Source organism: Bos grunniens, chromosome 14 (genome assembly GCF_055505025.1).
Source record: "Bos grunniens cultivar Pamir isolate PY7600 chromosome 14, Bosgru_T2T1.0, whole genome shotgun sequence".
NCBI classification, from domain to species: Eukaryota; Metazoa; Chordata; class Mammalia; order Artiodactyla; family Bovidae; genus Bos; species Bos grunniens.
Genome location: NC_141178.1, coordinates 5,079,737 through 5,151,489, shown reverse-complemented (window position 1 = coordinate 5,151,489; position 71,753 = coordinate 5,079,737). Strand labels below are relative to the sequence as shown.

The following is a 71,753-nucleotide window of genomic DNA, read 5'->3' as shown; positions in this document are numbered from 1 at the left end:
TCAAATTGCCAACATCTGCTGGATCATGGAAAAAGCAAGAGAGTTCCAGAAAAACATCTATTTCTGCTTTATTGACTATGCCAAAGCCTTTGACTGTGTGGATCACAATCAACTGTGGAAAATTCTGAAAGAACTAGGAATACCAGACCACCTGATCTGCCTCTTGAGAAATCTGTAGGCAGGTCAGGAAGCAACAGTTAGAACTGGACATGGAACAACAGACTGGTTCCAAATAGGAAAAAGAGTACATCAAGGCTGTATATTGTCACCCTGTTTACTTAACTTCTATGCAGAGTACATCATGAGAAACGCTGGACTGGAAGAAACATAAGTTGGAATCAAGATTGCCGGGAGAAATATCAATAACCTCAGATATGCAGATGACACCACCCTTATGGCAGAAAGTGAAGAGGAACTAAAAAGCCTCTTGATGAAAGTGAAAGTGGAGAGTGAAAAAGTTGGCTTAAAGTTCAACATTCAGAAAATGAAGACCATGGCATCCGGTCCCATCACTTCATGGGAAATAGATGGAGAAAGAGTGGAAACAGTGTCAGACATTATTTTTTTGGGCACAAAATCACTGCAGATGGTGACTGCAGCCATGAAATTAAAAGACACTTACTCCTTGGAAGGTAAGCTATGACCAACCTAGATAGCATATTCAAAAGCAGAAATATTACCTTGCCAACAAAGGTCCGTCTAGTCAAGGCTATGGTTTTTCCTGTGGTCGTGTATGGATATGAGAGTTGGACTGTGAAGAAGGCTGAGCACCAAAGAATTGATGCTTTTGAACTGTGGTGTTGGAGAAGACTCTTGAGAGTCCCTTGGACTGCAAGGAGATCCAACCAGTCCATCCTAAAGGAGATCAGCCCTGGGATTTCTTTGGAAGGAATGATGCTAAAGCTGAAACTCCAGTACTTTGGCCACCTCATGCGAAGAGCTGACTCACTGGAAAAGACTCTGATGCTGGGAGGGATTGGGGGCATGAGGAGAAGGGGACGACAGAGGATGAGATGGCTGGATGGCATCACTGACTCGATGGACGTGAGTCTGAGTGAACTCTGGGAGTTGGTGATGTACAGGGAGGCCTGGCATGCTGTGATTCATGGGGTCGAAAAGAGTTGGACACGACTGAGTGACTGATCTGATCTGATCTGATCTGATCTGAAGGGTCAACACTGACTATTGGTCATCTTGAGACAGACTAGTCTGGATCCACCAAGTCAGTCCTTCTGCAAACAGAATCAAGTGAAGATTAATGGGTATTTGTTGACAGTGGAAAGTCAAGGAAGAAGACAAGCACTGGAAACAAACAGATCTAGGTTTAAACCCTCGCCTGACCCAATGTACACATCCACTTACAAGCATTTATAACCCTGCGGAGTTGTCTTCAGTTTCTTCCTGTGTGGAATACAAATGTTGATGCCTGATTGGCTTATTGTGAGAATTAATGATTTGCTGCACATAAGCTTTTAGCATAGCATTTGAGATATCCTGGACCCTCAATAAATGCTATCTTTTCAAAGTTCCCTTTACGTAATAATTCTTTCCACTTACTAAAGTGAGGAATGGAAACTCAGGTGTCTTCCCATTCTATGTCTGAACCGGTGGGCTGTCAGCACCCAAAAGGGGCAGAAAACGTGGCTCTGATAAGCCTGGCTAAGAGCTGTGACAGACCCACTTCCTTCAGAATGCCCAGGGAGCTCACAGTACGCGAATATGGAAGGAGGTATGACTCCCAGGCATGGAAAGCGTTACTATGAAGGCTTTTTTCAGGTTGCGTTTCCTCTGAGCACATTTAGCGCCTTGGAAATGCAGACCTAGCCAAGATCTGACACACATTCATTACTCTTCTTTGCCTCCTTGACAAGTCCTGTGAATCTTCTCATCATTCAACAGCTGGCAAGTCTCACCTCCGTGCAGGCTTCAGCTGGACTTAAGAGGATCATGGGCAGAGATGGGAAACGGGATCAGCCACCTCCTGGCTCGGCCAGCAGGGCCTTCAGCGGAGATGGAGGCAAAGAAAGCAACTAGATGTGGAGGCTGGAGCCTTGGCTTCTCCCTGGTTGTGGTGAACCCCTCAACTTCTCTCAGCTGCAAAATGGTAACTCATTGTATAGGATTTTTATGTATGGTGTTGATGGTAAAATAATATGAAAATGCCCTATAAATCATATGCGTGTGTGAGCACTCAGTCATGCCTCACTCTTTGGGACCCCATAGACTATAGTCCACGAGGTTCCTCTGTCCGTGGAATTTTTCCAGGCAAGAAGACTGGAGTGGGTAGCCGTTTCCTCCTCCAGGGGATCTTCCCAACACGGGGATCGAACCCTCATGACTCTTAATCTCCTGCATTAGCAGGCATGTTTGTTTGGGTTTTTTCCCCTATATAGAACTATACTAAAGAAAGGCTTCTATTTGAATATTTGATGTGTAAAAAAGTATTGTGCTGTATGTAATTTCAGTCTTAATAAAATGTTCTCCATTTATGGTGGCTCTAGGGAGAAGGAACTGGCAACCCTCTCCAGTGTTCTTGCCTGGAGAATCCCAGGGACAGAGGAGCCTGGGGGATGCTGTTTGTGGGATTGCACAGAGTTGGACAGAGCTGAAGTGACTTAGCAGCAGCAGCAGTGGTAAAGAATCCACCTGCCAATGTAGAAGATGCAAGAGACACAGGTTCAACCCCTGGGCCAGGAAGATCCCCTGGAGTTGGAAATGGCAACCCACTCCAGTATTCTTGCCTGGAAGAATTCCATACAGAGGAGCCTGGCGGGCTACAGTCCAGGGGGTTGCAAAGAGTTGGACACGACTGTGCTCACACATAAAACAAATCTCCATCTGTGAATTCCAATACTGCTCAAAAATGAGGAACTTTACTCTCATCTTGTATGTATTTGAAATGTACTGTCATCAATAATATATTGAGTTGGCCAAAAAGCTTGCGTTTTTCCCTAAGAATTTACAATATACTACAAACTGCAAACCCAATGTATTACAAATGACTCAGTTCAGTTCAGTCGCTCAGTCATGTCCAACTCTTTGTAACCCCATGAATCGCAGCACTCCAGGGCTCCCTGTCATCACCAACTCCCAGAGTTCACTCAGACTCACATCCATTGAGTCAGTGATGCCATCCAGCCATCTCATCCTCTGTCGTCCCCTTCTCCTCCTGCCCCCAAACCCTCCCAGCATCAGAGTCTTTTCCAATGAGTCAACTCTTCGCATGAGGTGGCCAAAGTACTGGAGTTTCAGCTTTAGCATCATTCCTTCCAAAGAAATCCCAGGGCTGATCTCCTTTGGGATGGACTGGTTGGATCTCCTTGCAGTCCAAGGGACTCTCAAGAGTCTTCTCCAACACCACAGTTCAAAAGCATCAATTTTTTGGCGCTCAGCCTTCTTCACAGTTCAACTCTCACATCCATACATGACCACAGGAAAAACCATAGCCTTGACTAGACGGACCTTTGTTGACAAGGTAATATTTCTGCTTACAAATGATTAGTGGTTCTCTTATCTGATTTTAAATTAACATCATGATATTGGTTCTGATCTGCCTGTAAATATGCAAATTATTCTCCTGAGTCAATTCCTGTTGCTAGTATTGCTTGAGTGTCCAGCAAGGGTAAAAGCTGGGAATCTCAAATGCACAATCCTTTTTAACTGGAAATTCAAAGCATCATGTGTGATAACTCAGCCATATCTTCTACTAACATGAGAATAACCGGGCTTGGTTTTGCAGAAGCTAAGATTTTGATATTTCTCTTCAACAATATAAGAGAATAAAGCAATTGGAATTGACCTTACCTTTGTGAGCTTTAATAAACGATACCTTTTTTTTAACATGCATATACTTCCTGATAGATAAAGATGATGAAATAGTGGGCTGAGTGACTAACACACATGCACAAGGGCAGAGACTTTCTATAAAAACCCTGCGAACTGCGGTTTCAGTTGTCTATCGCACACTCAGTTACAGTCAGTTATTCCAGGTATTGTCTTTGTTTTCAGGAAAAGAAAACTAAGTAGAAGATCATGGCAAGTCCTGACTGGGGATATGATGGTGAAAACGGTAAGCATTCTTCTGCTCATGTAGATCAAATAACGGCTTCTTCCCTTTTCCAGGAAAAGAGATATTGAGCACTTAAAATAACGGTAAAGTCATAGATTAATGGTTTGAAGTGCCTTTGACTTACACCAGCTTTGCATACGTTTTCAACAGTCGTCCTTAGGGCCCATGATGTCTACAAAATGTATTCTGCCTCTTTTCTCCTCTCTGCCTCTCAACCTCTCTCCCTCCCTATGTATAGACAGGTCTATTGCTAACAGCAAAATATGTACAGTCTGATCCCATAGACTATGAGACTTCTGTCGACAAAGACACTACTTGCCAGTGTGGCACAGAAAAGGGGCATTCTCACACCTGGGATTTCCATTAAGCTAACCGGAATACCATTTGAGATACCTGAATAAATCCTAATCTAGTAAAACTATATTCCTAAAACTTGGACTCAAGCATTAGATCAGTTTTGATTGTAATCATGTTCGTCCTGGTAGGTCCTGAACACTGGGGCAAGCTGTACCCCATCGCAAATGGAAATAACCAATCTCCTATCGACATCAAAACCAGTGAAACCAAGCGTGATCCCTCTCTGAAACCCCTCAGTGTCTCCTACAATCCAGCCACAGCCAAAGAAATCGTCAACGTGGGACATTCCTTTCATGTAAACTTTGAGGACAGTGATAATAGATCAGGTGAGCCAAAAGGTCCTTCTAATTTGTGTCTTTGACTTTACTGGGGAAATGTAAACAGTAGGGCTTTCAGAAACATGAACACCCATATGCAGTGGGTGCACACGGGTAGCATTGATGCCATCTACTGAGGTGTCTTGAAGTTTAAAAATATTTCCAAGTGTTAAAGATGATTCTGGGGACTCCCAGCTCAGTCTTTTTTCAGCCCTTCTCCTTCTCAGTGACTCTATTCCATCTCTTCTGGTTTCCAATATCTTTATGCTAACTTTACACCCTCTGAATAAACAGTACTTTTTCACAAAATTCTGGAATCATCATGAATATAAAAACTGAAAAGGCAAATATTTTCTAATTGAGATGAGGTTGGAGGAGTGCATTAGGGAAGAAATACAGATCCCGATGAGTATATTTATTTTTTGTGGCCAGGAAAATGGATCCATAACAATGAATTGCTTCAGTTCAGTTGAGTTCAGTCGCTCAGTCGTGTCCGACTCTTTGCAACCCCATGAATCATAGCATGCCAGGCCTCCCTGTCCATCACCAGCTCGTGAAGTGCTTGGGTACCAGTACCAAAAAAAAAAAACCAAAAAACTGGTCTTGGGTGTATCTTGCATGGAATCATTCTGTGCACAAGTATTTTTGTCTAGCTTCCCCTCTCTCTATTAAATCATAGTATCTGAATTATCTTCATCTCCCAGAATCTAGCATACTTCCTCGCTCACAGGAAAAATCTCAAAACTGTTTACTGAATAATTTACTAAATGACAATTTCATAAATCAGCTCTACTGTCAAAAGGCAAAGTTAGTCATAGCACTTTCCTTCAAGGTTCTGAGCCTAAGTTTTAGACATCTTGGTGCTACGTCCTTTGTTAATATTGGATTAGGTCTGGTACTACGTGTGTTTTATTACTCATATGGTTGGACAGACTCTCTACAGCAAAATGATCCTTCAGTGTTAGAATTTTAAAAGTGACCCTACCATCCTGCTGGAACTTTCTTTTGGTCCCTGGCTAGGGATTCTCAGTAAAGCTGTCAGAATACCCTCTTGTATCTTGATCAGTTACAAGATACATGCAGAGTGATTTGTTACTAAAAATAAATTGCTAGATATCTTAATGCATACTGTCCATTACTGTCTGTTGAAAGAATGAATGAACTTATAAACTAAAGCAGAATCAAGGAAAGAGCTCTAATCCTAGAATTCACTCATCTTCCAATATGTTTTCCTGAAAACAGGAAAAGATAAAATTATAGCCCATGTGCTGAGAACCATGTAACTCACACACCATCTGAAGGTGCTCCGCACCTCTGAAGCCCATCATTGTGGACACGGGGAAAAACCAACAAGGCAGAAACTTTGGACTACTGGTTATTTTCATTTCTACTCGCCCCAATTTAATGTTAATTTGTATTAAATGCAAAGACAAGCTGGAGCTCATGACTGTAACACTAATAGCAGTTTCCTTTTTCTTCTAGTGCTGAAAGGGGGTCCTCTATCTGAAAGCTACAGGCTGCGGCAGTTCCATTTTCACTGGGGCATCACAGATGACTGTGGCTCTGAGCACTTAGTGGATGGAGCCAAATTTTCTGCAGAGGTAATGTAGCGTAGTACGTGAGGGAGAGCTACACAGAGCCCTCCCAGAAGTAGCACCCTTATAACATGTGGATGTGTGTTAGTCGCTCAGCCATGTCCAACGCTTTGTGACCCCATGGACTGTAGCCCGCCAGGCTCCTCTGTCCATGGGATTCTCCAGGCAAGACTACTGGAGTGGGTAGCCTATCCCTTCTCTAAGGGATCTTCCCCACCCAGGGATCAAACCAGGGTCTCTTGCATTGCAGGCAGATTCTTTGCCTGTCTGAACCATCAGGGAAGCCCCCCTTATCACTTAAGACACAATTTCAATGGCCCAAAGGAATGAGCATTTTGAGGCCTTTAAAGAATTCCCTTGCTCATTTAAACTTAAACAGTGACACACTGCATTTGGCAATAGAGAAGAATTTTTCACATGAGGGAGGCAGGTGAATTTGCAGTCAAACTCCTGGGCCTCAGAATCTGCTTTCCTTTCAGAATGTCTCAGAAACTGCTGCCTGACATCAGGCTATCCTCAAGGGGAGTTGCTGCTGTCCTTTTAAAGCTCTGAGCCCAGGGGGAACACACCATCATTCTCTTCTCATTTAAAGGTTCGAGTGTGCACACACCCACAGCAGAGGTGTAACCAGGCCGAGGCACTCCATTAAGATTTGACTAAGAGGGCCAGTTTAACCTCAGGAGTCATCACAACGAGTAGCATACTCTAGACGAGGGTTTGGGGCTCCCTGGCAGCAGGCCACTACCCTCTGCCCTCTTGACTTGCCTCCACATGGAAGTCTGTGATTCAGTTCAAGACATTCTGCCTGTATATCCACAGTAAAATCAAGAAAATGTGCATCAAACTCTCAACAGAGGGTATGGAGACTGAAAACAAAAAACTTTTGTTCTTTGTATGCATGACTATTCAATAAGTTTGTACCAGCACAGACTGGTTGGCTTTTTTGTTTTACTCTTGTAGAATGAATCTGTAATACACATAGTTTTGCAACATGCTTTTTTTTTTTTTTTTTTCCATTTCCCAATGATCATGATCATTTTTCCAAGTCAGTAGGAATTCCTAAGGTCTGTACGGTATTTCCATGTATGCATATGTTAGAATTTATTAACTAACTCCTACATAGGAACAATTGCAATGCCTTTCACATTTCATTCTGCTGTTGTTTTTTGTTCTTTACCAAAAAAATGGGCAATAAATACATTTGTACAAATATCTTACACACCAGTGAAAGCAATTGTGTAGGGCATTTTTGTAAGAAGGATTCTTAGGTACAGAGTATGTGTAGTATTCATTTTGATAGAAGACTTGGGAATAGTATACAACTAAAACTTACTTTATGTTACACTAGAAAGTCAGGCTAGGTACTTTCAATGGTGCAGAAATCTATTACATGTTTTGTTTTTTTCCTATTTATTTTTCATAAAATTGAAAGTGGACTGAAATCAAATGGGCTGAAAGTCTAAATTAGTAATAGTATTACGTCTGGGGGAGGATATTTGGTTGTATCTAAGAAATCTGGCAGTGGGTGATGGACAGGGAGGCCTGGCCTGCTGCGGTTCATGGGGTCACAAACAGTAGGACAGAACTGAGCGACTGAACTGAACTGAACTGAAGCAATCTGAATCAATGAATCTCTTATCTAATTTGAGAAAAGTGAAGTTAATCCAGGCTGGAGGTGACAGGAACTCAGTCACTAAGTTCAGCGTATGAGAGAGGGTAGGAGGGAGGGTGGGAGGGAGACCAGGAGAGGGGAGTGGTGGGGAGAAAGACAGAGCAAAGACAGAGAGGAGATGTGTGGGTGGCAGGGAGCAGACTGCTTTGGTTTAGAGTCATCCAAGCGACCCGGTGATCACTTGACATTAGGTGGTCAGAAAAAGACTTTTTCAGGAGTAGCATTTGAGTTCAGCCATAATTCAAGTCAAAATCCTGCCATTTTGACTTGACTTCCCAGAGGAAAATCAGCAGTTATGCAAAGCCTTAAAGCTGTGGACTAAGTGCAAAGGTCACATCCACGCGCTGCGTGGAAGGATGGATGCCAATCAGTGGAGAAGAGTAAGAATGAATAACTGCAGTTTTCAGTTGAGCAGTTAGATGGAAGGTGATGCCTTTTCCTAAAGCGGGAAAATGAAATGGATCTGGAAAAGAGAAAGTCAAGAGTGCTAGTTTAGCTGTGTTAAGTTTGAGATGCATATCAGGCATCCATGTGGAGATATCAAGAAAGCATCAGGAGACGTGCACACGCACTTGGATATACAGGTCTAGAGTTTCACAGAGAAGGTAGGCAGGGGATGCTGGTTTGAAAGGTGTCTGGATACGATCAGGAGAACCTGCCCTTGGCCACCACTCCAGACATCTCAGGAGCCCCTTCTCACAAAGTTACCGGGTACCTCAAGTTAGAAAATTATTTCAGTTTTTGTCTCCAAACTAGTTAGCCAGAAATAGTTGATCTTCTCACACCTTACAGAGAGGTGTCTGTCTTTTGTTGTTTTGTTTTAAGAAGTAATATTGAATAGTTATGATATTGTGGGAAAAAGAAGTTCTACTTACTGGTTCCAGGATTTGCAACGTGCCCACTCTCTTCAACTCTATTTTCTTAAGAAAACCCTTCTTAAGAGTACAAACATAGCCCTTCCCATGCCCTGGATAAAGGGTCACACAAGTTTTGTCTACCCAAGCCAAGATGTATCTGTATATATCAACATGTTAAGGTCTAACCTGCTTTTTCCCTTCACCATGGTATGAATAACTGGTCCATCATGCTGTGATTTTTAGCTTCATTTAGTTCACTGGAATTCTGCCAAGTACCCCAGCTTCGCTGATGCCGCCTCGCAGGCTGATGGTTTGGCGTTGATTGGCGTTTTGGTGAAGGTGAGTCGTAGAGCGTCTCGGAGCTCTGCTAAAATTATTCCTTACCAATCAGACCGCAAACTAGGGTGAAATACAGCAGAGAGATGTTTGCGTCTCTCTTTTTTTGAAATGTGCCCGTTTACTAGTGACTGCACAGGTGAGCAAGCAGGTCTCCGGTATATGTTTGTTCCGCTGGACTTTCCCCTCTTGAAGAGAGAAATACATTTCAGGCAGAGATGAAATGGGAGGCTGTTGATGGTGGCACTAATTTTTTTATTTTTCAGCTCATCTTCCACTTTTCTTCTAAACTTTCTACGTCACAGAGTCAGGAGTTTATCAATTTAATTTTCATCTGAAAAAAATATGAAGAGGACTTTTGTCCCATAAAGAAAGTTGAACTGATATTTAATATGGAAGATTCAAATCTTCTGTAGGGGAGTCCCTGAAAAGTCCTATACGGAAATTACTATTAAATTCAGGATATTTGGGTGACTAACTTTTGGAATTATAGTAATTCTAGTGAATCTTTATTGAACACTTGTAACATACCATTCATTTTACTGACTAGAATTAATAGAACAGGCCAAAGAGGTTTGCTTTTGTATTTTAGTTGTGCTAAATTCCTGTATTTTGACTTGCATATCTTTTCTTCAGTTACTGGTTTTAATTTTTTTAAAAGTAACTAAATAGGATTTTACTTGGTAACCATTTTTATCTCACACTTTATTTTTTTAATCTCCAGGTGGGTCAGGCCAACCCAAACCTTCAGAAAGTACTTGATGCCCTAAAAGCAGTTAAAAATAAGGTAAATAGACTCATTAAGTTAGTTTAAATCAGAGAACAAGAATCTACAGAACCTCAGAAATCATTTAATTGCATATTTGATGTGAGGAGTAGGAAGACCTGAGCAAAACCATCAATCGGAAAATCAAGGTGCTGCTTACACGTTCCTGGTTTCTGAGGTCTCTGAGCAGTGATTTATTTGGGTTTCACTTTTCATGGTTACCGCTTATCTATTTCAGCAAGATGAAGCCTGTAGAAGAATAGTTTTCATAGCCTTTTCATACATCATAACTATGATGCCCACTGTCAGCTTAGAAAAAGATGGGTTGTTCTGATATATTTAACCTTAGCTTCACCGTTTTGATAATAAAGAGTTAAATCTTGTCAGAGATTTGCCATTGTCATTCACAGTTTGTAGAACTATCATACCTTTATATAAAATAAATCTAGTTCATGTTGAGTCCAAAAAAATTACACTTTTATAAAGTGAGAAAGTTTACAGGTAAATAAGCACTCAATTCAAGAATGTAAAAGATGATAAATGAAAAGAAAGTAGAAGGAAATGATTAATTAACATGAAGTAAAACATTAATAAAATAAGAAAGAAAATGAACAAATACAGGTAAAATTTTTTCAATAAAGTGAAAAACTAATTCTTTGGGGAAAAAACAACCAAAAAAGACACTTTTGGCACGTTTAATGATGGGGGGAAAACAGAAATACAACAAATTATTACAAATAAGGAAATGGGTCATAACTCAAGATGCATTAGAAGGTTTTAAAAGAGAAAAGTTTGTACAGTGGACCCTAGAGCAACATGGGTTTGAACGGCACAGGTCCAGTAACCTGTGGATTATTTTTCTGATAAATGCTTGCTCTAGCACCACACAATGGTCCCTTAAATGAACCTGCTGATGCACAGCCACGATTATGAGGGACGACCATAAACTTAAGTGCGGATTTCTAACTGCTCAAGAGGTCAGCACCCCAACCCCTACATTGCTCAAGGGTCGGCAGTACCACACTACATAAACAAATTTGAAAATTTAGATCACATAGATGAATGTCTAGGAAAACGTAGAGAAACTGACTCAAAATATGTTGAAAGTCTAAATAGACCAATAATATAAAAAGAAGTCGAAAAGAATAGTTTAAAAAAAATGTACCTAGTAAAAGAAACCCTAGGCCCAGACCACTTTATGGGCAAATGTTACACAACTTTTAATAAACAATCGTACCACTTTGAACTAAACTGCCTAGATTAGGGGACCAAAAAAACCTAATTCAAGGAATTAATTTAATTTAATGAAACCTAATACACAAACTGGGTAAGAACACCACAAAAAGGATATCATAGGCCAATCTTACTTAGCAGTGTAGCTAAAAGGAATATTAAAATAGATTACAGAAAATCGTATTCAACAGTATGTTAAAAGAGCCATGCTTTCAAACTAGTAGAATTTACCAAAAGCATGCAAAGATGATTCAGTATTAAACTACCTCTCAATATAATTCATTACGTTAGCAAATTTCACTTGTTAGATGCTTGAAAAATGTTTGATTAAAATTCAATGTCCATTCCTGAAGAGTAAAAGAAAGAAAGAAAAATATTCCTCTAAAATTTAAACTGAACTTAAGAAAGAATATCAACTAGAAATTTGAAACAAGCATCTAACTTAGTAGTGAAATATTTGAAGCATTTTCATTTCAATCAAGAATAAGACCAGGGTGTCAATTGTGACCACCACAAATGAACATTCCAATTATTGTCCATTCAATGTAGTTAAATAAGGAAAGAAATGAGTACATATTAGGATAAATATTAGAAAAACAGAGACAAAGCTATCATCAAGTGTGCTGCTAAGTCACTTCAGTCGTGTCCGACTTTGTGCGACCCCACAGACAGCAGCCCACCAGGCTCCGCCATCCCTGGGATTCTCCAGGCAAGAACACTGGAGTGGGTTGCCATTTCCTTCTCCAATGCATGAAAGTGAAAAGTGAAAGTGAAGTCCCTCAGTCGTGTCCGACTCTTAGCGACCCCATGGACTGCAGCCTACCAGGCTTCTCCATCCATGGGATTTTCCAGGCAAGAGTACTGGAGTGGGGTGCCATTGCCTTAAGTGTAGAGGATATGATCATTGACATCCACCTGGAAAACTACAAAATCAACATAATTAATACACAAGTTCTAATCAAGTTGACTACATAAAATATTAACATATGAATATCAATTTATTTGTATATACCAATATGACCAATCAGTAGAGAAATAAGAATAAAGAATATAGATGATAAACAAATGTTTAACCTCTGCTTATACTTAGCCAAATGAAGGAGGAAGAAGATCAGTCACAATTCTATTGTAGTGTATTTTCAGTCATCTGTTACTTTTTCTGTTTGTATCTACCAACATGTTGCTGTTTAGTCACTAAGTGGTATCCAATTCTTTGTGACCCCATGGACTGTAGCTCACCAGGCTCCTCCATCCATGGGATTCTTCAGCAAAAATACTGGAGTGGGTGCCATGTCCCTCTCCAGGGGATCTTCCCCACCCAGGGATCAAACCTGTGTCTCCTGCATTAACGGGCAGCTGAGCCACCACAAACATACCAGTCATGCAATACTATATAGTAGAAAAACTGATTAAATTCTTTGCTAAGACCTATCTACCAAATAATATGTATGTCATATGTGCAATGATGTAAATATTTTACATCAGGGCATAATGATACATTGCTTATCTTTTTCTTTCAGAACAAGAAAGCTCCATTCACAAATTTCGACCCCTCTGTCCTCCTGCCTCCATCCCTGGATTACTGGGCCTACTCTGGTTCACTGACTCACCCTCCTCTTCACGAGAGTGTCACCTGGATCATCTTTAAAGAGACCATCAGTGTGAGCTCGGAACAGGTAGAATGTCAGAGGGGCATGTGCGGGAATTGGAAGTGCAAAGCAGGAATATCAGTTCAATTCATACTGAGGGAAATTATTATTTCCATTCGATTTTGGAGAGTTCCCTTTTCCTTTCAACTGAAAAGATTTATTAGTGACACCAGGTCTATTTAATAGTCAAAAAGTAGAGTGTATTTATAAGCACTTTTTTTTCTTTATGTAGAGATTCAGAATTCCTGCTCTTCTTTTCACCTTAATAAGGAAAAGTCCAACCTCTTCGGGGAACTGTGACTCTCCAGTGGCATACCTTGATCGTTGACGTTGGTTATTCATTCTTTTTTAAAGCTTAAGCTCTTCAATATTCTGTAAAATATCTCATTAACTATTGTTTATAATTATGATAAAAACTGCCATTGATTGAGCAGCTCTTTTCATCAGGTGCCTAACATACATTCTATCAGTCAAGTCTCACAGCAAACCTGCAGCGTGACCTGTTGGTATTAAGCTACATGCCAAACGCCATTCTAAGAACCTTATCTGTGTTGAGCCATTTAGCCTTCACCAAAACACAGTGAAATAGTACCATTTGGAAACGTAGGCGCCAAGCAGGGAAGTCTCTTACCCAAGTGTGAGAAAGCTGGAATGCTAATCCAGTCAGTCATCGATAATTTAAGCCAAATGCTTGGTGCAAAGACATGTGGAAGTACTGTTGGCTTCCTCCCTTTCCATCAGTGAAACCATTGCAGTCTTCAACCTGATTTTCTAAATAACACTGCATCAATCATATTAGAAAAAAAAAAAAGTGTTCTCTGTGACATCAATAGCTTTTCCTTCTCTAAACATGTTATCCTTCCCTCAAGCTGGCACAGTTCCGCAGTCTGCTGGCAAATGCTGAAGGCGATAGAGAAGTCTACATCAAGCAGAACAACCGACCACCCCAGCCTCTGAAGGGCAGGACAGTGAAAGCTTCATTCTGAAGGGCCCAAGAGAAAGCTCATCTTCCCTCAAGAAGCACAGCTCTGCTTCTGACATAATCCTACAAAACAAGCTTTAAAAACACGTTTATTTCAATACTAGCAAGACAGCCTGCTTGCGAATTTACTCTGCAGAATGCAAAATCTTTTTCTTCTTTCTGTTGAGCTCAAATAGTAATCTGGAAGTTCACTAAACTTGAGCTTAAATTCAAATCTATTGCATTGACTTCCTTATCATTGCAATTAAGGCATACTTGATTTCTTAATGACTTTTATCCCTTCCCATTTTATTCCATTTAATTGGACCAAAAATCATTTTATCCCTTTCTTCTTGCATATTATGTACTATACTTTTAAATGGTATTAGGTTTCTACTCTATTTACATTCGAGAATCTTAAATGCTTTCATTTGCAACATTATTCTGATGCAATATCAGGTCTATTACTCAAATACAATGACCTAAGAGCAGCTTGAGATGAAATGTTAAGAATTCATTTGCTTACTCTTGAAGACAAATATGCAGCTACGATGACAACTGGATTTTATATTATGATGAAATAAATGGCCCAACATTGCTACCGTTTGCGTGCTCTATTATAAACACCATGTATCTCCTATAAGAACTGACACTTCTGGTTATTCCTCCACCTGTTAGCAAGGCCAGTGGGGCTGTTCCATCATTATAACTAGTTAGCCTACATGAAGAATCTGTACGTCAAATTTGGAAGAAAAATCACCTGTGACTTATTTTTAAAAATAATGAAGGAATCACTTGACTTAGAATCATATAGAAACATCACATAATCTTTTAGTCTGGTGTGTACTTAACCTGAAGTCAGTTCTTTCTGAAGCCATATCTACACTCAGAATTCTACAAATCTTGTGTCCAGTGTTTAGTTTTGTGATTTACTTATTTTGCTTCTTTGAGAAATCATAATGGTGATCAAAACCCACATCCATTCCCATGTTCCAGTCTTGTCTAATGTCACAGAATCAGTCAAAACTTCTCATGTAATCATGGTTAAAAAGACAGACAAACCAGATTCTTTACTGCTCTGAGGGCAATAAAGTTCCTAGGAGACATCTTTGTACCTCAAAATCCTAGGAGACATCTTTGGAAATTTTTATTTGGAGCCCAGAATTTAAGTGAATCTTTATTAAAAAATGGCAGGGCCAAGGAGCACTTCATTTATCTCAGCCCCCATAAGCATTCTAAAGAATTAAATACTTTCTTTGCAAACCTACTCTGACTGTGTGTTTTAATATATATTTGCCAGATATTGAGAAGGCCTGAAACAGGCTTGATAAAATTTTCGGCTTAAGTTATCAAAGGTCAACATGAGGGCCAAAGAAAGAGGAGTATGATTTTAAGAAATACCTTTGCAAAAGAGGCTCAGGACCTATAACGTTTGAAAGTATTTTCTGAAAATAAACTGAACAATTTAAAAATAAATCTCATGGCAAGGATAAGAAAAGGACCTGACTTGATGACCCATATTTCTTTTTTAAGAAAGTTAAAAATGGATTCCAGGATTTAAATACGTCTGTAAGTCTTAGTATGGAAAGGGCAAAGAAGTGACAGAAGATATATGATGGTCATCAAACTTTATCCCTTAGCTAAATGCCAGTTGGAAAGCATGGTTCCCGGTTACTTGCTTCTGCCAGAATTTCCCATATTTGGCAGGGCTCGCGAGGTGCATTATGGGAGCTGTCCACGTTTCTCTGAAGTAGCCGATAAAAGCAGCTGCTGAGAGGAGGCATGTGGACAAGACATCGGATCACCTAAGCATACAGCTCGAATGTTTCTTTGACTCACGTTCCTGTTTTGTGCCCTCTCCCTTTGTTGCCAACTTAGGTGGAGGATTTGAACGTCCTGCAAGGATTCTCTGTCTCTTCCCCGATGTTTGGCAGCTGACTTTCTTTATGCCAAATCTGCTGGGCTTCTACCCATCCAGAATAACACTGCCAACTGATGGGCTCAGCAATAGGTTTAAGAGTAGAAAGCTGCTTCTACTCCCTGGTGTCTTTTGTCTTAGGACCACCCTTTTCATAAATATCACGCTGAGCTTTCATGAAACCCTTTAATTAATCTGTGAGTCCAGGTACCTCCAGCTATTTTCTAAGTTATTCATTTCGATAAGCTTCAGCAAAATAACTCTGAAAGCATTAAATTCATCAAAGAGAATTAGGGCAAAGGAAGCGAAGGGGGGAAATGTTGAAAGATTTAATTTCCTGACAGAACTCAAAAGAGAAAATTGTCCTTTCTTGTAATTCTGGTTGTTCTATATTAGTGGTTCTTCACCCTTTGGCGATCATGGATTCTATAAATACGTGAGTAAAGCTATGAAACTTCTCCCTACCTCCCCACAAAATGAAAAGAATTCTACATATGTGAAATCTGACATAGATTTCTAGAGTATTTAGGGACTCATTCCCTTCTTTGGTTCCTCATAACAAAGTCAATCCTGGTCCCCAGGACGAGAGCCTGACTCTAAACTATAAAAAAATAACTGAGTTACCATGGACTCCAGGTCTCTATCTCTCTTCTTAACATTTATTTTTGCTTTTGTGCCTCATTTTTTATAACAGGTCTTTAGAGATAGAATACCAGTATATTTCCAGTATAGCTCATGAAATATCTCCTTGCTGTCTTTCTATTTTCAAAATATTATTTTGAGTTGGTATGAGGTCCCATTGTAAAAGAGATGAAAAATTAAAAAAAAAAAAAGATAATCCAAACCTCTATGAATTTGTTCATTTATTTGTGGGCAGACTAACCAAGAATTATAACGAGAATAAAAAGGCTTAGAAGGAAAAAATCTTTTGAGGAAGAGATCATCAGATAATAATGGGTTCAAATCACTCTGAAAGTCATCGACACTCTTTGTACCTAAGACCAGGAAAGCATAAGGAAATACTTACATTCTGAACATTATCTTCATGATTATCTATAAATACCAAATACTTCAGGCAGTTCAGTTCAGTTCAGTCACTCAGTCGTGTCCAACTCTTTGCGACCCCATGAATCACAGCAAGCCAGGCCTCCCTGTCCATCACCAACTTCCAGGGTTCACTCAGACTCACGTCCATAGAGTCAGTGATGCCATCTAGCCATCTCATCCTCTGTCGTCCCCTTCTCCTCCTGCCCCCAATCCCTCCCAGCATCAGAGTCTTTTCCAATGAGTCAACTCTTCGCATGAGGTGGCCAAAGTACTGGAGTTTCAGCTTTAGCATCATTCCCTCCAAAGAAATCCCAGGGCTGATCTCCTTCAGAATGGACTGGCTGGATCTCCTTGCAGTCCAAGGGACTCTCAAGAGTCTTCTCCAACACCACAGTTCAAAAGCATCAATTCTTCGGCGCTCAGCCTTCTTCACAGTCCAACTCTCACATCCATACATGACCACAGGAAAAACCATAGCCTTGACTAGACGGACCTTTGTTGGCAAAGTAATATCTCTGCTTTTGAATATGCTATCTAAGTTGGTCATAACTTTCCTTCCAAGGAGTAAGCATCTTTTAATTTCATGGCTGCAGTCACCATCTGCAGTGATTTTGGAGCCCAAAAAAATAAAGTCTGACACTGTTTCCACTGTTTCCCCATCTATTTCCCATGAAGTGATGGGACCAGATGCCATGATCTTTGTTTTCTGAATGTTGAGCTTTAAGCCAGCTTTTTCACTCTCCACTTTCACGTTCATCAAGAGGCTTTTAGTTCCTCTTCACTTTCTGCCATAAGGGTGGTTTCACCTGCATATCTGGGGTTATTGATATTTCCCCAGGCAATCTTGATTCCAGCTTGTACTTCTTCCAGCCCAGCATTTCTCATGATGTACTCTGCATATAAGTTAAATAAGCAGGGTGACAATATACAGCCTTGACATACTCCTTTTCCTATTTGGAACCAGTCTGTTGTTCCATGTCCAGTTCTAACTGTTGCTTCCTGACCAGCATATAGGTTTCTCAAGAGGCAGGTCAAGTGCTGTGGTATTCCTAGCTCTTTCAGAATTTTCCACAGTTGATTGTGATCCACACAGTCAAAGGCTTTGGCATAGTCAATAAAGCAGAAATAGATGTTTTTCTGGAACTCTCTTGCCTTTTTGATGATCCAGTGGATGTTGACAATTTGATCTCTGGTTCCTCTGCCTTTTCTAAAACCAGATTGAACATCTGGAATTTCATGGTTCATGTATTGCTGAAGCCTGGCTTGGAGAATTTTGAGCATTACTTGACTAGCATATGAGATGAGTGCAATTGTGCAGCAGTTTGAGCATTCTTTGGCATTGCGTTTTATTTGGGATTGGAATGAAAACTGACCTTTTCCAGTCCTGTGGCCACTGCTGAGTTTTCCAAATTTGCTGGCATATTGAGTGCAGCACTTTCACAGCATCATCTTTCAGGATTTGAAATAGCTCAACTGGACTGCCATCACCTCCACTAGCTCTGTTCATAGTGCTGCTTTCTAAGGCCAATTTGTCTTCACATTCCAGGATGTCTGGCTCTAGGTGAGTGATCACACCATCGTGATTATCTGGGTCATGAAGATCTTTTTTGTATGGTTTTTCTGTGTATTCTTGCCACCTCTTCTTAATAGCTTCTGCTTCTGTTAGGTCCATATCATTTCTGTCCTTTATCGAGCCCTTCTTTGCATGAAATGCTCCCTTGGTATCTCTAATTTTCTTGAAGAGATCTCTAGTCTATCCCATTCTGTTGTTTTCCTCTATTTCTTTGCATTAATTGCTGAGAAAGGCTTTCTTATCTCTTCTTGCTATTCTTTGGAACTCTGCATTCAGATGTTTATATCTTTCCTTTTCTCCTTTGCTTTTCATTTCTCTTCTTTTCACAGCTATTTGTAAGGCCTCCCCAGACAGCCATTTTGCTTTTTTGCATTTCTTTTCCATGGGGGTGGTCTTGATCCCTGTCTCCTGTACAATGTCACGAACCTCATTCCAGAGTTCATCAGGCACTCTATCAGATCTAGGCCTTTAAATCTATTTCTCACTTCCACTGTATAATCATAAGGGATTTGATTTAGGTCATACCTGAATGGTCTAGTGGTTTTCCCTACTTTCTTCAATTCAAGTCTGAATTTGGCAATAAGGAGTTCATGATCTGAGCCACAGTCAGCTCCTGGTCTTGTTTTTGCTGACTGTATAGAGCTTCTCCATCTTTGGCTGCAAAGAATATAATCAATCTGATTTTGGTGTTGACCATCTGGTGATGTCCATGTATAGAGTCTTCTCTTGTGTTGTTGGAAGAGGGTGTTTGTTATGACCAGTGCATTTTCTTGGCAAAACTCTATTAGTCTTTGCCCTGCTTCATTCCGTATTCCAAGGCCAAATTTGCCTGTTACTCCAGGTGTTTCTTGACTTCCTACTTTTGCATTCCAGTCCCCTATAATGAAAAGACATCTTTTTGGGGTATTAGTTTTAAAAGGTCTTGTAGGTCTTCATAGAACCGTTCAAGCTCAGCTTCTTCAGCGTTACTGGTTGGGGCATAGCCTTGGATTACTGTGATATTGAATGGCTTGCCTTGGAAACAAACAGAGATCATTCTGTCGTTTTTTGAGATTGCATCCAAGTACTGCATTTCAGACTCTTTTGTTGACCACGATGGCTACTCCATTTCTTCCAAGGGATTCCTGCTCAAAGTAGTAGATATAATGGTCATCTGAGTTAAAGTCACCCATTCAGGTCCATTTGAGTTTGCTGATTCCTAGAATGTCAACGTTCACTCTTGCCATCTCTTGTTTGATCACTTCCGATTTGCCTTGATTCATGGACCTGACATTCCAGGTTCCTATGCAATATTGCTCTTTACAGCATTGGACCTTGCTTCTATCACCAGTCACATCCACAACTGGGTATTCTTTTTGCTTTGGCTCCATCCCTTCATTCTTTCTGGAGTTATTTCTCCACTGATCTCCAGTAGCATATTGGGTACCTACTGACCTGGGGAGTTCCTCTTTCAGTATCCTATCATTTTGCCTTTTCATACTGTTCATGGGGTTCTCAAGGCAACAATACTGAAGTGAACTTTTTATAAAGTTATCTAGAATAAAACTCACACAAAGTCTATTAAGTGACTTACAGACTCTTGCAAACGCTAATCTTGAAGTTACATTCTGGGTATGTACTGGTGCAGGCCGCTGTGGCATGAAGACCATATTTGGCTTCCCCCACCTGCAATGTGAGAAATTCCTTCTGCTGTAATAATATTAGGGAGGCTGTGTCCAGCCAAGCAGGGTTCACTTTCTTAAATCATAGAGGTTTATCAGGTCAGGTAAAGTTTCATGATCATTTAATCTTACCTTTCATCACCCATTAAGGTGGAGCCTAAACTATATACTTCTAGATTTATGTGTCTGTAATTTTTGCATGTTTCTCCAAAATGAGGAGTAAGTTTACACCCCAGATAAAGCCATGTTTCTGAAATATAGAAGTTGTTGTTGTTGTTTAAACTGATGCAATATAGTCTCTCGAGCAGATATTATGAAGCAATCCAGAGATTGTCACCCTTTTATAGGATGAAGACTATCGAATAAATTGTTCTGCTTCCTGCAGCTCAGCTGCCCCTCTGAGGCCAGAGTCTTCCTTGAGCCCCTGCCCGTGTTTCTGCCCACCTCCCCCACGCAGCTTGGGTCTCTTAGCTGCTGGGGCTTTCTGCATCCATCTCTTGGCCATACCGAGAGTTCAGAGGGCTGCCTTCAGAGCCAGCAGCAGCTGTTGCTGCCAGTCCCGTGACCAGAAGCTGAAGACCCCCCTCCAGCCTTCTTTAGCTTCTCCCTCACCATGTACCCCTTGGCTGGCACTGCAAGCTGGCCAGTGTTCAGGGTAATTTAATAGTTTCACCTCGGTCACAGTTTATGACATATTGAACGTTGAAACATTTATTCTCCAGTTAGGTTTCGGGTTTCTAGTACTAAGATTAGAGCAAGTCTTAAGCAAAGAGACAGTATCCCTTTTCTAAAAAAGATGTGCCAAGACTCTGGCCCGTTTTCCTGAGAGGAGACGATTCTTAGCTTAGTGTGTACTGCAGCCATCCTCCTTGACTGAAATTACTGTCGTTCCGGCTCAGCTGCATATTCCGGTCGCCTCACATTGCTTGTTCTCAGCGTCACAAACGTCCCATGGAAATAAAGAGCAGACTCAACTCACCCGTTTATCCATCCCAACTTTTGACAAATAATTACTGAGGATCGGTTAAGAGTAGTGGAAGATTACTAGCGTCTTATCATCTGGTAGAAAGACAAGTACACACACATAACCAAGGTTTCCATCTGAAGTGTCATGAGAAAGGTATAAGTACACACACACATAACCAAGGTTTCCATCTGAAATGTCATGAGAAAGGTATAAGTACACACACACATAACCAAGGTTTTCATCTGAAATGTCATGAGAAAGATATAAGTACACACACACATAACCAAGGTTTTCATCTGAAATGTCATGAGAAAGGTATAAGTACACACACACATAACCAAGGTTTCCATCTGAAGTGTCATGAGAAAGATACAAGTACACACACACATAACCAAGGTTTCCATCTGAAATGTCATGAGAAAGGTATAAGTACACACACACATAACCAAGGTTTCCATCTGAAGTGTCATGAGAAAGATACAAGTACACACACACATAACCAAGGTTTCCATCTGAAATGTCATGAGAAAGATACAAGTACACACACACATAACCAAGGTTTCCATCTGAAATGTCATGAGAAAGATACAAGTACACACACACATAACCAAGGTTTTCATCTGAAATGTCATGAGAAAGATACAAGTACACACACACATAACCAAGGTTTTCATCTGAAATGTCATGAGAAAGGTATAAGTACACACACACATAACCAAGGTTTTCATCTGAAATGTCATGAGAAAGGTATAAGTACACACACACATAACCAAGGTTTTCATCTGAAATGTCATGAGAAAGATACAAGTACACACACACATAACCAAGGTTTTCATCTGAAATGTCATGAGAAAGGTATAAGTACACACACACATAACCAAGGTTTTCATCTGAAATGTCATGAGAAAGGTATAAGTACACACACACATAACCAAGGTTTTCATCTGAAATGTCATGAGAAAGGTATAAAACAAATTCTACAGCCACCCAGAGATCTCTTCCAACTTGGGAGAATTACTAATTTCATGAAAGACTTCATTAAGGACATACTTATCATCTGAGATATATGTTGAATAATGGCTGGATTTTCCCAAGTGGATTTGTGTGTTTGGACTGGAAAGCTGGATGTCCCACACGTAAAAGCAGCACACAGCAAAGCCTGAAGGTGGAGAGAAACACAAAATCAATTTGAGGAGAACATATAATCCTGTTTTACTAAAATGTAAAGAATATAAAAGGAACTAGCAAGATGTAAGACTAGAGAAACAAGTTTGTAGCCCAGCCTTGGTGTTCACCTTTCATGAAAAGTATTGGGAGCTGTCGAAAGTTAACAGTCCAGAAATGAGCTGAATGGAACCAGGCCTCGGGGCAGTGGTCCTCACAGGAGGACCTGAGCTGCATTGAAGGGGACAGAGGCTCAGGCAGTGAGGCCTGGGGGGGTGCAAAGTCTTGTCAACAGGTGAAAGGCAATGCAAAGGGAAAGGCAGGAAGGCGCCAGAGGTGTTGTGGAGGCAGAATTTACAGCATTCACGTGTGGTGGTGATGGTGGTTTAGTTGCTAAGTTGTGTCCGACTCTTTGACCACATGGACTGTGGCCCACCAGGCTCCTCTGTCCATGGGATTCTCCAGGCAAGAATATGAGAGTGGGTTGCCATTGCCTTCTCCAGGGGATCTTCCCAACACAGGAATCAAAACCAGGTCTGCTGCATTGCAGGCAGATTCTTTACTGACTGACCTATGAGGGAAGCCCAGCTTTCATGTGTGGAAACCTAAGGAAAGAGAGGGGATCGTGAGAAGTCCAGGCCTGGGGCCTGAGCCCCCACCCCCGGGCTTCGTGGCAACATTAACTGATACACTGGAGGCAGGAGAAGGACCACGAGACCATGTGGAGGCAGGAACTGATCCGACCAGTCACTCAGTCAGTGCCGATCTCACAGCAGAAAGACTGAGCAGAGTGAAAGGTTGTTGCTGAACCGCAAAAAGATGCTGGGATTCTTGGCCTCCAGAAGAGAAGAATTCAATCCAGGGCCAGAGACGAGTCTTGATCACTCAGAGGTTTTGTGCAATAAAGTTTTCTTAAAGTATAAAGGAGATAGAGAAAGCTTCTGACATAGACATCAGAAGGGCACAGAAAGAGTGCCCCCCTGCTAGTTTTTAGCTGGATGTTACATAGTCACTAGCAATCTGTTAATGAAAGAAAGCAATGTCTTACAACTCAGAATGGCACCAGGCCTCTCCTCCATAAGATGTATTTTGGGATAATCTTGGCACCAGATGAGTCATCCAGGGCCATAACAACACTTGATTTGAATCTTGTAGAAGGGAAGATTACCATACAATAGTTTCGTTTACACAGATTAGGGGAACAATATCTGAGTATAACATAATGGTTTGTTAAGTCGGTTCTGAGCCATTAGGCAGAACGGACTTGAAGACAGAGTCTGGGGTAAATGCATGGTACATTACCATGGCTTAAGACAAACATCTCCATTAAAAAAATGCATTGGTTAACTCAAGGTTTGAGAATAGTTAACTTCAGGTGGAACCAGGTGTCATTATGGCATCACAGTATTTTAAGAGAAATCTTTTAAATTTGTATAGAGAAGGGGAAAAAATATAGTTTGTTTCCTCCTTCAGCTTAAGAGAGAGATAAAAAATGCCTGACACTTGTAGCTTATTTCCTCTGGTTGGAGAACCCTGGCCTTCCTGCCTGTTACCCTCTCAAGAGGAGCTCTCAGTTAAAAGAGGAACATTTTGTTAAAGGGGTTTGAGACAGGCTAATGTGACTTATTTGTATACCACGTGTCTATTTCCTGGAAGAATGTAAGCTTCACAAGGACAGGAATATTTGTTGAATCACAATGAAGATGGTCGCAATCAGGATTCAGTAACGCATGTAAAGCTGATCTTGGGCCTTGCTTAACTAAGCATAAGGTTGAGTTCACTTACAATCAATATAGGTCGCAGGTTTGAAATGCAGCACTGGCTATTGTCAGATATCAATTATCAATGGCAGTGGCTGTTAGTCAGATGTACGTTTCTGAAAACTTTTGAATAAAGTTGATTATAGGATTTGGGGGAAAATAAAGAGTAACATTTTCATAGCGACGCCTTGCAAGTATGTAAGTCTACACCTCTTAAGTGATTAACGGGTGGGACACTTGACCACGTTCATCACCTGCATGAAGGGAAATATTTATGGTGCTCTGCCCCAGTGCATGGCACTCCACCAGTGGTGGAAAAGATACGGAAACAAGTTAGTGTTTCAATTAGCTACTGAGAAATTGGAGTTTCTCCCGTGATTAGGAAAAGTAACAAGGAGCTACCTGAAGCCAAAGCGTTGAAAAACAAAAGCGTTCCCTTCCCTTTCTCCTTAAACTGTGAGGAGATGAACATGCCCCCAAACACCAGCCATGATGACGGAGCAAACCTGTGTGGGTTTATAACAGCCCTTATAAAATAAAACTCACATCAAAATCAACCTGACTCACCTTTATGCAACTGTGCCACAGGGGAATTAAGATGAACAGTGCACATAAATGACTTTATTGGTAATCGTGTGGCCAAACCACACGTTTTCAGCCCTTCTTAACCACTTCCTCTTACATATCTATTATTGGCATCAGCATTGATATTTTCTTCAAAATAATGTATGATATATGTTATCTTTCTAAAAAATCCAAAAGAATCAAGGGATGACTAATTAGAACTTGAAAATCCAGTCAGATCTCCAGAAGAAACAATATGGAAAAATCTACTCCCTTCTGCTCTACCAGCCACAGTCAATGAAAAAATGCAAATCAAAACTGTAATGAGGTTATCCCCTCACATTGGTCAGAATGGCTGTCATCAAAAGTCTACAAGCAATAAATGCTGGAGACAATGTGGAGAGAGGGGAATCCTCTTGTACCGTTGGTGGGAGGGTAGATTCACACAGCCTCAATGGGGAAAGTATGGAGGTTCCTTTAGAAACTAGCAATAAAGCCTGCATTGACCCAGAAATCCCACTACTGAGCATATACCCTGAGGAAAATCACAATTCAAAAAGACGCATGCACCCCAATGTTTACTAAAACACTGTTTATAATATCCAGGACATGGAAGTAGCCTAGGCGTCCACTGACAAATGAATGGATGAAGAAGTTGTGGTGCATATATACCATGGACTATTTCTCAGCCATAAGAAGGAATGAAATTGGGTCTTTTGTAGTAATGTGGATGAAGCTAGAGTCTGTCATAAAAGGGAAGTAAGTCAGAGATAAAAAAACCAAAATTTTTTTTATTTCTATATATATATATATATGCATATATACAGACTCTAGAAAAAATGGTACTGATGACCCTATTTGCAAGGCAGAAATAGAGATGGAGATGTGGAGACTGGACTTGTGGACACAGTCGGGAATGAGAGGGCAATGAGAGCAGTGCTTACATAGATTCGCTGCCACATTTGAAACAGACAGCTAGTGGGGGCCTCTGCAGAGCACAGGGAGCTCAGCTCTGCGATGACCTAGAGCAGCAGGGTGGGCAGGGAGGCGCAGGAGGGAGGGGGCCATTATACTTATAGCTGATCCACGCTGTTCTACATGGTAAAGCATGGTAAAGCAATTATCCTTCCATTACAAATCTAAGAAACCACAAAAAATATCCAAAGAGCAATATTCTTTACAATACTAAGGAAACTATTACTTTAGCGTATTATTTCAAACACCCTAGGCCTGCATCTCTGGATCATTTTAAACTCCAGATGAAGTTAATTTCCCTGATTCTCCTTCCCTAAATGTGCCAAGGCAATCATGGCCAGGGCTGAAATCCATCTCTTTTTCCCATTTAGTCAGTTTCCTCCTCAATACCCCACCATCACTATCAATGTGCACCCGTATTAATGAATCTTTGAGAAGCTGTTCTCTGCTCCCCATCTGTGGTCAGCTGAATTGTTTTTGTTGTTGTTCAGTGGCTAAGTCATGTCCAACTCTTTGCAACCACATGGACTGCAGCAATTTTCTTGAAGAGATCTCTCATCTTTCCCTTTCTGTTATTTTCCTCTATTTATTTGCATTGTTGATTTAAGAGTGCCTTCTTATCTGTCAGGCTTCACTGATAGCTCAGCTGGTAAAAAGTCTGCCTGCAATGCAGGAGACCCCAGTTTGATTCCTGGGTCAGGAAGATCCCCTGGAGAAGGGAAAGGCTACCCACTCCAGTATTCTGGCCTGGAGAATTCCATGGACTGTATAGTCCATGAGGTCTCAAAGAGTTGGACAGGACAGAGTGACTTTCACTTCCGCTTTCTTTCTTATCTCTCCTAGCTGTTCTCTGGAACTCTGCATCCAGTTGGGTGTATCTTTCCCTTTCTCCCTTGCTTTTCACTTCTCTTCTTTCCTGAGCTGTTTGTAAAGCCCCTTCAGACAGCCACTTTGCTTTCTTGCATATCTATTTCTTTGGGATGGTTTTGGTCAAGCCTCCTGTACAGTGTTGCAAACCTCTGTCCATAGTTCTTCAGGCACTCTGTCTACCAGGTCTTATCCCTTGAATCTATTAATCACCTCCACTGTATAATTATAAGGGATTTAATTTATGTCATAGCTGAATGGCCTAGTGGTGTCCCATACTTTCTGTAGTTTAAGCCTGAATTTTGTTATAAGGAGCTGATGATCAGAGCCACAGTCAGCTCCAGCTCTTGTTTTTGCTGACTGTATACTCTATACTGATTTTGGTATTGAATATGTGGTGATGTGCTTGTGTAGAGATATCTCTTGTGTTGTTGGGAAAGGATGTTTCCTATGACCAGTGCTTTCTCTTAGGAAAACTATATTAGACTTTGCCCTGCTTCATTTTGTACTCCAAGGCCAAACTTACCTGTTACTCCAGGTATCTCTTGATTTCCTACTTTGGCATTCCAGTCCCCAGTGATGAAAAAGACATCCTTTTTTGATGTTAGTTCTAGAAGGTCTTATAGGTGTTCATAGAACTGATCAACTTCAGCTTCTTTGGCATTAGTGGTTGGGGCATAGACTTGGATTACTGTGATACTGAATGGTTTGCCTTGGAAACGAACCAAGATCATTCTGTCATTTTTGAGATTGCACCCAAGTACTGCATTTCAGACTCTTGTTGACTATGATGGCTACTCCATTTCTTCTAAGGGATTCGTGCCCATAGTAGTAGATATAATGGTCATCTGAATTAAATCCACCCACTCCCATCCATTTTAGTTCACTGATTCCTAAGATGTAAATGTTCACTCTTGCCATCTGCTTGACCATGTCCGGTTTACCTTGATTCATGGACCTGACTTTCCAGGGTCCCATGCAACATTGTGCCCTACATCATCAGGCTTTACTTTCACCACCAGACACACCCACAGCTGGTCACTGGTCAGCTGAATAATGGCCCCCAAAGGTTTTCAAGCCCTAATCCTCAGAAACTATGAATTTGGTACTTTATAGGGACTTCGCATTAACTAAGATCCTTAGTTAACTAAGATTCTTAGTTAAAAAATAAACTCTCTCACTGTTTCCATTGTTTCCCCATATATTTGCCATGAAGTGATGGAACCAGGTGCTATGATCTTAGTTAAACCTGAGATTGTAGTTATTCTGAATTATCCAGGTGGGCCTGATATAATCACAAGGTTCCTTATAAGCATGAGGTCGAGAGCAGAAAGAGAAAAGATGCTAAGCTTCTGGTTTTAAAGATAGGAAAGTGGCCCTGAGTCAAGAAGTGTAGGCAGTATCTGCTGCTGCTGCTGCTGAATGGCTTCAGTCATGTCCGACTCTGTTCGACCCCATAGACGGCAGCCCACCAGGCTCCCCCGTCCGTGGGATTCTCCAGGCAAGAATACTGAAGTGGGTTGGTAGGCAGTATCCAGAATCCAGAAAAGGCAAAGAATCAGATCTCCCCTAGAGCCTGGCAAATGAATGCGGCCCTGCCAAAACCTTGATTTTAGTCCCTAAGGCTCATTTCAGAGTTCTGACCACCAGAAGTGTTGAGAATAAATTTGCATTGTTTTAAGCTGTTAAATTTTGGTAGTTTGTGACATCAGCAGTAGAAAACCATTAATACTATATTTCTTCTATGCATCATTTGCCATAAATCCTGGCCCATGACGCTGTGCACTGCCTGCTGAGAGTGCAGTCAAGATCAGTGCACACTTCAGTATGAGAGCACCTGGAGGATCCAGTACAAAGAGCACTGGCTCAGAAAAGAACGTGTGAAGTGAGATCCAAATGGAGCTTCTAGTGAGGAACACCTGCTGCATTTCAGACACTGTACTAAATGCTTTACATACGTACCCTTTGCATCTTCTTCTTGTGTCAGTCAGTTCAGTTGCTCAGGCGTGTCGGACTCTTTGCGACCCCATGGACTGCAGCACCCCAGGCTTCGCTGTCCATCACCAACTCCCGGAGCTTGCTCAAACTCATGTCCATTGAGTCGGTGATGCCATCCAACCATCTCATCCTCTGTCGTCTCCATCTCCTCCTGCGCTCAATCTTTCCCAGCATCAGGCTCTTTTCCAATGAGTCAGCTCTTCGCATCAGGTAGCCAAAATATTGGAGTTTCAGGTTCAACATCAGTCCTTCTAATGAATATTCAGGACTGATCTCCTTTAGAATGGACTGGCTGGATCTCCTTGCAGTCCAAGGGACTCTCAAGAGTCTTCTCCAACACCACAGTTCAAAAGCATCAATTCTTCGGTGCTCAGCTTTCTTTATAGTCCAACTCTCACATCCATACATGACCACTGGAAAAACCATAGCCTTGACTAGACAGACCTTTGTTGGCAAAGTAATGTTTCTCCTTCTTAATATGCTTTCTAGGTTTGTCAAAGTTTTTCTTCCAAGGAGCAAGTGTCTTTTAATTTCATGGCTGCACTCACCATCTGCAGTGATTTTGGTGCCCCCAAAAATAAAGTCTCTCACTGTTTCCATGGTTTCTCCATCTATTTGCCATGAAGTGATGGGACCAGATACCATGATCTTAGCTTTTTGAATGTTGAGTTTAAAGCCACCATTTTCACTCTCATCTTTCACTTTCATCAAGAGGCTCTTTAGTTCCTCTTCACTTTCTGCCATAAGGGTGGTATCATCTGCATATCTGAGGTTATTGATATTTCTCCCAGCAATTGATTCCAGCCTGCACTTCATCCAGACTGGCATTTTGCATGATGATTGACGGTGGGAAGAGAAGGGGATGACAGAGGATGAGATGATTGGATGGCATCACCTACTCAATGGACATGAATTTGGGTAAACTCTGGGAGTTGATGATGGACAGGGAGGCCTGGCGTGCTGCAGTCCATGGGGTCACCAAGAGTCAGACACTACTGAGCAACTGAACTGAACTAAACTGAACTCTGCCTATAAGCAGGGTGACAATATACAGCCTTGACCTACTTCTTTCTCAGTTTGGAACCAGTCTGTTGTTGCATGTCCAGTTCTAACTGTTGCTTCCTGACCTGCATACAGATTTCTCAGGAAGCAGGTCAGGTGGTCTGGTATTCCCATCTCTTTAAGAATTTTCCACATTTTGTTGTGATCCACACAGTCAAAGACTTTGGTGAAGTCAATAAAGCAGAAGTAGATGTTTTTCTGGAAGTCTCTTGCTTTTTCAATGATCCAGTGGATGTTGGCAACAGATGTTTTCTTGTGTATTAACCTTTTAAATATCTTTGAGATATACAGTGCTTGTCTTCTCTAATGGTAGTGTTTGATCACAAGCTTATCATTTAATCATTATTTGTAAAAGTCCTAAATTCTAAACTGGGCAATCTTTCCATCACCATGCATGGGCCAGTTCAGTTTCTTTGAAAGTCTTGGCTCAGCAGAAGAGTCAGAGGTTCAGTCCCAGTGGCCCAAGCCTCAGAAGTGTCATTGGTACCCATTCTAAGGGCAATGCCACATCTGTCTCTAAGACCCAGCTCTTAATTTGGGGGTTAGGAGAGAGATTGTGCATTTCCTGAAAGGATCAACTACCTGTTGCATGATTAGCATTGTCTCTAAGAGTTGAAATCTTTCCAGGGCCCAGGGCTTCTGCAAGAGAGAAATCATGGCAAAAGGGGAAATGCTATGAAGCTGGGGGAAAGTTCAGTTCAGTTCAGTTCAGTTCAGTCTCTCAGTCATGTCTGACCATTTGTGACCCAGCATGTCAGGCCTCCTTGTCCATCACTAACTCCCGGAGTCCACCCAAACCCATGTCCATTGAGTAGGTGATGCCATCCAACCATCTCATTCTCTGTCATCCCCTTCTCCTCCCACCTTCAATCTTTCCCAACATCAGGGTCTTTTCCAATGAGTCAGTTCTTCGCATCAGGTGGCCAAAGTATTGGAGTTTCAGCTTCAGCATCAGTCCTTCCAATGAATATTTGGGACTGATTTCCTTTAGGATGGACTGGTTAGATCTCTTTTCAGCCCAAGGGACTCTCAAGAGTCTTCTCTGACACTACAGTTCAAAAGCACCAGTCCTTCAGCACTCAGCTTCCTTTATAGTCCAACTCTCACATCCATACGTGACCACTGGAAAAACCATGGCCTTGACTAGACAGACCTTTGTTGGCAAAGTAATGTCTCTGCTTTTGAATATGCTATCTAGGTTGGTTATAACTTTTCTTCCAAGGAGTAAGCATCTTTTAATTTCATGGGGGAAGTAGATAAACTTAAAAATATATTTTAAAGGAAGAACATATTAAACCTGCTAGTGGTTTTTACATAGGGTCTATGCAAAGAAATGCTCAAAACAGACTCTCAGAGTTCTTCCTCAAGAAATAGGGAGGGCGGTAGTGCCATTTGTAGGTGGAATACTGAGAGGGAAAATTGTTGGGCTGGGAGACTAGAGGTATATTTTGTACATGCTAACTTTGCTAACTTCTGCTTTATCCTAAAATGAGCTTTAAAGTTGAGTGTCCAGGATAACTATTTAGCTATATATGTCTCAGGTGTACAGTGTTATATTTGAACACCTGTACACCCTACAGAGTCATCATAAATGACTGTATTACCAGAGATATTGCTACCATCCATCACCATACAGTTGACTGCCATCACCCACTCTGCCCAGCCGCCAACCATTTTCCCCTCTTGGCAACCACCAATCCAGTCTCTGTATCTACGAGTTTGCTTTTTATTTTGTTTTATTTATTTGTGAGTTTGCTTTGCTTTTGAATTCCACATAGGCGTGAAATCATATAGTCCGTGTCTTTCTCTGTGTGATTTATTTCACTGACCACAATGTCCTCAAGGTCCATCCATGCTGTCAGGAACGGCAGAAGTTCACTGTTTATATGACTGCTGTTTCATTGTGAATATACATTTACATACACCATGTCTCCTTTATCCACTCACCCGTCAGTAGACACTGACATTGTTTCCATATCTTGGCTACTGGAAATAATGCTGCAATGAACACATGTGTATATATCTTTCTGAATTTTTGTTTTCATGTTCTTTGGATAAATACCCAGAAGTGAAATAGCTGGGTCACATGGTACTTCTCTTCTTAGTTTTTTGAGGCATATTCATGCCATTTTCCATCGTGGCTGCACCAATTTACAGTCCCATGTTCTTTGCAGGCAAAGATGGAGAAGCTCCATACAGTCAGCAAAGAGAAGACTTGGAACTGGCTGTGGCTCAGATCACGAGCTCCTTATCGTAAAATTCAGGCGTAAATCTAAGAAAGTAGGGAAAACCAGCTGGTCATTCAGGAATGATCTAAATCAAATCCCTTATGATTATACAGTGCAGGTGATGAATAGATTTAAGGGATTAGATCTGATAGACAGAGTGCCTGAAGAACTGTGGACAGAAATCCATGACACTGTACAAAAAGCAGTGACCAAAACCATCCCAAAGAAAAAGAATGCAAGAAGGCAAAGTGCTTGTCTGAGGAGGCTTTACAAATAGCTGAGGAAGGAAATAGCAAATAGCTGAGAAATAGCTTTACAAATAGCTGAGAAACAAAAGGCAGGGGAGAAAGGGAAAGACATACCCAGCTAAATGCAGAGTTCCCGTGAATAGCAAGGAAAGATAAGAAGGCCTTCATAATCAACAGTGCAAATAGAGGGAAAAGATAGAATGAGGAAGACTAGAAATCTCTTCAAGAAAACTGAAGATATCAAGGGAACATTTCATGCAAGAGTGGGCAAAATAAAGGACAGAAATGGTAAGGACCTAATGGTTAGGGTTAGGGTGGTTATTATTATGAATCAGTACCGTTTCTTTCAGTTGAAGGAAGTCCCTTTTAACATTGTTGTGCCAGTTTAACAGTGGTGAACTTTCTTAGCTTTTGTTTGGGAAACTTTTAAACTTTTCTTCAATTCTGAGGAATAACCTTGGTGGGGAGAGAATTCCTGACTCTGAAATTGTTTTGTTTTTTATTTTATTTTTGTCCTTCTAGTTCTTTGAATATCTCATGCTCCTCTCTCTGACCTGTGAGGTTGCTGCTGAAAAACCTGCTGATGGCCCTGTATTTAACAATTTGCTTTTCTCTTGCTGCTTTTAGGATTCTCTTTATCTTTTATTTTTACCATCACAATTATGACGTGTTTTAATTCTAATATTTCACTTTTACCATTTTAATTACATGTTTTGGTGTGACTCTCTTTAAGTCCACCATATCTGAAACTCTCTGAGATTTCTGGACCTGAATGTCTGTTTCCTTCCCAGGTTAGGGGAGTTTTCAGCTGCTACTTCTTTAAATAATTTTTCTTTCTCTTGTCCTTCAGGGACCCCAATAGTGTGAATATTCTGTTTGATGGTGTCCCAAAGGTCCCTTAGAGTATCTTTACTGTTTTAAATTCCATTTTCATTTTGCTGCTCTGTCTGGGTGAGTTCCATTGTCTTGTCTTCCAGCTCATTGATTCATTCCTCTGCCTCATCCAATCTGCCGCTGAACCGCTCTGGTGTATTTTCCAGCTCAATTATAACTTCTGTCTGGCATTTGCTTGTATTTTCTATCTCTCTGTTGAAGTTCTCACTGTGTTTGTCCATTCATTTCCCGAGTTCAATGGGCATCTTTATGACCTGACTTGTCACATCATACCAGGTAGATTGTGTGTCTTGGGTTTTGTTAGTTCTTTTTCCCAGGTTTTGTCTTGTTCTTTTGATAGGGACCTATTTCTGTGTCTACTCGGTTTACCTAATTCTCTGTTTTCCGTTCTTGTGTCCGGGGTAAGTCAGCTGCCTCTCCCAGACTTGAAGGGGTAGCCTTGTGTAGGACGTGCTGTGGGGCTCAGACGTGGGCTGGCACCTGAGCCGATGCTCGGGCTCTCTCTCCTGTGTAGGCTGCGTGCCCCTTCTTGACGGGTCAGGGCTAAAGCTGCTGCTGCGGGGCGATGATGGCCAGGGATGGCTGCTGACCCGGCAGACCCAGCCTGGCCCAGACACAGCAACCGCAGAGCTGGATCTCAGAACTGCAATGGGACCTAGCCACGGGAGCTGCCACCTGCTGGTGGATAGGGTTATTGCCCAGTCAGCTGTGAATCCTGTCTGGGTTGCAGTGGTAGAGTAGGCTTTCTGGCGGTGTGCTTTGGTACTACCAGATTAGATGGAGGTTTACAAAATGGAACCTACCCTGCCATTGGCAAGGTGGCTCCAGTTGGTGTTGAGAAGTAAAACTTAGGGCCCTTTAAGGAGGAGGTGAACCTTCTCGCTCATGCATTCTTTGAGTCTCATGCAACAATGGATCTTGCAGGAAAGCTGATCGTTCTTTAGGTCCGGAGCTAATGAATACACAGCACAAAGTCTTACTCATGGAAATGCTTTCTTAGGCTCTATAGTAATGATTATAATTGTTACAAATCTTGCCTGGGAACCTGCCTCTCAAGACTTGCACCCCTGACGACACAGCAGCAGCATCTCTCATCCAGAGACCTTTCCTGGAACCCATTCGCCCTGGCTAAACTTGTGCCAAAATTACCTCAGCATGTATACCTTGGGAAAGGGTCTGGTGGAATTTTACAGACCTCGAGATCTTCTTTTCATCTGTTGTCAACAGCCAGTTGAGAAGTATATAATAACCTGCTTAAACTAGTGAGGGTTGGTACTCTTTCTTCCACCTGCTGACATCTGTGTCAGAAGCTTTCTCGGTCCTGTTTCATTAAATAAAATTTCACTGCACGAAGCTCTGAGTGACTGAGACCCGTCTTTGGTCCCAGAGTTAAGTCTTCTGCTTTGGACCATGAACTCTGCACCTACCGCCATCAGCCACCAGTGTCTCAGTCTCCATAGAGAGCATCCCGACTGGTGTCTGCCTCTCTAACATACACTCCAAAGTTAGTAAGCGGATCTCCTTTACTTACAGCCTGAAATGGCCAATGTAATGTCTCTGTGATGGTTTTGGAGTCAAGTGAGTTTATGTGCAAGCCCTTTAAAACTGACTTTCCCATCCCCTGTAGTTTTAATAATTTTCCTGAATTTCCCATTGATTTTCAAAGTCAGGTGTGTTGGAAGCTTATTTCTCCTGTGCAGGGTCTAAGGGTTGGAATGCCTGAAAAGTGAAAGTGTAAGTTGCTCAGCCGTGTCCAGCTCTTTGCGACCCCATGGACTATACAGTCCACGGAATTCTCCAGGCCAGAATACTGGAGTGGGTAGCCTTTCCCTTCTCCAGGGGATCTTCCCAAACCAGGGATCGTACCCAGGTCTCCCGCATTGCAGGAGGATTCTTTACCAACTGAGCCTCCAAAAATCCTGAAGTGGGTAGCCTATCCCTTCTCCAGGGGATCTTCCTGACCCAGGAATCAAACCAGGGTCTCCTGCATTGCACACAGAGTCTTTACCAACTGAGCTATGAGGGAAGCCCTTGGGATGCCTGATGTGGAGCTCAAATCTCTTGCTTCTCAGGGAGATAATCACGCCTTTGTGATCCTTCCTGACTGTGGATCACTGGGGCGTGGATACTGTTTTATCCTTGGCATGACCATGTCTCAGTTTTTCCAGCTCGCCTCAGTGATATCCTTTTACCCTGTGTTGTGGAGTCTCTGTTTTTCTACTTGTTATCTCCCTTTCAGAGGGAATTATTCCACGTGCAGCTGTAGGCTTGCTGTGTCTATGGGAGAAGATGAGTTCAGGATCTTCCTAGTCCACCATCTTGAACACAACTCTTAGGCCAAATTTGATATTTAAGTGTCATTGGAACACATGTGTGCCTTTTTTCATGGAACAATGGTATTTCAACTTATAAATTAAATGGTTGGCTTGATTTTCTATTTAAGATATGACTATTTAAGAAGTGAATATTTCAAACATGATGGGTAAAGACTCTGAAAAAACAACACGAAATCTAATCTTTTAAGTTTTCCTGGAAGGATTTATGGGAAAAGGACTATGTAATTTGTTCCCAAAGACTGGATGATGGAGACTTACTGAAGCTTAAACTGTTCTTTCTGTATCTTTGTGTCTTGTTCTTGTTCTTCTTTTTTTTTCTTCCATTAACCAAATGCTACAACCAGGAAACATAATCTGTCTGGGGCAATTATCACATGCTCACCATGTTCCTCCAAAGAATTCGGTCTCCTCAGTGGTATGTCATATATAACTCTAGTAAATGGGTTTTGAGTCAGCTGTGCTGACCTTCAGTCCAGTTCAGTTCAGTCGCTCAGTCGTGTCTGACTCTTTGCGACCCCATGAATCGCAGCACGCCAGGCCTCCCTGTCCATCACCAACTCCCGGAGTTTACTCAAACTCATGTCCATCAAGTCAGTGATGCCATCCAGCCATCTTATTCTCTGTAGTCCCCTTCTCCTCCTGCCCCTAATCCCTCCAAGCATCAGGGTCTTTTCCAATGAGTCAACTCTGCCTGAGGTGGCGTAAGTATTGGAGTTTCAGCTTCAGCATCAGTCCTTCCAATGAACACCCAGGACTGATCTCCTTAGAAAGGACTGGTTGGATCTCCTTGCAGTCCAAGGGACTCTCAAGAGTCTTCTCCAACACCACAGCTCAAAAGCATCAATTCTTTGGCACTCAGCCTTCTTCACAGTCCAACTCTCACATCCATACATGACCACTGGGAAAACCATAACCTTGACTAGATGGACCTTTGTTGACAAAGTAATGTCTCTGCTTTTTAATATGCTCTGTAGGTTGGTCATGACTTTCCTTCCAAGACAGTTTTCAGAGAGTCTAGACATCCCAGGGCAACTGAAGGAGGTCATATGGGTCATAGTGGAATAAGCTGTGTTATAAATTCCACCTCGTTGTCAACTAGATTTAACGTGCCGTTGCAAGCCGCTTCCACTGGGTTCTTGCCCAGAGGAGAGAACAGAACCTTTGATACAATCGGTCTGTTTCTCCAGCTTCCCTTCAGCCTCACTTCTATCTCCACGTCAGGCTTTCTTTTAGTTTGAAACCCAATGTTTTACTCCTTTCAAACTCTCCCCACCAGTTAAAATAATAAAGGTCCATTTGGGATCATTCGCACTTTGTTGAACCTTGTTTTGCTTTGTTAGCTATTTCCAGTATATCTGTTTTTTGGTGTAGTTTATATTTCCCGAAGTCTCACCCACCAACCTGTAAGGACAAATTAAGTCACTGATTTCTTGATTGGATCTGCTGGAATAAGATTCTCTACTCTCTGACCCCAAACGAAACCTCACCCCCCATTCATCCTTGGAGTCCTCTAGGTTTGTCGTAGTTTTTCTTCCAAGGAGCGTCTTTTATTTTTTATTTATTTTTTTTTTTTGCTTTGCTTTAGTGAGCTTTATAGATACATGTTTTTTTTTTTTTTTCCCCTTGTTAATTTTCTGTTTAGTTGATCTATCCATAAGTGTGAGTGGGGTATTAAAGTCTCCCACTATTATTGTGTTATTGTTAATTTCTCCTTTCATACTTGTTAGGATTTGTCTTACATACTGCGGTGCTCCCATGTTGGGTGGATATATATTTATAATTGTTATATCTTCTTCTTGGATTGATCCTTTGATCATTATGTAGTGACCTTCTTTGTCTCTTTTCACAGCCTTTGTTTTAAAATCTAATTTATCTGATACGAGTATTGTGACTCCTGCTTTCTTTTGGTCCCAATTTGCATGGAAAATCTTTTTCCAGCCCTTCACTTTCAGTCTGTATGTGTCCCCTGTTTTGAGGTGGGTCTCATGTAGACAACATATGTAGGGGTCTTGTTTTTGTATCCATTCAGCCAGTCTTTGTCTTTTGGTTGGGGCATTCAACTCATTTACGTTTAAGGTAATTACTAATAAGTATGATCCCGTTGCCATTTACTTTATTGTTTTGGGTTCGAGTTTATACACCATTTTTGTGTTTCCTGTCTAGAGAATATCCTTTAGTATTTGTTGGAGAGCTGGTTTGGTGGTGCAGAATTCTCTCAGCTTTTGCTTGTCTGAAAAGCTTTTGATTTCTCCTTCATACTTGAATGAGATCCTTGCTGGGTACAATAATCTGGGCTGTAGGTTATTTTCTTTCATCATTTTAAGTATGTCTTGCCATTCCCTCCTGGCTTGAAGAGTTTCTATTGAAAGATCAGCTGTTATCCTTATGGGAATTCCCTTGTGTGTTATTTGTTGTTTTTCCCTTGCTGCTTTTAATATTTGTTCTTTGTGTTTGATCTTTGTTAATTTGATTAATATGTGTCTTGGGGTGTTTCTCCTTGGGTTTATCCTGTTTGGGACTCTCTGGGTTTCTTGGACTTGGGTGATTATTTCCTTCCCCATTTTAGGGAAGTTTTCAACTATTATCTCCTCAAGTATTTTCTCATGGTCTTTCTTTTTGTCTTCTTCTTCTGGAACCCCTATGATTCGAATGTTGTAGCGTTTAATATTGTCCTGGAGGTCTCTGAGATTGTCCTCATTTCTTTTAATTCGTTTTTCTTTTATCCTCTCTGATTCATTTATTTCTACCATTCTATCTTCTAATTCACTAATCCTATCTTCTGCCTCTGTTATTCTACTATTTGTTGGCTCCAGAGTGTTTTTAATTTCATTTATTGCATTATTCATTATATATTGACTCTTTTTTATTTCTTCTAGGTCCTTGTTAAACTTTTCTTGCATCTTCTCAATCCTTGTCTCCAGGCTATTTATCTGTGATTCCATTTTAATTTCAAGATTTTGGATCAATTTCACTATCATTATTTGGAATTCTTTATCAGGTAGATTCCCTATCTCTTCCTCTTTTGTTTGGTTTGGTGGGCATTTATCCTGTTCCTTTATCTGCTGGGTATTCCTCTGTCTCTTCATCTTGTTTAAATTGCTGAGTTTGGGAGTCCTTTCTGTATTCTGGCAGTTTGTGGAGTTCTCTTTATTGTGGCGTTTCCTCGCTGTGTGTGGGTATGTAGAGGTGGCTTGTCAAGGTTTCCTGGTTAGGGAAGCTTGTGTCGGTGTTCTGGTGGGTGGAGCTGTATTTCTTCTCTTTGTTTAGTCGCGCTATGGGGAGGGAGGGAGGGATGCTGCAAGCAAATGACACTGGCATGCGCTCGCAGTGCCTCAGCCACACTGGGTCTGCCCCCGCTCACGGCGCGTGTAGCCTCCCTGCCCACAGTGCTCAGGCTCTAGGTTGTTCTGCCGGGAACAATCCGAGGCTGGGCCTGGGTTGCATACACCTCCCAGGTCCAAGCCGCTCAGGTTCAGGCACTCAGGTAGTCCTCAGAGGCACAGACTCAGTTGGGGCTGCGTTTTGTGCTCTTCCCAGGTCCGAGCAGCTCAGGTGACGAGGTGTTTGGCGAGCGCCAATGCTGCGACTTATCGCCTCCCCGCCACTTGGTTATCTGGGTGTAAAACCAGCGCACCTTCTCAGGCAGATGTTGACCGTCCAGACCCCCAATAAGTTTTAGTTAGCAAAGAAGCCAGTTTTATAGATAATGTCTCTCTGGGGCTGCGATTGCCCCCTTCCGGCTCTGGCTGCCTGTCACCGGAGGGGGAAGGTTTGCAGCCGGCTACCTCTGTTTAGTCCTTTGTTCCGTGCACGGGCTGGCGGTGTCTTAGGTTAGGGCTGGCTTTTCGCATGGTAGATATCCCACAGTCTGGTTTGCTAGCCCAAATTATTTCGCTCAGATAGTGCTCAGGGTATTCAGGCCAGATTCTTACTCTCAGCGATGCAGCCCGCGCCGCGCCTCCCTGCCCAGCCCCGGCTTGCTAATGGCGGATGCAGGCGTTTGCGCTGCTTCTCCGCTGGGGGAGTTACCGTAGGGCTCGCAATCTGTGAGTTTTAATTGTTTATTTATTTTTTCTCCCTGTTATGTTGTCCTCTGTGCTTCCAAAGCTCGGCACGGATTCGGCAGTGAGAAGGTTTCCTGGTGTTTGGAAACTTCTCTCTTTTTAAGACTCCCTTCCCGGGATGGAACTCCGTCCCTCCCTCTTTTGTCTCTTTTATTGTCTTTAATATTTTTTCCTACCTCCTTTCGAGGAGTTGGGTTGCTTTTCTGGGTGCCTGATGTCCTCTGCCGGCATTCAGAAGTTGTTTTGTGGAATTTACTCGACGTTTAAATGCTCTTTTGATGAATTTGTGGGGGAGAAAGTGTTTTCCCCGTCCTACTCCTCCGCCATCTTGGCGCCTTCCCTCCAAGGAGCGTCTTTTAATTTCATGGCTATGTCACTGTCTGCAATGATTTTGGAGCCCAAAAATACAAAACCTGCCACTGTTTCCTAGACAGTATATGAAAACAGTAGAGACATCACTTTGCTGACAAAGGTCTGTATAGTCAAAGCTATGGTTTTTCCAGTAATTGTATAAGGATGTGAGAGTTGGACCATAAAGAAGGCTGAGCGCCAAAGAATTGATGCTTTTTAACTGCAGTGTTGGAGAAGACGCTTGAGAGTCCCTCGGAGTCCTAGGAAATCAAACCACTCCATCCTAAAGGAAATCAACCCTGTATAGTCATTGGAAGGACTGATGCTGAAGCTGAAACTCCAAACCTTTGGCCACCTGATGTGAAGAGCTGAATCACTGGAAAAGACCCAGATGCTGGGAAAGACTGAGCAGGAGGAGAAGGGGGTCTAATTATGTAATTGGTATTATACTATATCTATTATTATCCAGTTTAATTTTTTGCTTAGTTATGTTTTTGAAATGTATCTGTTTTGATGCATATAGTTCTGTTTATATTCCACTGTATGACAATGAATTTGTCCATTTTCCTGTTGGATGACATTTGTTTCCAGCTTTCAGCTATTAACCACTAAAAATAATACTTCAATAATTATTTTTTCCTTCTAATGGAATTTAAAGCAATTATAGTGTGGAAAACTTACAATAAGGAGGTATTCTTCGGAGATTGTGGTTATGGTGTTGGGGAAGGTCAAAGTACTTGGCTTGGGGTAAGAGAAGGGTGGTAAGAAAAATTGTTTTCCTAGAATATCCCCTCCTTTCTTGTACCTTCTTCCCGACTCTAACAACTTTTGCCTCCTCTCTTTCTGGCACCAAGACTCCCCTAAGTAGCCATGAGAGCCAACCTAATCTCTTCTAGTAGAATAGTCTGCATTTGGAATTTCTACCTCTATGAAACTTTGAACAAAGTGGTATAAACCAACCAAACTTTATTTTTCTCATCCATAAAATTTAAAATAATATTAATAAGAGTGTTATTGTGAAAAGTAAGAGATAATATCTGGGATCTTAAGGCAGATTAGACTCTTCCCAAACAAAACTGGAGTATGTCCCCTCCTGTTGAATCTGGGGAGCTCTGTGACTTAGCACCTCTTAATATGATTTCTCTAGCAGGGCAATCAACTTTTTAAATGCAGACTTATGCCTCCAAGAGCTTATATACTGGATAAAGAAAGTTGAAGTTATCAGCCTCAAGGCCTGAGCCTGGAAATCGGTGCAGTCTCTTTCACCCAATTCCACTCGTCAAAGCAGGACTAGAGACTGGAACAGTCTATTAACTGGTCTCATCAATCATAAATCCTTTCCTTACTTCAAAGCTATTAATAATTTTCCACCTCATTTAGTATAAAAGAACTTTACACATATAAGGCCCTGAATGACTTTTTAAGTGTCTACTTCTTTAAAAGCATTTCGTATCAGTTTCCGCTGTTCACTGGGCTTCAGTTTTTGTTTCCATTCTTTTGCAGGTAGCAGACCACCCCCCAAAATCTGTGATTTAAGGCAATTATTTTTTTATCTCACAATTGTGTGGTGTGGGGGATCAGGGGGTCAGGAGGGCTGTTCTGGTTTTGCCTGGGCCCACTCCTGCAGCTGTGTTTAACCAGAGGCTCAGCGGGAAGCTAAACTCTGTGGGCACCCTTGGGTCAGGCTTGGCTCTCCAAGTTGTGTTTCCATTTGCGGGAGGCAAGACCAGGCAGGCTCTCTCTCAAGGCCCACCTGTGTTCCAAATGAGTGCTTATCAAGCTTCTGTTGTTCGCTGATGTCCCACGAGCCAATGAAGTCATGCAGCCAAGCCCAAAGTCAATGGAGGGCGGGGGGTAGATTTCACAAGGGCATGAACACCAGCAGGCAGGGCTCATTGGGGGCCATTAGCGTGACACGACCCAAAGGCCTGATTTCATTTCCTAGACTTCACCAGGTTCTTTTCTACCCTAGGCTGCATTGTTTCCTCCTTTACTCACGCAACAAATATTTAGATACCCACGGGTCCTGGACATCGGGGCTCTTAGGAAGTTTTCCTTTTAAGAGGGGAAACATAGCTAGCAGGTGCAAAAGTAAGCAAGGTGATTTCAGATGGTTATAAGAGCTCTGAAGAAGTCAATCAGGATCGCGGGGAGACAGTGGCCGGCAGAGGTGGAGACCTTGAGTTGAGCGAGGTCAGGAAGACTTGACAGACAGCTCGGGACCTGAAGTATGCATGAGGAGAAGCAGGCGGCCCGGGGCGGCGCAGGCGCGGAGGGCTCCAGGCAGAGGAGCAGCCCGCCCTCAGCCAGGCCCGAGCCCTCCAGCCGCCTCTTCACGCCGCGGGTGCCGGCTCCTCTCAGCCTGAAGGCCACTTCTGTCGCTGGTCTCTCTGCCTAACCTAAAGTAGCCTATTCTCGCCCTCACCACTCCCTACCTAGTTTAGTCTTCTAAAGAACTTACAATTTTCAGGTATTTGGTCATTGTTTACTTATTACCAGTCCCCAGTAAGCTATAATTCCCATGAAAATAGGGTCGTGTCCCAATGTTTCTTGAATAATTTCATCAGTCAGTTCAGTTCAGCCGCTCAGGTGTGTCTTGCTCTCTGGGACCCCATGGACCGCAGCAGCCCAGGCCTCCCTGTCCATCACCAGCTCCTGGAGTTTGCCCAAACTCATGTCCATGGAGTCAGTGATGCCATCCGATAGAACTATGATTATTCAGCATTCACAAATATTGGGTAAGCAAATACATAAATGAATTAAGATAGTCCCAGTCTGAAAGGGTGACCACAAATGCCTGGCTCGGGACAGGTTCCCAAGTCCGATTCTTGATGAGTCCAGACTGCTGCAGTCCTGCAGGCTGGTTGGGGCATCCGCTTTCCGGAGGTTTCATTTTCAAAGCTCCTTGGAGCTTCCTGGACTCTGAGTCTTGGTCAACACTGCCGCGATACCTCAACAGGTTTCCATCGTTTTAAACCCAGAAAGGAGACTTGGGAGTCTGTTTCCTTAAAAACTCTCCAGAGATTCTTATACAAAATTCCTACCTCTCTCTCCTGCTACTTTCAAAATTCTTCATGGGGAAAAAAGAAAAAGATTTTAATTCTTTATCTTTAGACACCACCTGCCACGAACATTGATAGGGGGGTCAATCATCCGACTTTGCTTACCAGATAGCAGACACTTGAAGCATAATATTAGTAGCCCTCCCTTCAATCCTGCAAGGTAGGAATTCTTTTCCTCATTTTCCAGGTGGGGAAACAGACTGTCAGAGGTCAAGAAACGTGCACAGTCTCATCTCAGGGCTGAGTGAAAGAGCAGATAATCAGACTCCTGAGTTTAGAGCTGATGGTGTTCCTACCACCCACATTGCCATTATGCTGACCCACTTCACGCAGGAGAGGGAAATACAGATCCACCATGGCTTGCTCCCAACCCTGAAATCCAAAACTTTCTGCAAACCAAAAACTTTTCTGCAAAAATCTGACCTGACTTGGCCTGAACTCATTTGTGAACAAAACTTGACCTGAACTGATATGAAGCTAATTATACTCCTTACTTATGCCACTTATTATGACTAGTCTTACATTTTGGTATACAAATAGTAAAATGTTAAATTGCAGGGTGCTCTTCCACCTCCTTAGTGCCCCATTAGGTCATTATGCATATAGTATCTGCCCTGTAATCCTCCTTAAGGTCTGAAAGTTCTAATCTCTGAAGCACACATGGTCCCAGGAGTTTCAGATGAGCAACCGGGAATCTGTTATATTTGTGAGTGATCCTATCATCCACAAAGCTTTTACAAACTGGAAGTAATTTTTTCTCATCTTCTTCTCATGCCCAAAGAGGAATTGAGAAAATTTTCTAACATGCCTTATTTTCTTGCTTTTTATAAAACCACTTCATTCTGTGGTTTCAAGGTATTAGCTGTACTTGATGTTAAGAGAAGTTTGCGGTTATTTGTTCGAGAAAAAAAAATTTAATTTTAAAAATTAATAACATGCTAAGTGGGGGAGGTGAAGGCCAAAAATGTATACAGAGTATGCTAACTGTATTCTTTGAAAGAGAAAATCTTCAGTTTTTTTCATGTGTGTTTATCAACTAGAAAAGTATGAGCAAAATTGATAACTGTGGTTCTCTCTGCGATGACTGAGGGAGATTTTTTTCTTTAATTTCGTACCCTTTTATACCTGTAAGTTTAGAACCACATGAACTTATTATCCACCAAGAAACTTATAGTCATAAGTAAACATACCCACGAATGATTTTTCACAATGTGTGAGAGACTCGAGACACAGGTGCCAAGTCAGTGGAGGTACCGTTCACAGCCTGTGTCAGTCATTCGCGCGGCACACAGTTGATGGCCCGTGTTTTCCTTGCTTTCTCCCATTCCCATTTAGGACAGGTGTTTCCCTCATCTTCCATCCCTGAAGAGCACTTGCTGGCCTTTGTTTCTGGCTCATGCCAGCCTTCCCTCTCTGCTGCTTCAGTCTCGGAGAGTATTCTTCTCTGGCCAGAGCTCTCAACCCCTGGCCTAAGTGGTCATCTGAGTCAGGGCAAAATGAGAGGGTCCTGAACAGGAGGCTGGGCAAAGCTGGTGGGTGGGGTGGTCAGAGCGGGCCCACAGGTCTCGAAAGGCAGCGGTCGGTCTGTGACGGGCAGCCCCAGACAAGGGCAAGGGCCGGGCAGGCCACGGAGACAGGGGCTGAGGTGCAGAGGGCAAATCCACTGTGGCTGGCACCCAATGAAACTGAAGCTGGGGTGCAAGTGTTGGCTTGACGTTCAAGCTGGGCACGTAGAACAGAGTTCAACTTCCAGAAAAGACCGGCTCACACATGTTTACGCCAGAATGGAGCTATAGCATTCCCGCTGGACTGGAGAAGACTCTTGAGAGTCCCCTGCACTGCAAGGCGATCCAACCAGTCCATCCTAAAGGAGACCAGTCCTGGGCGTTCATTGGAAGGACTGATGCTGAAGCCGAAGCTCCAATACTTTGGCCACCTGATGCGAAAAAAGGACTCATTGGAAAAGAACCTGATGCTGGGAAAGATTGAAAGCAGGAGAAGGGAACTACAGAGGATGAGGTGGGTGAATGACATCACTGACTCAATGGACATGAGTTGGAGCAAAACATCTGGACAGTGACGGACAGGGAGGCCTGGCGTGCTGCAGTCCATGGGGTTGCAAAGAGTCAGACGTGACTGAGCGACTGAACTGAACTGAACTGAACTGGACTAGTTTAGGCACATTCCCCTCAAGGAAAATGAGAAAGCTCAGGATTCTGTACGTGCTGCTTGTAACACAGAGTGGATGAGATTTCCTCCCCTCCCTCACGCAGGGCTGTCCCGCCCAGTTTTATACTCTAAGAAGCAACAGGTCGTGGAAATCCCTGCAAACTTGATTTGTCCTTCCCCAAAAGTTGGGTTGAAATGATCTAGGGGCAGCCTTGACGGCTAAGGAGGCAGACTGGTGACCTCAACGGCAGTGTGGGTGCAACAGTGAGTCACACACTCAACCCACAGCTCATTGCAACAACCAGAAGTCGTGGTGCCCAACTGCCGTGGTACCTTTTGTCTTACGCTTTGTTCATATTGTGATGAGGGGATTAACTGGGCTCAATTTAGCTTTGTGTAGACACTGCAATTCACTGGCTCAACAGGAGCCTGACAAAAATAATATAATGCTGCCTCACCTCTAGGTTCTCTGCAGAGGGAGTGGAAAGAACTGGACTTTCCAGCTCACTTTGAAAGAGGCAAGTGGGAAGGAGACCGAGAGCAGACCATAAATCTGTTGCTTGAGGCAGGACACCTGTCCTGTCAGTCTTTGCTCCATCCAAATGAAAACATGGGTGATCTAGGATTACCCTCCCGCAATGCCGACGGTCAACGCACTGAAAGGTCACGTCTATTACGGTTGGCGTTGCTCTCCCCGCTGAGCTGCTTTCTGAGTGGACGTCATACTCATCTCATGCAGAAGGCATGTTGTCCATGCCAGAATGCTGCTGCTAATATTTGATCTAATAAAAGACACCCTATCTTTTCTTCAAGCTTCATGACGTCTAGCTGCTGTTAGATGATCATTCCTTTCTTCTTCATCATTCCAACTTTGTGTTCTAAGGACTTGAATCCTTCAGCAAAGTTTTATTTGCCACCTCTCATTTTAAAGTGATTCTTTTAAAAAGATGAAAACGAAAGAAAACAGCTTTATTTGCAGAAGTAACTTTATGTGAATAGTCGGTGTGCCTTTGGAAGGAGCCATTGGCCTTTACTAATACTATCAGCTTCCCCAGCAAACCACACGTTGCTGTTTGTGTAGGATTGTAAGCGGGGAGAGGAAGGACTGGAGACACAATCTTCACCAAAAAATAGGATCAAAACATGCAGCAACAGCTGGAACCAGCTGCGAGCAACTGCACAGTGGAATCCTGTCCAAGTCCACAGACGGAAGTCTGAGCACTCTTGGAGCCTGGAACAAGAGGAACAACAGACCGCTTCGTAAGAATGTCACACGTAAACCCAGCCAGCCAGCACCCCCAGAAATCGGCAACAGGAGGAATTCATCTTCTTAGATCCAATCACTGGGTAAAATCAGCCCTGTTTGTTCTAGGAGGTCCACGCACATGAACTTCATGCTAACTGGAGCTTGGTTCTCAGCCACTGGGACCCTTAAGGACTCCTTTGGACTCTGTGGGTCTCCACTTCAAAAGCGTTATTGACATGAAGCTGGGGAGCTTTTTCCTGGAGTTCTTTCTCATCAGACTGGTTCTGGCTGCCTCCCGGGTGATGATGGAAAACCAAGGTGCTAGCCAGCATGTCATCCCCTTATTTTGTAATCATCAGGCAGTTGCACAAAGGTTATGTGGAACTTTCCCAAGTGGTCAAAGGCACAGCCCCGGGCAGTCTTCAAGGATTTAGGACGGTTAACGCACTCCCCAGATTGCATATTAAGGAACTCCACCGCCGGCCAGGTAAACGAGGTATGAGGGAATACAGTCATCACCTTTTCACTCTCAACCATGACCTTTGGAAACCCAAGGCCTTTCAAGTCACAGTTGAGAACTGCTGCTTGGCTAACCTCTCCAACATTTTCTGATCCCAAAAAGGAGCCGTAAGAAACCGCAAGGAAGGACCCTGAGCACTCTTGCCGTGGAGTCATTGCTAAAGGAGAAGCATTTTATCAGAGATGCTTAAGAGCCCTTAAAATCCTTCACTTATGGCCAAGTCCTTCTTAGAGATCAGCTTAATGTAAGTTCCATGTTTAGGTAGCTCTCATTTGCCTCAGGGCTTTCCAGGCGGCACTAGTGGTAAAGAATCCGCCTGCCAATGGAGGATATGTAAGAGACACGGGTTTGATCCCTGGGTTGGGAAGATCCCCTGGAGGAGGAAAAGGTACCCTACTCCAGGATTCTTGCCTGGAGAATCCCATGGACAGAAGAGCCTGGAGGGTTACAGTCCATGGGGTCACAAAGAGTCAAACACAACTGAGAAATTTAAATAACAGCAACTAAACAGAAATTTAAATAATAGCAACTAAACAAATAATCTGAATATGGGAGACAAGACCTGAAGGGACTTTCATTAAAATCTTGCTATTTGGTCTTTAGCGCAAAGGACAAGACTCTTTTATGAAATCCTGTTGTAGGGATTCTAATGTAAATTTTCTTTTTCTTCTTTTAGCCCTAGGAATAGAAGAGAGGAGGATATATTATGGTCCATCCTGTGCTCTGATCCTTCACCCTTAGGACTAGAAGAAATAAAGTAGACTTTTGCATGAATGTAGAAATATGTTTACCAGCTACACCGGAAACAGGGAGTTGAAGTCATGCAGAGCTTGGCTTCTCCAAGGACATGTTGGAAGTGTGGGCACTGAAAAAGTGTCGTGGGCATTTAACTCTCCTGTCCATGTTAACCACAGTCCATGCAGTTTCCCATCATCAGCAGTACACTCAGTGGAAAAAATCACAGCTGTGTTTTACTGTGCATCAGCTATGTGCCTGTATCTCTAATCCTGATACAAAAAGAAAAACCTTCAAGAGAGTACTATCATTAAACCAGTTCAAAATAAATAATACAATGATTCAGAGAAATTGGGATAGACAAGTTTTAGTTAATGCTAACGCCTGAAACAGCCGTGAAGCCGTGACAGTCTTTAGAGCCCTAGGGAGCATCGTGTTAATAGCAATGGCTTCGTCCCCATTAGGTGGCTGTGTTCACCCTCTTAAGATCAATAAGCAGAATGCCGACAATGTGCGTCCTCTGAGCACTCCGAGTCCCTCTGCACACCACTATTTCAGGTGGTGGTCTTGCCACTCTCCTTTGGTAGCCTCAGGAAGACGAGGATCAGTTAACGGTAAATTAAATGGCAGCTTCTGGCATGCAGCCGTGGGTATTTCCACTACTAAAAGGCATTTGGTTATTAGGTTTGTCTTCACTTAATCATGGACCTGACTTGAACACTCGATTCAAAATCCCCTGCAGAGCAAGCTGTCACTCTGTTGTTGTTAGCATGTTGACCCAATAGATAAAAAAGCATAAAAAAAGAAAAGAATGGAAAAAGGTTTTCTTTTCTGAAGTCAGGAACTAGTAAAAGGCTCAAAGGAGTTTTAAAATCTTTGAGAGATTAAAAGCTAGTAAAAAAGTAAATATTTCTTTCAGTGGCTGCTCATATTTGTATTCTTCCTAAAGGTGGAAGGCATGTCAGGAAGATGACATTCCTCTTAAAAGAGTTTTGCAAAAGTGTCTAAATGTATTTGATCAGAGATGTTTTCTTTGAAGCATATCTTTCATTAGTTAGATTGTGAAGGCTGATTCGTATAGCCCCCAGATGCTTCTGAAAAGGCTGCAATACCACTAATGCTGCTGCTGCTAAGTCGCTCAGTCGTGTCCGACTCCGTGCGACCCCATAGACGGCAGCCCACCAGGCTCCCCCGTCCCTGGGATTCTCCAGGCAAGAACACTGGAGTGGGTTGCCATTTCCTTCTCCAATGCATGAAAGTGAAAAGTGAAAGTGAAGTCGCTCAGTCGTGTCTGACTCTTCGGGACCCCCTGGACTGCAGCCCACCAGCCTCCTCCATCCATGGGATTTTCCAGGCGAGAGTACTGGAGTGGGGTGCCGTTGCCTTCTCCTACAATACCACTAATACAATACCACTAATGCAACGCCTCTGAAAGAGCTTGAAGTTTGTTAGCAGTCCAAACTGGCTCGGGTCATCTCCCAAAAGTAAGGGACTCGATGAGACATGCATGTGCATTTTCACTCACGTGTCCGTGACTCCAAAGCCAGTGATCTGCAGCCTGTATGTTACAAACCACAGGGTCAAGAGAGGGCGTATTCAGTCGCAAACTTGTTTTAGAAATCTAGCCTTTGATAAAAATGGTTTGAGAGCTAACAGAAGTATTTGGGAAGTCAGGAAAAAATGTTTTTAACTCTTCAAATAACTTTTTGGTAGATGGACCCCAACAAAGTTTGCATGAAAGATGTTACAAGGCAGTTGATGTGACTGACTTCCACCCCCTTGATATTTAAGTTTGAGAACTTATCTCCTTTTGTGTTGACATGTGGGATTTAGTTTAATCTGTGGCAAGCAGATTTCTGTTACACAACTGTTTGAATTTCAGGCCACATGCAATCACTTGAATTATTTTACTTAATTTCATGTATTTATCTTATGTATTTACCTGAGAGTTAAAAATCAAACTTTTTTGAGGCTGAAGTTAATCATTTACATTTGTGCCGTATTTTAAGGTTTGTAAAGCATTATACATACTATTTTCTTTTTAGATGAAAAATATTGTTTAACTATGTCATCTGCTATAGAGGAGTTCATTAATTCTCTAAACATTATAGTAGATAAGACATATATATTATTTTGTCTGTTTTGAAAATAAATACAAGGATAACACACTTAACCTGCTCAAGTTACCCATTCATCTAGTAGAAGAGGCTCAACAATTAGCTTTAAAGTGCATAAGCCTATATTTTCAGTGTATTCAGTATATATCTTTTCAATCAGTGATTTTTAACATGTATGACAATCAACTAGACATATTTAAAATGTAATGTTTTCAAAAGCAAGAAATTGTAAGAAACCAGAGCCTCTATGCTGTGGATTAAAAGTCACTTTGGTTGACTTGGTTATTAGAAAAATATTCATTAGTGAATTTTAAAACTGCCTTCAGAAATAAAAATAAAATGTTCCAATGCAGAAAATATCAAGTTAAAAGTTTTTCTTTAAGAGTTAGGGATTTATGAAATTTGTATGTCAAAACTTCAAACCACATTTCAAGAGTTAAGTTTTGACACTTTCAATGTATCAAAAACTTTGACACTTGGAAAGACCAACATTCTCACTCTCCCAGCAGTGACCGACAGACACAGGCGGGTCCCTTCCTTCCTCCATTAATAGAACTGAAAAGGGAAAGCTCTGTTTTCTGAGTTCCGAATATGAACATGAGTTTACCTCCGGCAAAGCTCCTTCACACCTGAGTTCAGACCAGTGCATTTGGGTGGGCGTAGTTCCTGATGATGGAGAAGGCAGTGGCCCCCACTCCAGTTCTCTTGCCTGGAGAATCCCATGGATGGAGGCGCTTGGTGGGCTGCAGTCCATGGGGTCGATAGAGGTCGGACACAACTGATCGACTTCACTTTCACTTTTCCCTTTCATGAATTGGAGAAGGAAATGGCAACCCACTCCAGTGTTCTTGCCTGGAGAATCCCAGTGATGGGGGAGCCTGGTGGGCTGCCGTCTATGGGGTCGCACAGAGTCGGACACGACTGAAGCGACTTAGCAGTAGCAGCAGCAGTTCCCGATGAGGGTTCTATTCTTCCAAGTCTTTATAAAAATACAAGAATTAAAGTTCAAAATGACCACTTAATAGTTCTCTCTAAACTGTTTATTGAACACCACAATTTACCATGCATGTTATAATTAAAGTTAACATAGTGAAATAAAAAAACAATAAAATAGCCCATTGTTATCAAGGTGTCACTATAGAGATGGTTATAGGTACCAAGCAAGTAAACAAATAAATTTCAGAATGGAAAAGAATGAATAATTTCAAGATGCAACAAAGATAATGAAAGACCTAAGATGGAAGGAAGTAATAGAGTGACTGAGAGCTGGGCAATATGTTCAGTTTGGAGGTCAGGAAACCTGTCTCTGAGAAGGTGATATCTGAGCCTGTGGAAAGACCTGGACACAGAGAAATCCAGACAGAGGGGAGAGCAAGTGCAAAGCCCTAAAATGGGAATCCCGTGGTGGGGGTGGACACAGACCTCCTTGGAAAGGATGAAGCTGGTAAAACAGCTGGTTACAAGGCGAGAGAAAGACCAGTTTGGAAAAAATAATCCAGCCATTTAAATTGATTCAGCAGAATTTCCAATTGTCTTACTGCAGAAATGTCCGAGCTAATATTACCATTTTCCATGTCCCACTTCTCCACTAGAATTAAGCTTTCTCTTGTCACCCTAAACAATATCAATTCTGGAGAAGCAGGGACATTAAGAAGCGATGTGAGAGTTATGCCAATTTAATAAACATGACACTTGATTTTCACTATGTATATTTCCTAATTTTAGGGAAAATATGGGTCCCAGGAAATCCACGCATCCTATGGAATACTAAGATTATAGAACTGCTACTGTCTTTTGGAATTTCTTTTCAGTGGCATTTACAGATTTCTACCATAATGAGACATCATTTTTTCACATTCTTAGTTCCTTCTCTACCAAAGAACTATTTTTAATTATAAATTTAAACTTGGAACTCATCATAATTTACTTGCCCTCATAATAGTTCATGTTCTCCATTTTAAAATATGAAAGTAGGAATCAGAGGAAAATGTTCATTTAAGAGACTAGGAGAAAAAAACTCAGATAAGAAACACTAAGACTTTAAAATGTAGAGTCACCTAACTATGGTTTTCAAATGTTGTGAAACACTGAGAAAATGTCTCTACATTTTAGGGCCCTAAAATTATCTTCGGTAAAGTTAATTGATGCTACTCAATAAATAAATGTCATCAGCTATTCAGTTCAGTTCAGTTCAGTTCAGTTGCTCAGTCATGTCTGACTCTTTGCGACCCCATGAATTGCAGCACGCCAGGCCTCCCTGTCCATCACCAACTCCTGGAGTTCACTCAGACTCACGTCCATGGAGTCGGTGATGCCATCCAGCCATCTCATCCTCTGTCGTCCCCTTCTCCTCCTGCCCCCAATCCCTCCCAGCATCAGAGTCTTTTCCAATGAGTCAACTCTTCGCATGAGGTGGCCTAAGTACTAGAGTTTCAGCTTTAGCATCATTCCCTCCAAAGAAATCCCAGGGCTGATCTCCTTCAGAATGGACTGGATGGATCTCCTTGCAGTCCAAGGGACTCTCAGAGTCTTCTCCAACACCACAGTTCAAAAGCATCAATTCTTCGGCACTCAGAACGTTTAAAGCAAAACTTCTATGGACAGCCTGTTAAAGATGGTCATGTGATAAAATAGGGAAGAGGATGCGCTTTGGGGTTTTAGATTCAAATCCTGCCTTGTCCACTGGAATATCCTGAGCCTCAGTCATTCCTTTTTAAAAGTGGAGTGAGACTAACCTAACCCCAAGTCTTCTGTGAGAACTGAATTAGATCATCGTTTTTAATCTTATTCAGTGACCCATAGTTTTTTTCTAGTCTATTGCAATACTCCTAAACGTGTGCATCGTAACTAGCTGGCCTTAATCACAGTAAATCTTTTGTGTCAGATGCTCAGTCATGTCTGACTCTTTGCACCCCATGGACTGTAGCCCACCAGGCTCCTAGGTCCATGGAATTTTCCAGGCAAGAATCCTGGAGTGGGGAACCATTTCCTCCTCCAGGGAATCTTCCCAATCCAGAGATCACATCCATGTCTTTATGCACCCTGAATTGGCAGGCGGATTCTTTACCACCAGCACCACTTAGTTCGGTTCGGTTTAGTTCAGTTCAGTTCAGTCGCTCAGTCGTGTTCGACTCTTTGCGACCCCATGAACCTCAGCACGTCAGGCCTCCCTGTCCGTCACCAACTCCCGGAGTCCACCCAAACTCATGTCCACTGAGTCAGTGATGCCATCCAGCAGTCTTAGGAAGCACATAAATCTTTTAGCCTCTTTATAGTTCTTTTTGTTTGTGTGTTTGCTGCAAGAATTTTATTTACTGCAAAGGATGGTCAAGAGATAAAATTAGGGCATATGGTTTAAGAGTAAAGATAATATCAACATTTTAGCTGTAAGTTTTTTTTCAGTAAATATTTGACTTCTAAAATTCCATTTTAGAAGGTTAAGAAAGCAATCTTTCTTCCCTCTCCCCCAGCCCATTAATACACTTTCATCAAATTTGAAAATTAAACCAATGTAATTGTTAAAATTAAACATTCTGCACATCATTCTTTCAACATTTAAAATTTTTTATTTCAAATACTACAATATTTTATTCCTATTTTCTCCATTTTCTGACATATAGCTTGATACTTCTAAATGTTATCAATTAACCAGTACTCTATCAAAATTGACTTATGTAGTTTTACAGTACTTTTAAAATATATATATGTTTTTCCATCAGCTTACCTGCTCCTGCTTCAGTTCCAAGTACCTATGGATTTCTTTGGAATATTCTAACAGGGCTTGGGAAACCTTCTACATATGTGCTTGCATCCTTGATGGTTTTAAAGGAATAAACTGTTTAAATCAGAAGAGCAGACTTCAGTGTAGACTAAACTCTTCAGTATGCAAAAGCAGTCCAAAGATTATAAGCTTCGAAAAATGTCCTGTGAGGATGTTACAGGTGAAAGTGGAAGGAACACAAAGGGGACATTTGGATTTAGTGCCGATATTAAGCTGAAAGGTGACGTTTGTAAGCAGAAAAACTGGTGAAAGTAAATGAGAGGCGTGTCAGGATGTAAACCACAGATGCTCATTAAATTGTACATCTTTCTCTATATAGCTTTCTGCTTGTGGTCGTAAACAAGCACACCCAAGCTACATAATCGAATAAAGGGTCATAATGGTTAGGATTCAAGCCAATTTTGTGCCTGAACTTTAAACAAATTACCATTACTATATGAATGTTAAACATTCATGTGATGAATTGTCATGTAATCATGAAATAAAGAGGGACTTATCTCTTCTCAAATAGGTTGATTAATACAGTAGTTCAACTTAAAGTTACTTTTAACAAAGTATCAGTCAGCAGGCGTCTTAACTAGACACAACTTAGCAACTGAACAAAGAAATAAGAGCAATAACTGACAAAGCGTAGCCTATTTCTATCCCTCTATGTGCTTCTGGGCAACCTGAGACTCTAAATCTAAAATAAAGTAACCTAAGGGTCAATACCTTAAGAGTTCCAAAAAATAGCAAGAAGAGATAAGAAAGCCTTCTTCAGCGATCAATGAAAAGAAATAGAGGAAAACAACAGAATGGGAAAGACTAGAGATCTCTTCAAGAAAATCAGAGATACCAAAGGAACATTTCATGCAAAGATGGGCTCAATAAAGGACAGAAATTGTAGGGACCTAACAGAAGCAGAAGATATTAAGAAGAGGTGGCAAGAATACACAGAAGAACTGTACAAAAAAGATCTTCACGACCCAGATAATCACAATGGTGTGATCATTGACCTAGAGCCAGACATCCTGGAATGTGAAGTCAAGTGGGTCTTAGAAAGCATCACTACGAACAAAGCTAGTGGAGGTGATAGAATTCCAGTTGAGCTATTCCAAATCCTGAAAGATGATGCTGTGAAAGTGCTGCACTCAATATGCCAGCAAATTTGGAAAACTCAGCAGTGGCCACAAGACTGGAAAAGGTCAGTTTTCATTCCAATCCCAAAGAAAGGCAATGCCAAAGAATGCTCAAACTACCACGCAATCACACTCATCTCACATGCTAGTAAAGTAATGATCAAAATTCTCCAAGCCAGGCTTCAGCAATATGTGAATCGTGAACTTCCTGATGTTCAAGCTGGTTTTAGAAAAGGCAGACGAACCAGAGATCAAATTGCCAACATCTGCTGGATCATGGAAAAGCAAGAGAGTTCCAGAAAAACATCTAGTTCTGCTTTATTGACTATGCCAAAGCCTTTGACTGTGTGGATCACAATCAACTGTGGAAAATTCTCTGAAAGAGATGGGAATACCAGACCACCTGATCTGCCTCTTGAGAAATCTGTAGGCAGGTCAGGAAGCAACAGTTAGAACTGGACATGGAACAACAGACTGGTTCCAAATAGGAAAAAGAGTACATCAAGGCTATATATTGTCACCCTGTTTATTTAACTTCTACGCAGAGTACATCATGAAAAATGCTGGACTGGAAGAAACATAAGTTGGAATCAAGATTGCCGGGAGAAATATCAATAACCTCAGATATGCAGATGACACCACCCTTATGGCAGAAAGTGAAGAGGAACTCAAAAGCCTCTTGATGAAAGTGAAAGTGGAGAGTGAAAAAGTTGGCTTAAAGCTCAACATTCAGAAAACGAAGATCATGGCATCCGGTCCCATCACTTCATGGGAAATAGATGGAGAAAGAGTGGAAACAGTGTCAGACTTTATTTTTTTGGGCACAAAATCACTGCAGATGGTGACTGCAGCCATGAAATTAAAAGATGCTTACTCCTTGGAAGGTAAGTTATGACCAACCTAGATAGCATATTCAAAAGCAGAAATATTACCTTGCCAACAAAGGTCCATCTAGTCAAGGCTATGGTTTTTCCTGTGGTCGTGTATGGATATGAGAGTTGGACTGTGAAGAAGGCTGAGCACCAAAGAATTGATGCTTTTGAACTGTGGTGTTGGAGAATACTCTTGAGAGTCCCTTGGACTGCAAGGAGATCCAACCAGTCCATCCCAAAGGAGATCAGCCCTGGGATTTCTTTGGAAGGAATGATGCTAAAGCTGAAACTCCAGTACTTTGGCCACCTCATGCGAAGAGCTGACTCACTGGAAAAGACTCTGATGCTGGGAGGGATTGGGAGCATGAGGAGAAGGGGACGACAGAGGATGAGATGGCTGGATGGCATCACTGACTCGATGGACGTGAGTCTGAGTGAACTCTGGGAGTTGGTGATGGACAGGGAGGCCTGGCATGCTGCGATTCATGGGGTCGCAAAGAGTTGGACACGACTGAGCGACTGATCTGATCTGATCTGATCTGAAGGGTCAACACTGACTATTGGTCATCTTGAGACAGACTAGTCTGGATCCACCAAGTCAGTCCTTCTGCAAACAGAATCAAGTGAAGATTAATGGGTATTTGTTGACAGTGGAAAGTCAAGGAAGAAGACAAGCACTGGAAACAAACAGATCTAGGTTTAAACCCTCGCCTGACCCAATGTACACATCCACTTACAAGCATTTATAACCCTGCGGAGTTGTCTTCAGTTTCTTCCTGTGTGGAATACAAATGTTGATGCCTGATTGGCTTATTGTGAGAATTAATGATTTGCTGCACATAAGCTTTTAGCATAGAATTTGAGATATCCTGGACCCTCAATAAATGCTATCTTTTCAAAGTTCCCTCTACGTAATAATTCTTTCCACTTACTAAAGTGAGGAATGGAAACTCAGGTGTCTTCCCATTCTACGTCTGAACCGGTGGGCTGTCAGCACCCAAAAGGGGCAGAAAACCTGGCTCTGATAAGCCTGGCTAAGAGCTATGACAGACCCTCTTCCTTCAGAAAGCCCCGGGAGCTCACAGTACACGAATATGGAAGGAGGTATGACTCCCAGGCATGGAAAGCGTTACTATGAAGGCTTTTTTCAGGTTGCGTTTCCTCTGAGCGCATCTAGAGCCTTGGAAATGCAGACCTAGCCAAGATCTGACACACATTCATTACTCTTCTTTGCCTCCTTGACAAGTCCTGTGAATCTTCTCATCACTCAACAGCTGGCAAGTCTCACCTCTGTGCAGGCTTCAGCTGGACTTAAGAGGATCATGGGCAGAGATGGGAAACTGGGGATCAGCCACCTCTTGGCTCGGCCAGCGGGGCCTTCAGCAGAGATGGAGGCAAAGAAAGCAACTAGATGTGGAGGCTGGAGCCTTGGCTTCTCCCTGGTTGTGGTGAACCCCTCAACTTCTCTCAGCTGCAAAATGGTAACTCATTGTATAGGATTTTTATGTATGGTGTTGATGGTAAAATAATATGAAAATGCCCTGTAAATCGTATGTGTGTGTGAGCACTCAGTCATGCCTCACTCTTTGGGACCCCATGGACTATAGTCCACGAGGTTCCTCTGTCCGTGGAATTTTTCCAGGCAAGAAGACTGGAGTGGGTAGCCGTTTCCTCCTCCAGGGGATCTTCCCAACACAGGGATTGAACCCTCATGACTCTTAATCTCCTGCATTAGCAGGCATGTTTGTTTGGGGTTTTTTCCCTATAGATTGTATAGAACTATACTAAAGAAAGGCTTCTATTTGAATATTTGATGTGTAAAAAAGTATTGCACTGTATGTAATTTCAGTCTTAATAAAATGTTCTCCGTTTATGGTGGCTCTAGGGAGAAGGAACTGGCAACCCTCTCCAGTGTTCTTGCCTGGAGAATCCCAGGGACAGAGGAGCCTGGGGGATGCTGTTTGTGGGATAGCACAGAGTTGGACAGAGCTGAAGTGACTTAGCAGCAGCAGCAGTGGTAAAGAATCCACCTGCCAATGTAGAAGATGCAAGAGACACAGGTTCAACCCCTGGGCCAGGAAGATCCCCTGGAGTTGGAAATGGCAACCCACTCCAGTATTCTTGCCTGGAAGAATTCCATACAGAGGAGCCTGGCGGGCTACAGTCCAGGGGGTTGCAAAGAGTTGGACACGACTGTGCTCACACATAAAACAAATCTCCATTTGTGAATTCCAATACTGCTCAAAAATGAGGAACTTTACTCTCATCTTGTATGTATTTGAAATGTACTGTCATCAATAATATATTGAGTTGGCCAAAAAGCTTGCGTTTTTCCCTAAGAATTTACAATATACTACAAACTGCAAACCCAATGTATTACAAATGACTCAGTTCAGTTCAGTCGCTCAGTCATGTCCAACTCTTTGTAACCCCATGAATCGCAGCATTCCAAGGCTCCCTGTCATCACCAACTCCCAGAGTTCACTCAGACTCACGTCCATTGAGTCAGTGATGCCATCCAGCCATCTCATCCTCTGTCGTCCCCTTCTCCTCCTGCCCCCAATCCCTCCCAGCATCAGAGTCTTTTCCAATGAGTCAACTCTTCCATGAGGTGGCCAAAGTACTGGAGTTTCAGCTTTAGCATCATTCCTTCCAAAGAAATCCCAGGGCTGATCTCCTTTGGGATGGACTGGTTGGATCTCCTTGCAGTCCAAGGGACTCTCAAGAGTCTTCTCCAACACCACAGTTCAAAAGCATCAATTTTTTGGCGCTCAGCCTTCTTCACAGTTCAACTCTCACATCCATACATGACCACAGGAAAAACCATAGCCTTGACTAGACGGACCTTTGTTGACAAGGTAATATTTCTGCTTACAAATGATTAGTGGTTCTCTTATCTGATTTTAAATTAACATCATGATATTGGTTCTGATCTGCCTGTAAATATGCAAATTATTCTCCTGAGTCAATTCCTGTTGCTAGTATTGCTTGAGTGTCCAGCAAGGGTAAAAGCTGGGAATCTCAAATGCACAATCCTTTTTAACTGGAAATTCAAAGCATCATGTGTGATAACTCAGCCATATCTTCTACTAACATGAGAATAACCGGGCTTGGTTTTGCAGAAGCTAAGATTTTGATATTTCTCTTCAACAATATAAGAGAATAAAGCAATTGGAATTGACCTTACCTTTGTGAGCTTTAATAAACGATACCTTTTTTTTAACATGCATATACTTCCTGATAGATAAAGATGATGAAATAGTGGGCTGAGTGACTAACACACATGCACAAGGGCAGAGACTTTCTATAAAAACCCTGCGAACTGCGGTTTCAGTTGTCTATCGCACACTCAGTTACAGTCAGTTATTCCAGGTATTGTCTTTGTTTTCAGGAGAAGAAAACTAAGTAGAAGATCATGGCAAGTCCTGACTGGGGATATGATGGTGAAAACGGTAAGCATTCTTCTGCTCATGTAGATCAAATAACGGCTTCTTCCCTTTTCCAGGAAAAGAGATATTGAGCACTTAAAATAACGGTAAAGTCATAGATTAATGGTTTGAAGTGCCTTTGACTTACACCAGCTTTGCATACGTTTTCAACAGTCGTCCTTAGGGCCCATGATGTCTACAAAATGTATTCTGCCTCTTTTCTCCTCTCTGCCTCTCAACCTCTCTCCCTCCCTATGTATAGACAGGTGTATTGCTAACAGCAAAATATGTACAGTCTGATCCCATAGACTATGAGACTTCTGTCGACAAAGACACTACTTGCCAGTGTGGCACAGAAAAGGGGCATTCTCACACCTGGGATTTCCATTAAGCTAACCGGAATACCATTTGAGATACCTGAATAAATCCTAATCTAGTAAAACTATATTCCTAAAACTTGGACTCAAGCATTAGATCAGTTTTGATTGTAATCATGTTCGTCCTGGTAGGTCCTGAACACTGGGGCAAGCTGTACCCCATCGCAAATGGAAATAACCAATCTCCTATCGACATCAAAACCAGTGAAACCAAGCGTGATCCCTCTCTGAAACCCCTCAGTGTCTCCTACAATCCAGCCACAGCCAAAGAAATCGTCAACGTGGGACATTCCTTTCATGTAAACTTTGAGGACAGTGATAATAGATCAGGTGAGCCAAAAGGTCCTTCTAATTTGTGTCTTTGACTTTACTGGGGAAATGTAAACAGTATGGCTTTCAGAAACATGAACACCCATATGCAGTGGGTGCACACGGGTAGCATTGATGCCATCTACTGAGGTGTCTTGAAGTTTAAAAATATTTCCAAGTGTTAAAGATGATTCTGAGGACTCCCAGCTCAGTCTTTTTTCAGCCCTTCTCCTTCTCAGTGACTCTATTCCATCTCTTCTGGTTTCCAATATCTTTATGCTAACTTTACACCCTCTGAATAAACAGTACTTTTTCACAAAATTCTGGAATCATCATGAATATAAAAACTGAAAAGGCAAATATTTTCTAATTGAGATGAGGTTGGAGGAGTGCATTAGGGAAGAAATACAGATCCCGATGAGTATATTTATTTTTTGTGGCCAGGAAAATGGCTCCATAACAATGAATTGCTTCAGTTCAGTTGAGTTCAGTCGCTCAGTTGTGTCCGACTCTTTGCAACCCCATGAATCATAGCATGCCAGGCCTCCCTGTCCATCACCAGCTCGTGAAGTGCTTGGGTACCAGTACCAAAAAAAAAAAAAACAAAAAACTGGTCTTGGGTGTATCTTGCATGGAATCATTCTGTGCATAAGTATTTTTGTCTAGCTTCCCCTGTCCCTATTGAATCATAGTATCTGAATTATCTTCATCTCCCAGAATCTAACATACTTCCTCGCTCACAGGAAAAATCTCAAAACTGTTTACTGAATAATTTACTAAATGACAATTTCATAAATCAGCTCTACTGTCAAAAGGCAAAGTTAGTCATAGCACTTTCCTTCAAGGTTCTGAGCCTAAGTTTTAGACATCTTGGGGCTACGTCCTTTGTTAATATTGGATTAGGTCTGGTACTACATGTGTTTTATTACTCGTATGGTTGGACAGACTCTCTACAGCAAAATGATCCTTCAGTGTTAGAATTTTAAAAGTGACTCTACCATCCTGCTGGAACTTTCTTTTGGTCCCTGGCTAGGATTCTGAGTAAAGCTGTCAGAATACCCTCTTGTATCTTGATCAGTTACAAGATACATGCAGAGTGATTTGTTACTAAAAATAAATTGCTAGATATCTTAATGCATACTGTCCATTACTGTCTGTTGAAAGAATGAATGAACTTATAAACTAAAGCAGAATCAAGGAAAGAGCTCTAATCCTAGAATTCACTCATCTTCCAATATGTTTTCCTGAAAACAGGAAAAGATAAAATTATAGCCCATGTGCTGAGAACCATGTAACTCACACACCATCTGAAGGTGCTCCGCACCTCTGAAGCCCATCATTGTGGACACGGGGAAAAACCAACAAGGCAGAAACTTTGGACTACTGGTTATTTTCATTTCTACTCGCCCCAATTTAATGTTAATTTGTATTAAATGCAAAGACAAGCTGGAGCTCATGACTGTAACACTAATAGCAGTTTCCTTTTTCTTCTAGTGCTGAAAGGGGGTCCTCTATCTGAAAGCTACAGGCTGCGGCAGTTCCATTTTCACTGGGGCATCACAGATGACTGTGGCTCTGAGCACTTAGTGGATGGAGCCAAATTTTCTGCAGAGGTAATGTAGCGTAGTACGTGAGGGAGAGCTACACAGAGCCCTCCCAGAAGTAGCACCCTTATAACATGTGGATGTGTGTTAGTCGCTCAGCCATGTCCAACGCTTTGTGACCCCATGGACTGTAGCCCGCCAGGCTCCTCTGTCCATGGGATTCTCCAGGCAAGACTACTGGAGTGGGTAGCCTATCCCTTCTCTAAGGGATCTTCCCCACCCAGGGATCAAACCAGGGTCTCTTTCATTGCAGGCAGATTCTTTGCCTGTCTGAACCATCAGGGAAACCCCCCTTATCACTTAAGACACAATTTCAATGGCCCAAAGGAATGAGCATTTTGAGGCCTTTAAAGAATTCCCTTACTCATTTAAACTTAAACAGTGACACACTGCATTTGGCAATAGAGAAGAATTTTTCACATGAGGGAGGCAGGTGAATTTGCAGTCAAACTCCTGGGCCTCAGAATCTGCTTTCATTTCAGAATGTCTCAGAAACTGCTGCCTGACATCAGGCTATCCTCAAGGGGAGTTGCTGCTGTCCTTTTAAAGCTCTGAGCCCAGGGGGAACACACCATCATTCTCTTCTCATTTAAAGGTTCGAGTGTGCACACACCCACAGCAGAGGTGTAACCAGGCCGAGGCACTCCATTAAGATTTGACTAAGAGGGCCAGTTTAACCTCAGGAGTCATCACAACGAGTAGCATACTCTAGACGAGGGTTTGGGGCTCCCTGGCAGCAGGCCACTACCCTCTGCCCTCTTGACTTGCCTCCACATGGAAGTCTGTGATTCAGTTCAAGACATTCTGCCTGTATATCCACAGTAAAATCAAGAAAATGTGCATCAAACTCTCAACAGAGGGTATGGAGACTGAAAACAAAAAACTTTTGTTCTTTGTATGCATGACTATTCAATAAGTTTGTACCAGCACAGACTGGTTGGCTTTTTTGTTTTACTCTTGTAGAATGAATCTGTAATACACATAGTTTTGCAACATGCTTTTTTTTTTTTTTTCCATTTCCCAATGATCATGATCATTTTTCCAAGTCAGTAGGAATTCCTAAGGTCTGTACGGTATTTCCATGTATGCATATGTTAGAATTTATTAACTAACTCCTACATAGGAACAATTGCAATGCCTTTCGCATTTCATTCTGCTGTTGTTTTTTGTTCTTTACAAAAAAAATGGGCAATAAATACATTTTTACAAATATCTTACACACCAGTGAAAGCAATTGTGTAGGGCATTTTTGTAAGAAGGATTCTTAGGTACAGAGTATGTGTAGTATTCATTTTGATAGAAGACTTGGGAATAGTATACAACTAAAACTTACTTTATGTTACACTAGAAAGTCAGGCTAGGTACTTTCAATGGTGCAGAAATCTATTACATGTTTTTTTTTTTCCTATTTATTTTTCATAAAATTGAAAGTGGACTGAAATCAAATGGGCTGAAAGTCTAAATTAGTAATAGTATTACGTCTGGGGGAGGATATTTGGTTGTATCTAAGAAATCTGGCAGTGGGTGATGGACAGGGAGGCCTGGCCTGCTGCGGTTCATGGGGTCACAAACAGTAGGACAGAACTGAGCGACTGAACTGAACTGAACTGAAGCAATCTGAATCAATGAATCTCTTATCTAATTTGAGAAAAGTGAAGTTAATCCAGGCTGGAGGTGACAGGAACTCAGTCACTAAGTTCAGCGTATGAGAGAGGGTAGGAGGGAGGGTGGGAGGGAGACCAGGAGAGGGGAGTGGTGGGGAGAAAGACAGAGCAAAGACAGAGAGGAGATGTGTGGGTGGCAGGGAGCAGACTGCTTTGGTTTAGAGTCATCCAAGCGACCCGGTGATCACTTGACATTAGGTGGTCAGAAAAAGACTTTTTCAGGAGTAGCATTTGAGTTCAGCCATAATTCAAGTCAAAATCCTGCCATTTTGACTTGACTTCCCAGAGGAAAATCAGCAGTTATGCAAAGCCTTAAAGCTGTGGACTAAGTGCAAAGGTCACATCCACGCGCTGCGTGGAAGGATGGATGCCAATCAGTGGAGAAGAGTAAGAATGAATAACTGCAGTTTTCAGTTGAGCAGTTAGATGGAAGGTGATGCCTTTTCCTAAAGCGGGAAAATGAAATGGATCTGGAAAAGAGAAAGTCAAGAGTGCTAGTTTAGCTGTGTTAAGTTTGAGATGCATATCAGGCATCCATGTGGAGATATCAAGAAAGCATCAGGAGACGTGCACACGCACTTGGATATACAGGTCTAGAGTTTCACAGAGAAGGTAGGCAGGGGATGCTGGTTTGAAAGGTGTCTGGATACGATCAGGAGAACCTGCCCTTGGCCACCACTCCAGACATCTCAGGAGCCCCTTCTCACAAAGTTACCGGGTACCTCAAGTTAGAAAATTATTTCAGTTTTTGTCTCCAAACTAGTTAGCCAGAAATAGTTGATCTTCTCACACCTTACAGAGAGGTGTCTGTCTTTTGTTGTTTTGTTTTAAGAAGTAATATTGAATAGTTATGATATTGTGGGAAAAAGAAGTTCTACTTACTGGTTCCAGGATTTGCAACGTGCCCACTCTCTTCAACTCTATTTTCTTAAGAAAACCCTTCTTAAGAGTACAAACATAGCCCTTCCCATGCCCTGGATAAAGGGTCACACAAGTTTTGTCTACCCAAGCCAAGATGTATCTGTATATATCAACATGTTAAGGTCTAACCTGCTTTTTCCCTTCACCATGGTATGAATAACTGGTCCATCATGCTGTGATTTTTAGCTTCATTTAGTTCACTGGAATTCTGCCAAGTACCCCAGCTTCGCTGATGCCGCCTCGCAGGCTGATGGTTTGGCGTTGATTGGCGTTTTGGTGAAGGTGAGTCGTAGAGCGTCTCGGAGCTCTGCTAAAATTATTCCTTACCAATCAGACCGCAAACTAGGGTGAAATACAGCAGAGAGATGTTTGCGTCTCTCTTTTTTTGAAATGTGCCCGTTTACTAGTGACTGCACAGGTGAGCAAGCAGGTCTCCGGTATATGTTTGTTCCGCTGGACTTTCCCCTCTTGAAGAGAGAAATACATTTCAGGCAGAGATGAAATGGGAGGCTGTTGATGGTGGCACTAATTTTTTTATTTTTCAGCTCATCTTCCACTTTTCTTCTAAACTTTCTACGTCACAGAGTCAGGAGTTTATCAATTTAATTTTCATCTGAAAAAAATATGAAGAGGACTTTTGTCCCATAAAGAAAGTTGAACTGATATTTAATATGGAAGATTCAAATCTTCTGTAGGGGAGTCCCTGAAAAGTCCTATACGGAAATTACTATTAAATTCAGGATATTTGGGTGACTAACTTTTGGAATTATAGTAATTCTAGTGAATCTTTATTGAACACTTGTAACATACCATTCATTTTACTGACTAGAATTAATAGAACAGGCCAAAGAGGTTTGCTTTTGTATTTTAGTTGTGCTAAATTCCTGTATTTTGACTTGCATATCTTTTCTTCAGTTACTGGTTTTAATTTTTTTAAAAGTAACTAAATAGGATTTTACTTGGTAACCATTTTTATCTCACACTTTATTTTTTTAATCTCCAGGTGGGTCAGGCCAACCCAAACCTTCAGAAAGTACTTGATGCCCTAAAAGCAGTTAAAAATAAGGTAAATAGACTCATTAAGTTAGTTTAAATCAGAGAACAAGAATCTACAGAACCTCAGAAATCATTTAATTGCATATTTGATGTGAGGAGTAGGAAGACCTGAGCAAAACCATCAATCGGAAAATCAAGGTGCTGCTTACACGTTCCTGGTTTCTGAGGTCTCTGAGCAGTGATTTATTTGGGTTTCACTTTTCATGGTTACCGCTTATCTATTTCAGCAAGATGAAGCCTGTAGAAGAATAGTTTTCATAGCCTCTTCATACATCATAACTATGATGCCCACTGTCAGCTTAGAAAAAGATGGGTTGTTCTGATATATTTAACCTTAGCTTCACCGTTTTGATAATAAAGAGTTAAATCTTGTCAGAGATTTGCCATTGTCATTCACAGTTTGTAGAACTATCATACCTTTATATAAAATAAATCTAGTTCATGTTGAGTCCAAAAAAATTACACTTTTATAAAGTGAGAAAGTTTACAGGTAAATAAGCACTCAATTCAAGAATGTAAAAGATGATAAATGAAAAGAAAGTAGAAGGAAATGATTAATTAACATGAAGTAAAACATTAATAAAATAAGAAAGAAAATGAACAAATACAGGTAAAATTTTTTCAATAAAGTGAAAAACTAATTCTTTGGGGAAAAAACAACCAAAAAAGACACTTTTGGCACGTTTAATGATGGGGGGAAAACAGAAATACAACAAATTATTACAAATAAGGAAATGGGTCATAACTCAAGATGCATTAGAAGGTTTTAAAAGAGAAAAGTTTGTACAGTGGACCCTAGAGCAACATGGGTTTGAACGGCACAGGTCCAGTAACCTGTGGATTATTTTTCTGATAAATGCTTGCTCTAGCACCACACAATGGTCCCTTAAATGAACCTGCTGATGCACAGCCACGATTATGAGGGACGACCATAAACTTAAGTGCGGATTTCTAACTGCTCAAGAGGTCAGCACCCCAACCCCTACATTGCTCAAGGGTCAGCAGTACCACACTACATAAACAAATTTGAAAATTTAGATCACATAGATGAATGTCTAGGAAAACGTAGAGAAACTGACTCAAAATATGTTGAAAGTCTAAATAGACCAATAATATAAAAAGAAGTCGAAAAGAATAGTTTAAAAAAAATGTACCTAGTAAAAGAAACCCTAGGCCCAGACCACTTTATGGGCAAATGTTACACAACTTTTAATAAACAATCATGCCACTTTGAACTAAACTGCCTAGATTAGGGGACCAAAAAAACCTAATTCAAGGAATTAATTTAATTTAATGAAACCTAATACACAAACTGGGTAAGAACACCACAAAAAGGATATCATAGGCCAATCTTACTTAGCAGTGTAGCTAAAAGGAATATTAAAATAGATTACAGAAAATCGTATTCAACAGTATGTTAAAAGAGCCATGCTTTCAAACTAGTAGAATTTACCAAAAGCATGCAAAGATGATTCAGTATTAAACTACCTCTCAATATAATTCATTACGTTAGCAAATTTCACTTGTTAGATGCTTGAAAAATGTTTGATTAAAATTCAATGTCCATTCCTGAAGAGTAAAAGAAAGAAAGAAAAATATTCCTCTAAAATTTAAACTGAACTTAAGAAAGAATATCAACTAGAAATTTGAAACAAGCATCTAACTTAGTAGTGAAATATTTGAAGCATTTTCATTTCAATCAAGAATAAGACCAGGGTGTCAATTGTGACCACCACAAATGAACATTCCAATTATTGTCCATTCAATGTAGTTAAATAAGGAAAGAAATGAGTACATATTAGGATAAATATTAGAAAAACAGAGACAAAGCTATCATCAAGTGTGCTGCTAAGTCACTTCAGTCGTGTCCGACTTTGTGCGACCCCACAGACAGCAGCCCACCAGGCTCCGCCATCCCTGGGATTCTCCAGGCAAGGACACTGGAGTGGGTTGCCATTTCCTTCTCCAATGCATGAAAGTGAAAAGTGAAAGTGAAGTCGCTCAGTCGTGTCCGACTCTTAGCGACCCCATGGACTGCAGCCTACCAGGCTTCTCCATCCATGGGATTTTCCAGGCAAGAGTACTGGAGTGGGGTGCCATTGCCTTAAGTGTAGAGGATATGATCATTGACATCCACCTGGAAAACTACAAAATCAACATAATTAATACACAAGTTCTAATCAAGTTGACTACATAAAATATTAACATATGAATATCAATTTATTTGTATATACCAATATGACCAATCAGTAGAGAAATAAGAATAAAGAATATAGATGATAAACAAATGTTTAACCTCTGCTTATACTTAGCCAAATGAAGGAGGAAGAAGATCAGTCACAATTCTATTGTAGTGTATTTTCAGTCATCTGTTACTTTTTCTGTTTGTATCTACCAACATGTTGTTGTTTAGTCACTAAGTGGTATCCAATTCTTTGTGACCCCATGGACTGTAGCTCACCAGGCTCCTCCATCCATGGGATTCTTCAGCAAAAATACTGGAGTGGGTGCCATGTCCCTCTCCAGGGGATCTTCCCCACCCAGGGATCAAACCTGTGTCTCCTGCATTAACGGGCAGCTGAGCCACCACAAACATACCAGTCATGCAATACTATATAGTAGAAAAACTGATTAAATTCTTTGCTAAGACCTATCTACCAAATAATATGTATGTCATATGTGCAATGATGTAAATATTTTACATCAGGGCATAATGATACATTGCTTATCTTTTTCTTTCAGAACAAGAAAGCTCCATTCACAAATTTCGACCCCTCTGTCCTCCTGCCTCCATCCCTGGATTACTGGGCCTACTCTGGTTCACTGACTCACCCTCCTCTTCACGAGAGTGTCACCTGGATCATCTTTAAAGAGACCATCAGTGTGAGCTCGGAACAGGTAGAGTGTCAGAGGGGCATGTGCGGGAATTGGAAGTGCAAAGCAGGAATATCAGTTCAATTCATACTGAGGGAAATTATTATTTCCATTCGATTTTGGAGAGTTCCCTTTTCCTTTCAACTGAAAAGATTTATTAGTGACACCAGGTCTATTTAATAGTCAAAAAGTAGAGTGTATTTGTAAGCACTTTTTTTTCTTTATGTAGAGATTCAGAATTCCTGCTCTTCTTTTCACCTTAATAAGGAAAAGTCCAACCTCTTCGGGGAACTGTGACTCTCCAGTGGCATACCTTGATCGTTGACGTTGGTTATTCATTCTTTTTTAAAGCTTAAGCTCTTCAATATTCTGTAAAATATCTCATTAACTATTGTTTATAATTATGATAAAAACTGCCATTGATTGAGCAGCTCTTTTCATCAGGTGCCTAACATACATTCTGTCAGTCAAGTCTCACAGCAAACCTGCAGCGTGACCTGTTGGTATTAAGCTACATGCCAAACGCCATTCTAAGAACCTTATCTGTGTTGAGCCATTTAGCCTTCACCAAAACACAGTGAAATAGTACCATTTGGAAACGTAGGCGCCAAGCAGGGAAGTCTCTTACCCAAGTGTGAGAAAGCTGGAATGCTAATCCAGTCAGTCCTCGATAATTTAAGCCAAATGCTTGGTGCAAAGACATGTGGAAGTACTGTTGGCTTCCTCCCTTTCCATCAGTGAAACCATTGCAGTCTTCAACCTGATTTTCTAAATAACACTGCATCAATCATATTAGAAAAAAAAAAAGTGTTCTCTGTGACATCAATAGCTTTTCCTTCTCTAAACATGTTATCCTTCCCTCAAGCTGGCACAGTTCCGCAGTCTGCTGGCAAATGCTGAAGGCGATAGAGAAGTCCACATCAAGCAGAACAACCGACCACCCCAGCCTCTGAAGGGCAGGACAGTGAAAGCTTCATTCTGAAGGGCCCAAGAGAAAGCTCATCTTCCCTCAAGAAGCACAGCTCTGCTTCTGACATAATCCTACAAAACAAGCTTTAAAAACACGTTTATTTCAATACTAGCAAGACAGCCTGCTTGCGAATTTACTCTGCAGAATGCAAAATCTTTTTCTTCTTTCTGTTGAGCTCAAATAGTAATCTGGAAGTTCACTAAACTTGAGCTTAAATTCAAATCTATTGCATTGACTTCCTTATCATTGCAATTAAGGCACACTTGATTTCTTAATGACTTTTATCCCTTCCCATTTTATTCCATTTAATTGGACCAAAAATCATTTTATCCCTTTCTTCTTGCATATTACGTACTATACTTTTAAATGGTATTAGGTTTCTACTCTATTTACATTCGAGAATCTTAAATGCTTTCATTTGCAACATTATTCTGATGCAATATCAGGTCTATTACTCAAATACAATGACCTAAGAGCAGCTTGAGATGAAATGTTAAGAATTCATTTGCTTACTCTTGAAGACAAATATGCAGCTACGATGACAACTGGATTTTATATTACGATGAAATAAATGGCCCAACATTGCTACCGTTTGCGTGCTCTATTATAAACACCATGTATCTCCTATAAGAACTGACACTTCTGGTTATTCCTCCACCTGTTAGCAAGGCCAGTGGGGCTGTTCCATCATTATAACTAGTTAGCCTACATGAAGAATCTGTACGTCAAATTTGGAAGAAAAATCACCTGTGACTTATTTTTAAAAAATAATGAAGGAATCACTTGACTTAGAATCATATAGAAACATCACATAATCTTTTAGTCTGGTGTGTACTTAACCTGAAGTCAGTTCTTTCTGAAGCCATATCTACACTCAGAATTCTACAAATCTTGTGTCCAGTGTTTAGTTTTGTGATTTACTTATTTTGCTTCTTTGAGAAATCATAATGGTGATCAAAACCCACATCCATTCCCATGTTCCAGTCTTGTCTAATGTCACAGAATCAGTCAAAACTTCTCATGTAATCATGGTTAAAAAGACAGACAAACCAGATTCTTTACTGCTCTGAGGGCAATAAAGTTCCTAGGAGACATCTTTGTACCTCAAAATCCTAGGAGACATCTTTGGAAATTTTTATTTGGAGCCTAGAATTTAAGTGAATCTTTATTAAAAAATGGCAGGGCCAAGGAGCACTTCATTTATCTCAGCCCCCATAAGCATTCTAAAGAATTAAATACTTTCTTTGCAAACCTACTCTGACTGTGTGTTTTAATATATATTTGCCAGATATTGAGAAGGCCTGAAACAGGCTTGATAAAATTTTCGGCTTAAGTTATCAAAGGTCAACATGAGGGCCAAAGAAAGAGGAGTATGATTTTAAGAAATACCTTTGCAAAAGAGGCTCAGGACCTATAACGTTTGAAAGTATTTTCTGAAAATAAACTGAACAATTTAAAAATAAATCTCATGGCAAGGATAAGAAAAGGACCTGACTTGATGACCCATATTTCTTTTTTAAGAAAGTTAAAAATGGATTCCAGGATTTAAATACGTCTGTAAGTCTTAGTATGGAAAGGGCAAAGAAGTGACAGAAGATATATGATGGTCATCAAACTTTATCCCTTAGCTAAATGCCAGTTGGAAAGCATGGTTCCCGGTTACTTGCTTCTGCCAGAATTTCCCATATTTGGCAGGGCTCGCGAGGTGCATTATGGGATCTGTCCACGTTTCTCTGAAGTAGCCGATAAAAGCAGCTGCTGAGAGGAGGCATGTGGACAAGACATCGGATCACCTAAGCATACAGCTCGAATGTTTCTTTGACTCACGTTCCTGTTTTGTGCCCTCTCCCTTTGTTGCCAACTTAGGTGGAGGATTTGAACGTCCTGCAAGGATTCTCTGTCTCTTCCCCGATGTTTGGCAGCTGACTTTCTTTATGCCAAATCTGCTGGGCTTCTACCCATCCAGAATAACACTGCCAACTAACTGATGGGCTCAGCAATAGGTTTAAGAGTAGAAAGCTGCTTCTACTCCCTGGTGTCTTTTGTCTTAGGACCACCCTTTTCATAAATATCACGCTGAGCTTTCATGAAACCCTTTAGTTAATCTGTGAGTCCAGGTACCTCCAGCTATTTTCTAAGTTATTCATTTCGATAAGCTTCAGCAAAATAACTCTGAAAGCATTAAATTCATCAAAGAGAATTAGGGCAAAGGAAGCGAAGGGGGGAAATGTTGAAAGATTTAATTTCCTGACAGAACTCAAAAGAGAAAATTGTCCTTTCTTGTAATTCTGGTTGTTCTATATTAGTGGTTCTTCACCCTTTGGCGATCATGGATTCTATAAATACGTGAGTAAAGCTATGAAACTTCTCCCTACCTCCCCACAAAATGAAAAGAATTCTACATATGTGAAATCTGACATAGATTTCTAGAGTATTTAGGGACTCATTCCCTTCTTTGGTTCCTCATAACAAAGTCAATCCTGGTCCCCAGGACGAGAGCCTGACTCTAAACTATAAAAAAATAACTGAGTTACCATGGACTCCAGGTCTCTATCTCTCTTCTTAACATTTATTTTTGCTTTTGTGCCTCATTTTTTATAACAGGTCTTTAGAGATAGAATACCAGTATATTTCCAGTATAGCTCATGAAATATCCCCTTGCTGTCTTTCTATTTTCAAAATATTATTTTGAGTTGGTATGAGGTCCCATTGAAAAAGAGATGAAAAATTAAAAAAAAAAAAAAAGATAATCCAAACCTCTATGAATTTGTTCATTTATTTGTGGGCAGACTAACCAAGAATTATAACGAGAATAAAAAGGCTTAGAAGGAAAAAATCTTTTGAGGAAGAGATCATCAGATAATAATGGGTTCAAATCACTCTGAAAGTCATCGACACTCTTTGTACCTAAGACCAGGAAAGCATAAGGAAATACTTACATTCTGAACATTATCTTCATGATTATCTATAAATACCAAATACTTCAGGCAGTTCAGTTCAGTTCAGTCACTCAGTCGTGTCCAACTCTTTGCGACCCCATGGATCGCAGCAAGCCAGGCCTCCCTGTCCATCACCAACTTCCAGGGTTCACTCAGACTCACGTCCATAGAGTCAGTGATGCCATCTAGCCATCTCATCCTCTGTTGTCCCCTTCTCCTCCTGCCCCCAATCCCTCCCAGCATCAGAGTCTTTTCCAATGAGTCAACTCTTCGCATGAGGTGGCCAAAGTACTGGAGTTTCAGCTTTAGCATCATTCCCTCCAAAGAAATCCCAGGGCTGATCTCCTTCAGAATGGACTGGCTGGATCTCCTTGCAGTCCAAGGGACTCTCAAGAGTCTTCTCCAACACCACAGTTCAAAAGCATCAATTCTTCGGTGCTCAGCTTTCTTCACAGTCCAACTCTCACATCCATACATGACCACAGGAAAAACCATAGCCTTG

General features: G+C 41.5%; 2 protein-coding genes across 4 annotated transcripts; both read left to right on the top strand.

Annotated features, from left to right (window-relative positions):
• Positions 1 to 3,920: 3,920 nt before the first annotated feature.
• LOC147358979 (carbonic anhydrase 1-like) lies at positions 3,921 to 14,413 on the top strand. Of its 2 annotated transcripts, XM_086335228.1 has the most exons (7): positions 3,921 to 4,069; positions 4,555 to 4,752; positions 6,226 to 6,344; positions 9,111 to 9,206; positions 9,928 to 9,990; positions 12,723 to 12,878; positions 13,721 to 14,413. In XM_086335228.1, exons 1-7 carry the CDS (start codon positions 4,033 to 4,035, stop codon positions 13,835 to 13,837), a joined length of 786 nt encoding a protein of 261 aa, XP_086191354.1. In that variant the 5' UTR covers positions 3,921 to 4,032; the 3' UTR covers positions 13,838 to 14,413. The 2 variants fall into 2 exon arrangements, with proteins under 2 accessions (XP_086191354.1, XP_086191355.1); XM_086335229.1 differs by lacking the exon at positions 9,928 to 9,990 and having other exon boundaries at positions 13,721 to 13,852.
• Positions 14,414 to 58,431: 44,018 nt separating this feature from the next.
• LOC147358978 (carbonic anhydrase 1) lies at positions 58,432 to 69,564 on the top strand. 2 transcript variants are annotated; one of them, XM_086335822.1, is made up of 7 exons: positions 58,432 to 58,561; positions 59,047 to 59,244; positions 60,718 to 60,836; positions 63,599 to 63,694; positions 64,416 to 64,478; positions 67,211 to 67,366; positions 68,208 to 69,564. In XM_086335822.1, exons 1-7 carry the CDS (start codon positions 58,525 to 58,527, stop codon positions 68,322 to 68,324), a joined length of 786 nt encoding a protein of 261 aa, XP_086191948.1. In that variant the 5' UTR covers positions 58,432 to 58,524; the 3' UTR covers positions 68,325 to 69,564. The 2 variants fall into 2 exon arrangements, with proteins under 2 accessions (XP_086191948.1, XP_086191949.1); XM_086335823.1 differs by lacking the exon at positions 64,416 to 64,478 and having other exon boundaries at positions 68,208 to 68,339.
• Positions 69,565 to 71,753: the final 2,189 nt, after the last annotated feature.

What these genes read in the sequence shown, in the direction of transcription:
- LOC147358979 (XM_086335228.1), top strand. Translation starts at nt 4,033, where the DNA reads ATGGCAAGTCCTGACTGGGGATATGATGGTGAAAACG. An exon ending in GGGATATGATGGTGAAAACG is followed by an intron (nt 4,070 to 4,554) that starts GTAAGCATTCTT and finishes TCGTCCTGGTAG; the next exon opens with GTCCTGAACACTGGGGCAAG. An exon ending in TCAGTGTGAGCTCGGAACAG is followed by an intron (nt 12,879 to 13,720) that starts GTAGAATGTCAG and finishes CCTTCCCTCAAG; the next exon opens with CTGGCACAGTTCCGCAGTCT.
- LOC147358978 (XM_086335822.1), top strand. Translation starts at nt 58,525, where the DNA reads ATGGCAAGTCCTGACTGGGGATATGATGGTGAAAACG. An exon ending in GGGATATGATGGTGAAAACG is followed by an intron (nt 58,562 to 59,046) that starts GTAAGCATTCTT and finishes TCGTCCTGGTAG; the next exon opens with GTCCTGAACACTGGGGCAAG. An exon ending in TCAGTGTGAGCTCGGAACAG is followed by an intron (nt 67,367 to 68,207) that starts GTAGAGTGTCAG and finishes CCTTCCCTCAAG; the next exon opens with CTGGCACAGTTCCGCAGTCT.